Genomic DNA, 72,089 nt, shown 5'->3' with positions numbered 1-72,089 from the left:
ATTTTGAAATAAATAAATTCCAAACCTTAGACTTTTACAAGTTTCAAATTTACCCTATACTATTATAATATTATAAGAATAATTATTATATATGTATAAGACAAATGCTAGTCTTACCGTTAGTAGGCCTCATTCACAAAACCGATCTATAAGGTGGGTATAAGGTTATGGCCTATAAAATGGTCGTTTAATGGGTGTCTACTCTCATCCACCCCTTCCTTGATTGGTGGAGGGTCATTAACCGAACGGGTAGGATATGACAACTCTTTCCTCATTAAAAGTATAATGATTTATAAAGTAACTAAATGTTTTTATAAAATAAAATCCCAATCTTAGTTACTTTAGGAAAAATGTGAATTTGATGTTATTCCATGAAATTTCACTTTGTACTCTTACTAAGACGTTAGTGGAGCGTGTGTGGTTAACCGGCACACTAATTTGGCTCTAAGAAAAGGTGGCAAAGGGTGACTCGATGTTTGTGATAGATCAATGGAGCGTGTGTGATTAACCAGCACATTGATTAGGTGACTGTAACATTGGGGTCACCATGTACATTTGCATGGTTATTCACACCCTGTTTGTGATCCTCGACATCCCAGTCACAAACTTGAGGGGCATATCGAGATTTAAACATGAAATTGAAAAGTTCAATGAATCTCAAAAGATCTAGGAGTTTTCAATACATTTAAACCTTAACTTCCTTTTGTTTTTCATGGTGGAAATTAGTTAATCGTCATTCACTTACCTTCAAATTATTTGTTGTTTAGATTATGACATTCCTCTTCTAAATTGCAAATAATATTGTTGGATCCTAGCCCTAATTTCTCATTTTGGTGTTTAATTAGGGATTCTTATCTAATCAAACTTTGTCTCTTTTCCTTTTCAGATGTCGAACTTGAACAACAACGCTTCCAGCTCAAACTCTTCTAGCTCATTCTCACTCATGAACTTGTGTAGGAGAGTGATCTTTGACTGAAACAATTTTAACGATTGGATCCGCAACATAAGGATGGTCACCCACTACGAGGACAAGGAGTATGTCCTCGACAAAGAGTTGAAAAAGGTGGATGTGAACACTGCCACTCCCAAGGAGATCGCTGCCTTTGAGGCCCATGAGCGTGATGTCACGAAAGCCCATTGCATCATGCTAGCGACCATGACCACTGAACTCCAAAAGTCCTACGAGGACTTCTATCCATACGAAATGCATAAGGTCTTGCTTGAAAGGTACCACCAAAGTGCAACGCAGGAGAGGTACGAGATCATCACTTCGAAGAACACGACCAAGATGAGAGACTGAGAGTCTGTCACTGCTCATCTGTAAAAGATTCAGAGGTATGTTGACCGCCTGCTGAAGTTAAATGTTAACTTCGATGAAGAGTTGACAATTGACATCATTCTTCATTCACTTCCACCCTTCTTCAACAAGTTTCGCATGACCTACCACATGACCAAAGAGGAGGTCACGTTGAGCAAGCTTCAAGGCCTGTTGAGGACCGCTGAGAGCAACCTCAAGGACAACTCCATTGTACAAACTCCTACTCCTACTGCTGCCGCAATCTTGGCTATTGGGCTAGGAAAGGGTAAGAAGAGGAAGGCTCCCTCTAATATCCACCATAAGGGAAAGTCTAGTGATGGCACCTCTTATAGTGGAACCAAGGCTAGTCCCGCTGCACCCACCTCAAGCCCAAAGGATTCAGAGTGCTATCACTACCACGACATGGGGCATTGGAAACAAAGGTGATCGAAATATATGCAAGACATCAAGGATGGAAAGATCAAGGTGTCCTTCGCAGGTATTTATACTATTCAATCTAATGATTCATCACATGCTATTTCTTGGGTACTTGATATAGGATGTAGTTTTCACATTTGTTCTTATTTGCAGGGCCTAAGAAGAAATAGGGATGTGGAGCAGGGGAAGATAAACTTGATCATGGGGAATAGAAGATCGTCGCCTGTCACCAAGATTGGAGTTTACTCTTTAGTGCTTAATAATGGATTAGGACTAGATTTGAATAATTGTTGTTATTCGCCAGAAATGGCAAGAAACATCATTTCTTTTCATGGTTTGTATAGACAAGGATTTAGATATTCATTTGATAATGAAAAGGGTTTTATTTATGCTTATCTTAATGGTGTTTTCTATTTTGAAGCATGGCCTTGTAATGGAATATATGAAACTGTGATGGTTGTAGACAACTTAGGAAATGATGTGTTGCATTTCGAATCTTCCAATAGTTTGGACAAAGCATGCTTATGGCATTGTCTTCTTGGACATGTCAACAAGAAACACATAGCCCAACTCCAAAAGGATGGAGTGTTGGAGTCATTCGACCTTAGGGAAGATGACACGTGAGAATCTTGTTTACTTGGAAAGATGACCAAGTCACCCTTCACTGGCACTTGTGAAAGGGATGAGGGTTTATCAGATCTTATACACACCGATGTGTGTGGGCCCTTTAGATCCACCACAAGGGATGCAAGTTGCTTCTATGTGACTTTCACCGATGATTATAGCAGATATGGGTATATTTACTTAATTAAGCACAAGTCAAAAAACATTGAAAAGTTCAAAGAGTTTAAACAAGAAGTGGAGAATCAGTTGGGCAGGAAAATCAAGATGCTTCGATCCGATCGAGGAGGAGAGTACCTTAGTCTTGAATTCCATGACTACCTCAAGGAATGCGGAATAGTTTCGCAATTGACGCCACCTAGGACACCATAGTTGAATGGTGTGGCTGAGAGGCGTAATCGAACCTTGCTAGGCATGGTTCGTTCAATGATGAGTCGTGCTTTGCTACCTATCTCATTCTAGGGGTATGTATTAGAGATTGCCGCTCATATCCTTAACTTAGTCCCTACAAAGAAGGTTGCCAAAACACCTCACGAGATGTGGACAGGGAAAGCTCCCTCGTTGGCACATATCAAGGTTTGGGGTTGCGAGGATTTCGTAAGACGAGAGACCCACGACAAGCTCGAACCTCATAGTGAGCGGTGTATTTTCATCGGCTATCCGCAAAAGTCCTTTGGATATCTCTTCTATAGACCGAGTGACAATGTTGTCTTCTTTGCAAGGAGAGGAGTTTTCCGAGAGAGAGAGAGAGAGAGAGAGAGAGAGAGAACTCATAAGCCAAGGGGATAATGGGAGGCAAATTGATCTTGAAGAGCTTCAAGAATTGAGCGATGCAGGAACCTCTAACGCTGACGTTCAACATGAGGAAGATACTCCTGTTGAACCAATTGACGAGCCCCTACCTCTTAGACGTCCTAGTAGATTTAGCGTTCCGCCTGTGTTGTATGGTTTTCATATAAAAATTGAAGGTGATACGTTTATTAGTGATAGTACACTGATAAATTTGGATGAACCTAATAGCTACAAGGAAGCCATGGCAGGCCTGGAGCCTGCAAATGGAAAGAGGCTATCGACAGCGAGATTCAGTCCATGTATGACAACCAAGTTTGGAATTTGGTTGACAATGTGCCAGGTCGTAAGATGGTCGGGTGCAAGTGGATCTTCAAGAAGAAGACTGACATGGATGGGAAGGTACACACTTACAAGGCGTGATTGGTTGCAAAGGGCTTTACTCAAACTCCCGGAGTTGACTATGATGAGACCTTCTCACCAGTTGCGAAGATAAAGTCTATTAGGGTGATGCTATCCATTGCTGCATTTCATGACTATGAAATATGCTAGATGGATGTCAAAACCGCTTTCCTTAATGGAAAGTTGGCTGAGGATGTTTACATGAGTCATCCAGAGGGTTTTGTCGATGCGAAGCACCCTAATAGAGTGTGTAAGCTTGAGAAGTCCATTTATGGATTGAAACAAGTATCTCGCAGATGGAATCTTTGTTTCGATGAGAAATTCAAAGAGTTTAGTTTTATGCGGAGCGAGGATGAATCATGTGTATATGTCAAAGCCAGTGGGAGTATAGTTAGCTTCCTCGTGTTGTATGTCGATGACATACTACTCATAGGAAACGACATCGCTATGAAGGACCTCGGAGAAGTTGCCTATATTCTAGGAATAAGGATAGTGAGAAACAGGAGTAAAAGACTAATAAGACTTAGTCAAAAATACTTACTTGGACAAGGTACTAAAGCGTTTTAGTATGGAGAATTCCAAGAAAGGGGAGTTACCCATCCAAAGTAATGACAAGTCGAGTAAGATTCAGAGCCTGAGTACCGAAGTTGAGATAGCAGAGATGAGCCGAGTACCTTACGCTTTCGCTGTTAGCTCGATCATGTATGCTATGACTTGTACTCGCCCTGATGTGGCCTTCACTTTGAGCATGGTCAGCAGATATCAAGGGAACCCTGGCAAAGCACATTGGACCGCAGTCAACAATATTCGTAAGTACCTTCGGAGGACCAAGGAATGGTTTCTAGTCCTCGGTGGGAGTGATGACCTTAGGGTGTGAGGGTATAGTGACGCCAGTTTTCAGACCGACCGAGACAATTACCATTCTCAGTCGGGCTGGGTCTTTACACTAAATGGAAGAGCAGTGACTTGGAAAAGTTCCAAGCAGGAGACTGTAGTTGATTCAACGTGCGAATTTGAGTACATAGCGGCGAGAGAAGCGTAAAAGGAGGCAATATGGTTGAAGAACTTCATTGGAGACCTTGGAGTTGTGCCAACTATAAAGGAGCCTATGGAAATTTTCTGTGATAATGAAGGAGCAGTTGCCTTGACCAAGGAACCGAGGGATCATGGTAGATCTCGACATATCGACAAGAAATATCCTTTTATTCGAAATCGAGTGGAAGAGGGACTCCTCGTTGTAAAGAGGGTATCGTCAGAGGATAACCCATCAGATCCCCTTACAAAGGGACTGAGTAGGGTCAAGTACTTGCAGCACGCTAGGAGTATCGGGCTGAAGGACGATATTAGTTTAGATTAGATAGGTTGGAAACATGTAATAGATAAATGTAATTAACATTTGATGATTAAATAAAGGAGTATTATTTATGAGTAAAGTTACTGTCTTGTGTTAATTATTTACCTATTGTTTCACTTTGCATCTTTTGACTTCTTGAATAATAAGATTATTCGAACGTTCCACAATCGCTCATACTTTGGGAGTAGGTGTGAAAGGAGATTGTCGTGAATTGGTTTGTAGATTGTCTAAAGTGTATTAGACATAGCAAAGGTTTGCTGCAACGTTCATGAGTGCTTATGAATACGATTTGAGCATTGGATTAAACTCACGCTTGCTGGTATCACTTCATGGAATTTATCACGAGTGATCGCAAGACGATAATATCATATAGTCTTTAAACCTAGATACATGGGTTATTGTTTGCAAGTTGGTTGTGCATTCATAATGCGTAAACGCATCAGTAACTCAATGTTATAAAACGCATTGTTGTGCATGATTTGATGAGTGAATGGTAAATGCATATAAGTCGAAGTTTATCTATTCCTTTTGTCCTAAGAGGGTAAAAGCGATATTTGGGCCCCTCGATGATTTGGTTTGACTTATGTGCCGGTCCCGGTCAGGACTTAATTGATGTGTTCAATTAATTTCTATCTCAAACGAATCATACATCGAGAAACAAACTGTTGGACAATTAGTATGACTATGTTCCATGTAATTGTTCGCACGATATCTAGAACGGAGGATTGTACGATCCCTTATCTAAAGGATAGGTCACTGATAAGATCGGAGTTCGACACCGTCTTTGAGAGCTACGATTGCTAATCGGATCCTGAATTCGTACTTGCATTTATAGTTACTAGACTTATCCAAATGGGAGACTGTTGGATTAGTGTCTAAGCCCGTAACTATATTTGGTATGTACTTGAGCCGGTTGTGCATGGTCCTTTTGGGTTGCCTTCACCAAAGCAACTTGACAGGATGATTTTTGGAGAGAGAGGTTATCATGATTTATTAATATATTATATGAATAATATATTAAAAGAGAAATCATATAGTTTAATTAATATTGGTCAAGAATTAGTTAAGAATTAATTCTATGGCTAAAAGAGATTAGTTAAAGAATGGGGACTGGAACTGTCAATTATAAGATAGTTGATTTTGGGCTATGAACCCTCATCGACATAAGGGGGACGGAATTAGGAGAGGAAGCCCACTCTAATTTCGTCCAAGGAGGCCTTATTCCTGAAGGTTCTTTAGTTGCTTAGGGACTAAGTAATCCAATTAGGGTTTTGACTGAAATCCTAGCAGCTCAGCTATATAAGGGACCCCAGGGCTTCATTTTCGACTACACCAAGAAACCCTAGAGTTACTATAGCTAAAATTATGATTCTCCTTCTCTCTTCTAGATCATCTTCTTGCTTGTGGTGTTTGTGAGCCATTAGAGGTGTTACACTTGTAACACTAAGCTTCTTGAAGATCAAAGATTCTTGCAACTACCGAAAGGTATCATCTAAACTAGTTTTATTGTAGATCTCGTTTTTAATAGTATGCTAGATTAGGGTTTCAAGCTTTCGATAAATTTGCATGTACAATAGAGAAACCTAGATCCAAAGCTTTAGGGTGTTGCATGTGCACATAGGATGTTCTTTTGCTCAAAACCCATCAATATACACATGACTCATCCTTGCATCTCGAAAAGCCAAACTCTTTGACTTTTTCATCGAAACAAAGATTCCATCTGCGAGATGCTTGTTTCAATCCATAAATGGATTTCTCAAGCGTAGACAGTCTATTAGGGTGCTCTGAATTGAAAAAACCTTCTGGCTGACTCATGTAAACATCTTTAGCCAACTTCCCATTAAGGAAAGCGGTTTTGAGGTCCATTTGCCATATTTCTTAGTCATGAAATGCAGCAATGGCTAGCATAACCCTTATAGATTTAATCTTCACAACTGGTGAGATGGTCTCGTCATAGTCAACTCCGGGAGTTTGAGTAAAGCCCTTCGTAACCAATCACGCCTTATAAGTGTGTACTTTCCCATCCATTTCGGTCTTCTTCTTGAAGATCCACTTGCACTCTACCGTCTTACGACCTGGCACATTGTCAACCAAGTTCCAAACTTGATTGTCATACATGGACTGAATCTTTCTGTCCATAGCCTCTTTCTATTTCGCAGACTCCGGGCCTGCTATGGCTTCCATGTAGTTGTTACGCTCATCCAAATTTATCAGTGTACTATCACTAATAAATGTATCACCTTCACTTGTTATATGATAACCATACAAAACAGGCGGAACACTAACTCTACTGGAACATCTAAGAGGTAAGGACTCGTCAATCGGTTCAACATGAGTTTCTTCTTTGGGTTGAGCGCCAGTGTTAGAGGTTCCTTTATCGCTTGATTCTTGAAGCTCTTCAAGATGAATTTGCCTCGTACTGTCCTCTTGGCATATGAGTTCTCGCTCTCAGAAAACCCCTCTCCTCGCAATGAAGACAACATTGTCACTTGGTCTATAGAAGAGATATCCAAAGGACTTCTGTGGATAGCCAATGAAAATACACCACTCATTACGAGGTTTGGTATTTTCGTGAATCGCTCATCTTACGAAAGCCTCGCAACACCAAACCTTGATATGTGCCAACGAGGGAACCTTCCCTGTCCACATCTCGTGAGGTGTTTTGGCAACCTTCTTAGTCGTGACTAGATTAAGGATATGGGTGGCAGTCTCTAAGGCATACCCCTAAAATGAGATAGGCAACGAAGCCTGACTCATCATGGAATGAACCTTATCCAACAAGGTTCGATTGCTCCTCTCAGCCACACCATTCAACTGCGGTGTCCTAGGTGGCATCGATTGCAAAACAATTCGGCATTCCTTGAGGTAGTCGTGGAATTCAATACTAAGGTACTCACCACCTCGATCGGATCAGAGCATCTTAATTTTCCTGCCCAGCTGATTCTCCACTTCTTTGCTTAAACTCTTTGAACTTTTCAAAGGTTTCTTACTTGTGCTTGATTAAGTAGATATACCCATATCTGCTATAGTCATCAGTAAAAGTCACATAGAAGCGGTTCGCATCCCTTCTGGTGGATTTAAAGGTCCCACATACATTGGTATGTATGAGATCTAATAAACCCTCCCTTTAACAAGTGCTAGTGAAGGGTGACTTGGTCATCTTTCCAAGCAAACAAGGCTCACACGTGTCATTGTCCATAAGGTCGAATGGCTCCAACACTCCATACTTATGGAGTTGGGAAATGTGCTTCTTTTTGACATGTCCAAGATGGCAATGCCAAGAGCATGCCTTATCCAAACCATTAGAACAATCGATATGCAACACGTCATTTCCTAAGTTGTCTACAACCATCACAATTTCATATATTCCATTACAAGGCAATGCTTCAAAATAGAAAGTACCATTAAAGAAAGCACTAATAGAACCATTTTCATTATTAAACGAAAATGTAAAACCTTGTTTATACAAACCATGAAAAGAAATAATGTTTCATGTCATTTCTGACGAACAACAACAATTATTCAAATCTAAACCTAACCCACTACTAAGAACGAAAGAGGAAACTCTAATCTTGGTGACAGGCGACGCTTTCCTATCCCCCATGATCAAGTTTATCTTCCCATGTCCGCATCCCTACTTCTTCTTAGACCCTGCAAATCAGAAAAAATGTGAAAACCAAATCCTGTATCGAGGATCTAAGACATAGCATGTGATGAGTTATTAGATTGAATAGTATAAATACATGCGAAGCTGGGATTTATTTTCCCATCCTTGATGTCTAGCATGTACTTTGGGTAGCTTCATTTCCAATGCCCTTTCTCATGGCAGTAGTAGCACTCTGCATCCTTTGGGTTGGAAGAGGGATCAGCAGGGTCAACTTTGGTTCCACTAGAAAAGGTACCATCGTGATACTTTCCCAAGTGGCTCTTAGAAGGAGCCTTCCTCTTCTTTCCTTTTCCTTTCTCAATAGCCAAGACAGGGTCAATAGTAGTAGGAGTAGATGCAATAGATTTGCCTTTTAGACTACTCTCAGTAGGCCTTAGCATGCCTTGAATCTTGCTTAAAGTGACCTCCTCCTTGTTCATGTGGTAGGTCATCCGAAACTGGTCATAACAAGGAGGTAAGGAGTGTAGAATAATATCTATGGCCAACTCCTCATCGAAGTTAACATTTAACTTCAGCAAGCGGGCCACGTATCTATGCATTTTCTGCAAGTGGGTCGTGATGGACTCTCTATCCTTCATTTTGGTAGTGATCATCTCAACGATGGTCTCATACCGTTCTTGCCTGGCACTTTGATGGTAACTTTCCATCAAATCTTGGTGCATCTCATAGGGATAGTAGTCCTTGTAGGACTTTTGGAGTTCCGCAGTCATTGTTGTGAGCATGATGCATGAACCTTCGTAGCATCTCGCTAATGAGTTTCGTAAGCAACAATTTCTTCGGGAGTGTCAGTGTTCACGTTCACCTCCTTCAGCTCTTTTTCGAGAACATACTTTTTGTCCTCGTAATGGGTGACCATGCGAATGTTGCGGATCCAATCATTTAAATTGGACCCATCAAATATCACCCTCCCACACAATTTCATGAGTAAGAATGAGCCGGAAGAGGTCGAGCCAAAAGCGTTGTTGTTGTTCGAAGTAGACATCTGAATAAGAAAAGGAACAAAGTTTAGATTAGACAAGAATCCCCAATTAAACACCCAAATGAGAAATTAGGGCTAGGACCCAACACAATTATTTACAATTCAGAAGTGGGATGCCGTAATCTAACTGCAAATAATTTGAAGGTGGGTAAATGACGATTTACCAATTTCCACCATAAAAAACGAAAAAGACAATTTAGTTTTAAATGAGTTGAAATTCCTAGATCTTTTGAGATTCATTGAACTTTTCAATGGCATGTTTAAATCTCGATATGCCCTTCAAGTTTGTGACTGGGATACCGAGGATCACAAATAAGGTGTGAATAACCATGCAAATGTACTTGGTACTCTCGATGTCATTTACCACCTAATCAATGTGTCGGTTAGCCACACACGCTCCATTAATCTATGATAAACATCGAGCTACCCTTTGTCGCCTTTTTTAGTCACAAATTAGTGTGTCGGTTATCCACGCACGCTCCACTAATAACTTGGCAGGGTGCAAAGTGTAATTTCATGGAATAGCATCATTTCACATTTTTCCTAAAGTAACTAAGATTGAGAATTTTATTAAAAAAAACATTTAGTTACTTTATTAAACATTATATTTTTAATGAGGAATTAGTTTCCCTATCATACCCATTCGGCTAATGACTCTCCAACAATCAAGGAAGCGGTGAGTGAGAGTGGACACCCATTAAACTGTCATTTTATAGTCAGCAACCTTATACCCCACTTATAGACCGACTTCGTGAATGAGGCCTACTAACGGTAAGACTAGCTTAATCTTATACATATATATCATTATTAATCTTATAATATTATAATAGTATAAGGGTTGAATTTTAAACTTGTAAAATTCGAGGGTTTAGGATTTAAGTATTTCAAAATTAAAGCTTTTAATCAAAAATTTAAATCCCAAAAATTGAGCGCAAGTTTTGAAACTTTTCAAAACATCTTTTAGATCAAATTTGAAAAATAACTAGTTAATCATATTATTAAACTTTATCACATAATTTGACCTAATCTATTTTCTTGACTAGATAATTCAAATCAAAATACAAATAACTAATCTTTATCATATAAAACAAGTAATTATCTTATTTATGACAATTATCTTTGAACTGCATTAGGATAATCTATACCTTATTAAAAAAAATCAGATTTTAACAGCCAAAAAACGTTTTTGGTAATTATACTAATTCAATTTCAGTCAAAATCCTGAAAAACCAGCCACCAGACTGCCCGAATCAAGAGTCACAGATTGTACTCGTCGAGTTGCCCTGATTCGTCGAGTTCATCAGGTGACTCGACGAGTTCATCAGGTAGAGGCAAGATTTTTTTCGATTTTTCAGCTTTGAATAATTCTGTTGAGAGAAAAACTTTGAGACACACTTGAACAAAAGTTAGAACAAGTATATAGCGGAATAGTTAATCTCGAAGGATCTGTTAACTCAACAATCATATTAATAGTTAGAAGTTAGCGACTTAGATGCGGAAAGTAAAGAAATGTAAATGACCACAATTGTTATATCAAGTATACACATAAGTTGATTCATAACAAGGAATGCATTCAAACCAAGTTAATAAGGAAGATCAAACTTAGTGATTAAGTCTCAAAGACTTGCTCCGGAGAGAGGTTATAATCAGATATGTTTCAGTAATAATTGAGAGTAAGAAGTGAAGAGTAGAGAAATAGAGAAGGCAACTTTGGAGTAATGTATTCAGAATAGATCGTAAGTTATCCGTTGTTGATACAATAGAATGAGCTCTTATATATAGAGACTCATGAAGAACACTAGATTACAACTTTATGGTAGCCATGCAAGGCATACTCGATAATAGAGTGAATTAGAAAAAGACAAGTAAATTAATCTAGCTATGATGACTGTGGTAGCAAAAGACTCTGATTGCGGTTGCTAATGAAGAGACTGACTGGGGGTGCTGAAGTGGTTGTAGTAGCAAGTTTGGATGCGGTAGCTGAAGTTCAAGAGGGTCACTTTCATGATTCAACAATTTCCCCCTAAGTGACCTCTTTAACTTTGGTTCAGCTATCAAGTTTGAGGAACTTGATCAGAATCCACCAAAATTTCCTGACGTTTTCCAGCCATGTGATTCTTCTTGTTATCTCGAACTTGACTTCTGCGGTAGTATGCTTCGATTTTTCAACTGCGGTTTGGAAGATGTCAAGTTGTTTCTTGGTCAGGCGGTGCATGGCAGTCATAGGAATGAAATACTTGACAGTGTCAGTCTTTCTTTTGAATATGACTCCCAGCTCAGGATAGTTGGTTGCGCCTAAGGACCTTTCTTCATAGCCTTCGGTAGGCATGGGTGCGGGGTCAAGCGGTGGCAGATCAACAATCTTGGAGATGATGGGATGAATGTCTGCATCTATTTTTGCGAAGTCACAGACTGTTTCCTTTAGAAAGGTACTTGCCCTTTCAAGAGCGATCTGCATCTTCGGATGCTTTTCAGACTTGTGCTGAAAAACCTTGGTGATGAGAAACACTTCTTCCGGGTTCATACTCGGAAAATCAGCCTGGGTGCAGATGTAATCATGCTCCCTCCTGGTCAGAGTGTATTGGATGAACTCATCCTTCATGAATTTTCTGATCTTGTAGTTCTTCACTAAGGATGGTTTATCATTGGACCATATGTGTTCAATTGGAGAGGCATGCTTAGCATAGAATTGGCTAAGTCTCTTGAACTCCATAGGCAGTCTTTTGTCATTCGGAAGGCTGCGGTCGAACTGCTCAAATACAGTGAAGTATCTAGCATTCGGTGAGATAGGGACATCCCGGTATCCATCTGAGGAGGGTTCCGCATATGTGAGATGAGGAACATAATCATCATCAAGAAGTCTTCTGTGAGGATTGATCCAAGAATTTATCAAGGATCCATCCATAACTGTGTCAAATCCGCAGAGCCTCCATACTTCTTTAGCCAACTTGGCTGCCTTCCAGTCTCTTTTTCTCTGAGCAGTAATAGGGGAATCGTCAGAGCTTAGAGGGGACATATTCTCTTCCAGATTTTTGAAGTACGGGGGAGTTTCTGGTTTGTCAGAAGTAACGTCAATTTGAGGAAGAGAGTTGTGAGGAGGGGTGTGATGAGATGGTTGCGGTGATGGTTGCAGAGAGGGGATTTTTCCAGTAGAAGCTGGGGGAGTTTAATGGTGTGAGAGAGATTGGTTTGATTGATGGGCTTTTTCACTTCCCCCTCTTGAGGAGTTTAGACCCGGAGTCTCCTCAAGCCATTGACGAAGGCCATCAACCTTGTCAAATACGGTCTGAAATTAAGCTTTGAGCTCTTCAGCCAGTTGTTGGTTATTTGGGATGGAGGGATTGAAGAGTATTTGGTGAATTTCCTTTATGAGCTGAAGAATCTCCAAACCATGGAAATTGGTGGAGAGTGAGCGTTGCATTTTGGAGATAGCTGTTTGAAGAACAGAGATTGCTGACTCATAAGCAACATGAGTTTCAGCAATCAACTTCTCAGTGTTGGAAGCTTGATCCGCAATTGCTATTTGAAGTTCAGTTTTGATGGCAGAAACCTCCGAGATGAGTCGTTCAGTAGTAGCCATGAAATCCTTATGATCAGCTTGACGATTGTGGTCAAGAGATCTGATCCCCATTTCAACTTTTAAGGAGATACGCTCCGCAGCCAATCTTTCGCGGGTTTCAAGTCTTTCAATTCTTTCCAACAGGGATTGCGGTCCCGGGCTATCTTCTGGTTGCAGTTGGTTAGGCTTGACCGCGGCTAAAATTTGATCCACTTTAGCTTGAAGACTTAGAAACTCTTTTCTCGTGACAGCTTGCTTCTTCTTCTTCTTCTTCTTATCTTTTGGTTTGGTTGTGGAGTAATGAGATCCACTGGATTCTTCGTCTTCATCGAACATCATCAAGTCATCATATGAAGGAGAGGGTTTGTTTACCTCTTGTGGTTCATCATCGTCGAAGCCAAAGATTGGAGCAGATTTCACTTCAATTTCAGGTTCTTCATCCTGAAAACCTACAGCAGTTGGAGAAGGAGGAGCTTGGTGATCATGCTGATCAGTAGTGGTTTGTTGAATGTTGGCTGCCATTGCTGACATCCAATCTTGAATCTTCAGAATATTGGCTACGGTATTGGCGTTGTTAATGACATCTGCCCAATATTTTGCCACAACTTGAATCTCTTGTTCTTTAAGCTGTTATTGCTTGATCTGCTGATCTTTCCTAGCTTGAAATGCCCTGCGAAAAGAGGCATAATTCTTGGCTTCAGCCTCGTTAGAGGGTTGATATCTGCTCCAAGAATCATTTGAGTCGTCTCCGTCAATTACTGAAAAACACACCAAGGTGTCCCTTGGGTTCACGGATCCATGCACATTTGTGCTCACCGTGCCTAAACCACCTGAATGTAATGTAAGCAGAGTAGGATTTTCTGAGCTTCCTTGGTCTCCTTGACCCGTAGTCAAGTCTGACCTCGGCTCAGTTCTGGCAAAGGCTGAAGAAGTGCCTTGCGGATGGGACTATGTTTGGAGTGTATGGGTGACATTCAAGAGGATGGAGTTCAACTCCTCGGATGAAAAAATGTGCAGTCGGGAAGCCCTAGAGACTTTAGGGCGAGAACCAGTAATATCCCTTTGGGAATGTATTGGAGGGGAGTCTCCTATCTGTTGTGATTCAGACTCACTTTCTGAGTCTGAAAGGAAAAGAACGGTGTTAGCAAATGGATGTGCAGGCATCCCAAGGACTACCAGAGCCTGTGGAGAGGCTGGGGTATCAATCTGGTCATGCATTTGGCTAGTGGTATTAGCTCTCCTTTTCTTAAGGATAAAGATGGGTTGGTTGTGTTCTTTAGAGTCACTACCGGAGTCATGGTGACTCGGTTCAGCAGTTATGATAACTGGTGGTGACTTTCTCTTCTTAGATGGTTTGGTTACATCTTTCTTGGGAGTGTTGGCTTTCTTTGTGGTGCGAGGACCATGAAGGGATGAGACTTTATGTTTACGTCTCTGAGAGACGTTAGAAAGAGTTGTAGAAGAAGGGACTGTGGTACCTTCAGGGTGTAAGGCTGCGGATGGAAGAGGCGGGGTAGGAAGGTATGGGTCAATACCTTCCGTAGCCTCGACATGGTGTGAGACGTCAGCAGTCTCAAGGCCAAGAGTACTAAGGATGTGGGCAGGAAGTCTGCAGATGGGACCAAAAATAGTTTGATCGAAAGAGGGATTGTACCTTTTCAAGTCTTTGGTGACGAAGAAGTTGATGTCGTCACCCATGTCTATCTTGGCATCCGCATGTAGATCTGAGATGCACAAGGACCAAAATCGAGCAAAAGTTAGATCGGATGGGTTATGCCTCGGACTCTCCTTTGGAATGTACTGGAGAAAACCGTCCCATAAGATCTGTCCGTAGTTGACATCATGGTCGGTGAAGATGCTCCAAACCAGTTCAAGGAGCTTTAAACCCATGTTGTCTGTGCCTCCGGTTCTGCCGGTCAGGCTGCGGATGACAAAATGACAGACAAACTGCCATACCGCAGGCAACTGATTCTTCTTGAACTCACCGATACCCTTTATCTTCTTCTGATATCCCATCTGGTACAGTGCTGTGGTGACATCCGCCATTGATGGAGTAAAGAACTTCACATATGGATGAATCAGTAGATTGATTGCAGAAAGGAACTTTTCTTTGGTTAAGATAAGCAAAGCATCATTAACCAGGTTGAGATGAACTTCTAGGGGATTATTGACTGGTCGATATGCAGAAAAGGCACACTTGTAGAGAGTGGATAGAGGAACGACGTCTGTAAATGCATCAAAGGGTCCGAAAAGAGGATGATTTTTCAAGAACTTGATCATCAGTTTGGTTGGTGCATTGCAAGTGGGTTGGTCATCGAATACAGCTTCGAAATTGTTGGATGCAATAGTGGGAGAGTCTGAACTAGTTGGGTTAGCTGATCCAGAAGCTTTGGTTTGTTTCTTTGAGGCATCGGATTTCACCATTGTTGAGTTTGCAAAAGCTTAAAGAATATAGAGAGAGATTGAGGGTTTTGAGAGCGTAAATGTTTCTTTGTGGAGAGGCAAAGGGTTTTATAGTGATTTGAAGGAGCGGGAAACGTTAAGGTTTTGACCTAGGTGAAGATTATTTATTCAAAATAATCTTTTGTCGAAAAGTCGTTTTCGACCCCTATTGACTCTAATTTGACTAGCCCAGATTTGTAGGCGTTACAATTATCTCCCCCTTAGGATGATTACGTCCCGGAATCATCAACGAAACAGGGTCGTATAATGACTCCATACGTCATCTCTTCATCCTAGGTAATAATTATAACTTCCACATTCCTTCAATTCTATCTCTTAAACTCATTGACTGTAAGAGTACTCGATCGTGCACCTGCTCTCTACCTCAGTTTAGACTCCAAATTATGACCTTCAAGTCACAATCTCGATCCTTGCTGGATACGTACTTGAGATAAGTTCTTTTATTACTAATATAGATCGATGTATCATATTCTAATGACCTATCATCGTATGTTGCAACACTTAGACTTAGGTCTCTTAGAGTTAAATTCTAAAACAGACTATGGCTTCCTTCATGTTCTGATGTGATATAATCACACTTTAACATTAGGCATTTCTAGCCACCAACTTCTTTAACAACGAGTGCGATACTTCTATTGATCGCTTTGATTTCAACCGTTTGGTTTAAGTCAGACGCTACATCAAACTTGGTTCTCTGAACCACACAACATACTCATCGTAGTCGGACTCGATTCGATATGACCACTAGGGTCGGAATATCAACAATCTTCTTAGTCATTACCGAAACGATGGTAACAACACACTTGAATAAAACGAAATCAATTACTAGCTTCTTGGTAACCTTGTGACTTTCCTTGATCCAAGTGTGAGTCTTGTGCTTCCGGTAGTATAGGCCTCTACTACCATTCACACCTACTCATACTCGTCTCAGGTATTGTCCCACAGTTTTCCAAGTCACCACACAAGAAAATCATATAACAGCTTAACACATCAGATATCAAAACGAAGGTTTTTATTATTCCTTGAAACTATTACATAGGTGTTCAAGTTCACCCAAGAATATGGCTCTAACAGGCTACATCATGCGATTCTATGGCTACCTCATAACTCGATCTTTGGATGTCAAGTTGTCACTCCTGAATCCTCGCATTGTCATCTGCTTCGTCAAGGATCATTTGAAATGCTCTCGCCTTTGGCTTTGGTGGCACATTTGGCTTTGTAGCCCCCTCTCTCTTTGGGCAATCTTGCTTGAAGTGTCCTTCCTCATTACATTCGTAACACACCCTTTTATTGAATTTACACTCGTTGGCATAATGCCCATGCTTCCCACACTTGAAACAAGTTACTTCCTCACTGCATTTTCCAGAGTGTTTCCTTTTGCACTTCTCGCACCATCTTTCTTCACTCCCTCCTCCTCTAAACTTCCTGGTACTTGATTTGCTTCTCTCATCGGGCTTCGCAGACCCCTCAAACTTCCTCTTTTCGCCAACCTCGGTCTTGTTGGCGGCTCTTCCCTTGATCATCTCCTCAACTGACTTGGCAGCCCAGATAGCTGCCTCCAAAGTAGGTGCCTGACGCACTGGCACTGCATATTCCCATGGAAGTCCTTTTGCGTACTTGTCAATTTTTGTCAGCTCATCCGGAACAAGACGTAAGGCGAACTCCATCTTCTCTGTGAAGTTGTTGGTGTATTCATCAATAGACATGCTTCCTTTCTTTAAGGTAAGGAATTGGTTTTCTAGCTCGAGCAGATTTTGGGCTGAGCAGTACCTACGTTTGAAATGCACCAAAAATTCTGCCCATGTCAGTTGCAGGGGCTCATTGGGGCTCAGCGTCTTTCCCAAGGTATTCCACCATCGTACAGCGCCTCCTCGAAACTGACGCACTGCAAACGTGGTCTGTTGTTTTCCCTTGCAACCGCACGTCATGAAAGCTAATTCCATCTCCGAGATCCAATCCATGACCCCGATCGGATCCTCCTTTCCAGTGAAAGTCGATGGCTTGCAAGTCAGAAAATCCTTGTGCTTGCATCCATTCCTCTCGACTTCGTCATCTTGGTTGTTTTGTCGAACTATTGGTGGGTTGACTTGACCAACAGTCCCACTGTAGTTTCCTTCCTCAGTCTGCCCTTCGTTCAACTTGGGCTGTTCGATCTGAATAGTCGCTTCCTCTCGATTTTGCTGGAGCAAACGTCTGGTTTCCTCCATTTGACGATCCAACATTGCTTGGATCATCGCTTGCACTCCTGTCATCGTTATTGGCTCAGCAGCGGCTACCACAACCGGTATTTGCTCAATCGCTGGGGGTTGATCTCGGTTCCCATTTGCATTCACGTTTCCGCTACGGGTTCTTGCCATCTTGATCTATACGCCGAATAAGGTGAATCTAGACCTTTACTTAGGATTGACGTTTAAATCATTCTTATCACTCCGAAACGTTTATATGCTAGTTCTAATATCGTAGTTAAACGCTTAGAATCCTAAACACATAAGGTTTCCAGATCCGGTCGGCAACAAACCATAGATCCGAACAAATAACAGCATATCAGGCACAAGCATTTAGCACATAAAAGCATTTTAGGCACAATTCCTAAAATAAGCTAGTGCTCACACCTCACAATCATCGCTTAGCATTCTAAGTTTAAGTCTAGAAATAAATCCATATTCCTAGTTCGCTTAAACTAATGCTCTGATACCAACTGTGACATCCCCAATTTCACGGCCAAAAAAAGACCGATGTTGTTTATACTTTATAAAAATCAGAGTACTTCATTTTATAAAAATGTTGCGGAATTTGTTCCCAGAAAAACATGGTAAATACGTTATTAAAACATTTTCGAAGAAACGTATTTATTTCATTTTAAAACGTTTGGGATGTCATCGTTAATACAGAAACATAAGCATAAACAGAACTTACAATTATTTACACTAGTGATCTACATCTCTTTAAATCTCTCAGTGTAATGTCACTTCATATCAACACCTGTGATATAAATAAACTGAGTGGGTCAGGTTGGGAAACCTGGTGAGTACATAGGGTTTTCAACCCACAATAATATAATTATTATGTTTAAACAATCAAACAATCAACCCAATTACCCATCCCCATTATCTTCTTTATTCTTAAGGATCTACCCTAAGAATTAGCTATTTCTCATTCATTCATTCCTAAGGATCATCCTAAGGAAACAACATGAATTCCATTGTTGCCAATGACACATTGGTCAAGCGCAGCTGCTAATATTGTCACTTAGGCTCAGCTGCTAGAATTAGGACATTTTCTATGAGGCGCTTCTGCCGGTATTGACCTTTAAACACTACTGTCATGGTCATAAGGCTCCCTATTAGGCGCAACTGCCGATACTATCCTTAGAGCGCATCTGCTAGGACGTTTACCATAGATCTAAAACATCTACGGGTTGTGGCGCAGCTGCCAGTGCTCATCTATAGGGTACTAGGTCCACTGATGCCAATGTATACCTATAGGGCACTAGGTCCATGCTACTAATGTTCCTCTATTTCAACTTTTATCCCTCATCATTCATCTACCCATGTTTTACCCAACATATCTTGTAGATATAAAATACTTTACACAGTTTACATCATTTAAAACATGTATAAAACTCTTTCACCAGCGTAGACAGCAAGTATTCAGACAATATGCACACATAGCATGTAAATTTATAATAAAATACTTCATATCTATGTGTAAGATGAAAGTAACTATGCACTCACCTGATTAGGTGGTGATTCCGAACTCAGACAGCACTTCGTTATCTCAAAACAATTTTCCTCAACAAAACCTAGTATCAATACCACTAGGGTTTAGTTTTTAACGTTAACCACGACTAATTAATAGTCTAGCTATTATTACTATTATATAAGCGTTAAATAACACTCAATATAACTCATAATAATAGCCCAAATAATTATTTTAAGGTCCTAATAATGTTATTATAATTAAATAAAATCTATATTAAATATAGTATAGGCGTAGCTCACTTACAACGAGTTTTTATTAAAAACCGGGCTTCGTTGGAGCAGCGTTTCCAAGACGAAAACTTTTCTTCTCGGAGCCGTCGGGCGCTCCGGGGCTTTCTTCTCGTGCTAGGGAGGTTCCGTAGACTTGGGAGGGGTTTAGGGAGGCTAGAGAGAAGTTAGAGAGAGAAAGAGAGGCTTATGGTGTGAAGAAAATATGAGGAGTTCACCCTTGTATTTATAGGAGTTTTATAGTAAAGTAGTCTCTAAGCTTCGTCCGTAACTTTTGCATACGAGCTCCATTTTTGTCTGTCTTTTTACCGTCGATTTCCTATTAATGAGATCTTCAACTTTCATTTAGACCTCGTTGGCTAATTCTCATTCTATCTCGGATTTACAAAACTGTATCGAATTCGCCGCGCTCGAAAAGTAGGGACTAAGCTTCGTCCATAACTTTCGCATACGAGCTCCATTTTTGTCTGTCTTTTTACCGTTGAGTTCCTATTAATGATATCTTCAACTCTCATTTAGACCTCGTTGGCTAATTCTCATTCTATCTCGTATTTACAAAACTGTATCGAATTCGTCGCGCTCGAAAAGTAGGGACTAAGCTTCGTCCATAACTTTTGCATATGAGCTCTATTTTCGACGTTCTTCATATCCACGCGTTGGTATTTACGAGTAGTAAAACTTTCATTTAGAACCCGTCGGCTAAAAATCGACCGATCTAAAATTCAGATTTCGGGCTGTGCACTGCTATGCTAAATCTTAGAAAAATCATAACTTCCTCATACGAAGTCAGATTTGGACGTTCTTTTTATCGATGTTCTTAGTTTAACATATTCTACGACTTTAGTTTAGATCGCTAAGGCTAAATCTCGCTCTATCGTAAATTCACTATTTACGCTTCCCGGTATCCTGCCGGTTCCGTCGCGAAACTTCAACGGGTCATAACTTCTTCGTTATAACTCGGTTTTCGGCGTTCTTTATATGTACGAAAACCTTGTAATATACTCTACAACTTGGTTAAGATTATTTATTCATAATAATCTTTTGTCGAAAAGTCGTTTTCGACCCCTATTGCCTCTAATTTGACTAGCCCAGATTTGCGGGCGTTACAATTATCTCCCCCTTAGGATGATTACGTCCCGGAATCATCAACGAAACAGGGTCGTATAATGACTCCATACGTCATCTCTTCATCCTAGGTAATAATTATAACTTCCACATTCCTTCAATTCTATCTCTTAAACTCATTGACTGTAAGAGTACTCGATCGTGCACCTGCTCTCTACCTCAGGTTAGACTCCAAATTATGACCTTCAAGTCACAATCTCGATCCTTGCTGGATACGTACTTGAGATAAGTTCTTTTATTACTAATATAGATCGATGTATCATATTCTAATGACCTATCATCGTATGTTGCAACACTTAGACTTAGGTCTCTTAGAGTTAAATTCTAAAACAGACTATGCCTTCCTTCATGTTCTAATGTGATATAATCACACTTTAACATTAGGCATTTCTAGCCACCAACTTCTTTAACAACGAGTGCGATACTTCTATTGATCGCTTTGATTTCAACCGTTTGGTTTAAGTCAGACGCTACATCAAACTTGGTTCTCTGAACCACACAACATACTCATCGTAGTCGGACTCGATTCGATATGACCACTAGGGTCGGAATATCAACAATCTTCTTAGTCATTACCGAAACGATGGTAACAACACACTTGAATAAAACGAAATCAATTACTAGCTTCTTGGTAACCTTGTGACTTTCCCTGATCCAAGTGTGAGTCCTGTGCTTCCGGTAGTATAGGCCTCTACTACCATTCACACCTACTCATACTCGTCTCAGGTATTGTCCCACAGTTTTCCAAGTCACCACACAAGAAAATCATATAACAGCTTAACACATCAGATATCAAAACGAAGGTTTTTATTATTCCTTGAAACTATTACATAGGTGTTCAAGTTCACCCTAGAATATGCCTCTAACAGGCTACATCATACGATTCTATGGCTACCTCATAACTCGATCTTTGGATGTCAAGTTGTCACTCCTGAATCCTCGCATTGTCATCTGCTTCGTCAAGGATCATTTGAAATGCTCTCGCCTTTGGCTTTGGCGGCACATTTGGCTTTGTAGCCCCCTCTCTCTTTGGGCAATCTTGCTTGAAGTGTCCTTCCTCATTACATTCGTAACACACCCTTTTATTGAATTTACACTCGTTGGCATAATGCCCATGCTTCCCACACTTGAAACAAGTTACTTCCTCACTGCATTTTCCAGAGTGTTTCTTTTTGCACTTCTCGCACCATCTTTCTTCACTCCCTCCTCCTCTAAACTTCCTGGTACTTGATTTGCTTCTCTCATCGGGCTTCGCAGACCCCTCAAACTTCCTCTTTTCGCCAACCTCGGTCTTGTTGGCGGCTCTTCCCTTGATCATCTCCTCAACTGACTTGGCAGCCCAGATAGCTGCCTCCAAAGTAGGTGCCTGACGCACTGGCACTGCATATTCCCATGGAAGTCCTTTTGCGTACTTGTCAATTTTTGTCAGCTCATCCGGAACAAGACGTAAGGCGAACTCCATCTTCTCTGTGAAGTTGTTGGTGTATTCATCAATAGACATGCTTCCTTTCTTTAAGGTAAGGAATTGGTTTTCTAGCTCGAGCAGATTTTGGGCTGAGCAGTACCTACGTTTGAAATGCACCAAAAATTCTGCCCATGTCAGTTGCAGGGGCTCATTGGGGCTCAGCGTCTTTCCCAAGGTATTCCACCATCGTACAGCGCCTCCTCGAAACTGACGCACTGCAAACGTGGTCTGTTGTTTTCCCTTGCAACCGCACGTCATGAAAGCTAATTCCATCTCCGAGATCCAATCCATGACCCCGATCGGATCCTCCTTTCCAGTGAAAGTCGATGGCTTGCAAGTCAGAAAATCCTTGTGCTTGCATCCATTCCTCTCGACTTCGTCATCTTGGTTGTTTTGTCGAACTATTGGTGGGTTGACTTGACCAACAGTCCCACTGTAGTTTCCTTCCTCAGTCTGCCCTTCGTTCAACTTGGGCTGTTCGATCTGAATAGTCGCTTCCTCTCGATTTTGCTGGAGCAAACGTCTGGTTTCCTCCATTTGACGATCCAACATTGCTTGGATCATCGCTTGCACTCCTGTCATCGTTATTGGCTCAGCAGCGGCTACCACAACCGGTATTTGCTCAATCGCTGGGGGTTGATCTCGGTTCCCATTTGCATTCACGTTTCCGCTACGGGTTCTTGCCATCTTGATCTATACGCCGAATAAGGTAAATCTAGACCTTTACTTAGGATTGACGTTTAAATCATTCTTATCACTCCGAAACGTTTATATGCTAGTTCTAATATCGTAGTTAAACGCTTAGAATCCTAAACACATAAGGTTTCCAGATCCGGTCGGCAACAAACCATAGATCCGAACAAATAACAGCATATCAGGCACAAGCATTTAGCACATAAAAGCATTTTAGGCACAATTCCTAAAATAAGCTAGTGCTCACACCTCACAATCATCGCTTAGCATTCTAAGTTTAAGTCTAGAAATAAATCCATATTCCTAGTTCGCTTAAACTAATGCTCTGATACCAACTGTGACATCCCCATTTTCACGGCCAAAAAAAGACCGATGTTGTTTATGCTTTATAAAAATCAGAGTACTTCATTTTATAAAAATGTTGCGGAATTTGTTCCCAGAAAAACATGGTAAATACGTTATTAAAACATTTTCGAAGAAACGTATTTATTTCATTTTAAAACGTTTGGGATGTCATCGTTAATACAGAAACATAAGCATAAACAGAACTTACAATTATTTACACTAGTGATCTACATCTCTTTAAATCTCTCAGTGTAATGTCACTTCATATCAACACCTGTGATATAAATAAACTGAGTGGGTCAGGTTGGGAAACCTGGTGAGTACATAGGGTTTTCAACCCACAATAATATAATTATTATGTTTAAACAATCAAACAATCAACCCAATTACCCATCCCCATTATCTTCTTTATTCTTAACGATCTACCCTAAGAATCAGCTATTTCTCATTCATTCATTCCTAAGGATCATCCTAAGGAAACAACATGAAGTCCATTGTTGCCAATGACACATTGGTCAAGCGCAGCTGCTAATATTGTCACTTAGGCTCAGCTGCCAGAATTAGGACATTTTCTATGAGGCGCTTCTGCCGGTATTGACCTTTAAACACTACTGTCATGGTCATAAGGCTCCCTATTAGGCGCAACTGCTGATACTATCCTTAGAGCGCAGCTGCTAGGACGTTTACCATAGATCTAAAACATCTACGGGTTGTGGCACAGCTGCCAGTGCTCATCTATAGGGTACTAGGTCCACTGATGCCAATGTATACCTATAGGGCACTAGGTCCATGCTACTAATGTTCCTCTATTTCAACTTTTATCCCTCATTATTCATCTACCCATGTTTTACCCAACATATCTTGTAGATATAAAATACTTTACACAGTTTACATCATTTAACACATGTATAAAACTCTTTCACCAGCGTAGACAGCAAGTATTCAGACAATATGCACACATAGCACGTAAATTTATAATAAAATACTTCATATCTATGTGTAAGATGAAAGTAACTATGCACTCACCTGATTAGGTGGTGATTCCGAACTCAGACAGCACTTCGTTATCTCAAAACAATTTTCCTCGACAAAACCTAGTATCAATACCACTAGGGTTTAGTTTTTAACGTTAACCACGACTAATTAATAGTCTAGCTATTATTACTATTATATAAGCGTTAAATAACACTCAATATAACTCATAATAATAGCCCAAATAATTATTTTAAGGTCCTAATAATGTTATTATAATTAAATAAAATCTATAATAAATATAGTATAGGCGTAGGTCACTTACAACGAGTTTATATTAAAAACCGGGCTTCGTTGGAGCAGCGTTTCCAAGACGAAAGCTTTTCTTCTCGGAGCCGTCGGGTGCTCCGGGGCTTTCTTCTCGTGCTAGGGAGGTTCCGTAGACTTGGGAGGGGTTTAGGGAGGCTAGAGAGAAGTTAGAGAGAGAAAGAGAGGCTTATGGTGTGAAGAAAATATGAGGAGTTCACCCTTGTATTTATAGGAGTTTTATAGTAAAGTAGTCTCTAAGCTTCGTCAGTAACTTTTGCATACGAGCTCCATTTTTGTCTGTCTTTTTACCGTTGAGTTCCTATTAATGAGATCTTCAACTTTCATTTAGACCTCGTTGGCTAATTCTCATTCTATCTCGGATTTACAAAACTGTATCGAATTCGCCGCGCTCGAAAAGTAGGGACTAAGCTTCGTCCATAACTTTCGCATACGAGCTCCATTTTTGTCTGTCTTTTTACCGTTGAGTTCCTATTAATGAGATCTTCAACTCTCATTTAGACCTCGTTGGCTAATTCTCATTCTATCTCGTATTTACAAAACTGTATCGAATTCGCCGCGCTCGAAAAGTAGGGACTAAGCTTCGTCCATAACTTTTGCATACGAGCTCTATTTTCGACGTTCTTCATATCCACGCGTTGGTATTTACGAGTAGTAAAACTTTCATTTAGAACCCGTTGGCTAAAAATCGACCGATCTAAAATTCAGATTTCGGGCTGTGCACTGCTATGCTAAATCTTAGAAAAATCATAACTTCCTCATACGAAGTCAGATTTGGGCGTTCTTTTTATCGATGTTCTTAGTTTAACATATTCTACGACTTTAGTTTAGATCGCTAAGGCTAAATCTCGCTCTATCGTAAATTCACTATTTACGCTTCCCGGTATCGTGCCGGTTCCGTCGCGAAACTTCAACGGGTCATAACTTCTTCGTTATAACTCGGTTTTCGGCGTTCTTTATATGTACGAAAACCTTGTAATATACTCTACAACTTGGTTAAGATTATTTATTCAAAATAATCTTTTGTCGAAAAGTCATTTTCGACCCCTATTGCCTCTAATTTGACTAGCCCAGATTTGCGGGCATTACAATTATCTCCCCCTTAGGATGATTACGTCCCGGAATCATCAACGAAACAGGGTCGTATAATGACTCCATACGTCATCTCTTCATCCTAGGTAATAATTATAACTTCCACATTCCTTCAATTCTATCTCTTAAACTCATTGACTGTAAGAGTACTCGATCGTGCACCTGCTCTCTACCTCAGGTTAGACTCCAAATTATGACCTTCAAGTCACAATCTCGATCCTTGCTGGATACGTACTTGAGATAAGTTCTTTTATTACTAATATAGATCGATGTATCATATTCTAATGACCTATCATCGTATGTTGCAACACTTAGACTTAGGTCTCTTAGAGTTAAATTCTAAAACAGACTATGCCTTCCTTCATGTTCTAATGTGATATAATCACACTTTAACATTAGGCATTTCTAGCCACCAACTTCTTTAACAACGAGTGCGATACTTCTATTGATCGCTTTGATTTCAACCGTTTGGTTTAAGTCAGACGCTACATCAAACTTGGTTCTCTGAACCACACAACATACTCATCGTAGTCGGACTCGATTCGATATGACCACTAGGGTCGGAATATCAACAATCTTCTTAGTCATTACCGAAACGATGGTAACAACACACTTGAATAAAACGAAATCAATTACTAGCTTCTTGGTAACCTTGTGACTTTCCCTGATCCAAGTGTGAGTCCTGTGCTTCCGGTAGTATAGGCCTCTACTACCATTCACACCTACTCATACTCGTCTCAGGTATTGTCCCACAGTTTTCCAAGTCACCACACAAGAAAATCATATAACAGCTTAACACATCAGATATCAAAACGAAGGTTTTTATTATTCCTTGAAACTATTACATAGGTGTTCAAGTTCACCCTAGAATATGCCTCTAACAGGCTACATCATACGATTCTATGGCTACCTCATAACTCGATCTTTGGATGTCAAGTTGTCACTCCTGAATCCTCGCATTGTCATCTGCTTCGTCAAGGATCATTTGAAATGCTCTCGCCTTTGGCTTTGGCGGCACATTTGGCTTTGTAGCCCCCTCTCTCTTTGGGCAATCTTGCTTGAAGTGTCCTTCCTCATTACATTCGTAACACACCCTTTTATTGAATTTACACTCGTTGGCATAATGCCCATGCTTCCCACACTTGAAACAAGTTACTTCCTCACTGCATTTTCCAGAGTGTTTCTTTTTGCACTTCTCGCACCATCTTTCTTCACTCCCTCCTCCTCTAAACTTCCTGGTACTTGATTTGCTTCTCTCATCGGGCTTCGCAGACCCCTCAAACTTCCTCTTTTCGCCAACCTCGGTCTTGTTGGCGGCTCTTCCCTTGATCATCTCCTCAACTGACTTGGCAGCCCAGATAGCTGCCTCCAAAGTAGGTGCCTGACGCACTGGCACTGCATATTCCCATGGAAGTCCTTTTGCGTACTTGTCAATTTTTGTCAGCTCATCCGGAACAAGACGTAAGGCGAACTCCATCTTCTCTGTGAAGTTGTTGGTGTATTCATCAATAGACATGCTTCCTTTCTTTAAGGTAAGGAATTGGTTTTCTAGCTCGAGCAGATTTTGGGCTGAGCAGTACCTACGTTTGAAATGCACCAAAAATTCTGCCCATGTCAGTTGCAGGGGCTCATTGGGGCTCAGCGTCTTTCCCAAGGTATTCCACCATCGTACAGCGCCTCCTCGAAACTGACGCACTGCAAACGTGGTCTGTTGTTTTCCCTTGCAACCGCACGTCATGAAAGCTAATTCCATCTCCGAGATCCAATCCATGACCCCGATCGGATCCTCCTTTCCAGTGAAAGTCGATGGCTTGCAAGTCAGAAAATCCTTGTGCTTGCATCCATTCCTCTCGACTTCGTCATCTTGGTTGTTTTGTCGAACTATTGGTGGGTTGACTTGACCAACAGTCCCACTGTAGTTTCCTTCCTCAGTCTGCCCTTCGTTCAACTTGGGCTGTTCGATCTGAATAGTCGCTTCCTCTCGATTTTGCTGGAGCAAACGTCTGGTTTCCTCCATTTGACGATCCAACATTGCTTGGATCATCGCTTGCACTCCTGTCATCGTTATTGGCTCAGCAGCGGCTACCACAACCGGTATTTGCTCAATCGCTGGGGGTTGATCTCGGTTCCCATTTGCATTCACGTTTCCGCTACGGGTTCTTGCCATCTTGATCTATACGCCGAATAAGGTGAATCTAGACCTTTACTTAGGATTGACGTTTAAATCATTCTTATCACTCCGAAACGTTTATATGCTAGTTCTAATATCGTAGTTAAACGCTTAGAATCCTAAACACATAAGGTTTCCAGATCCGGTCGGCAACAAACCATAGATCCGAACAAATAACAGCATATCAGGCACAAGCATTTAGCACATAAAAGCATTTTAGGCACAATTCCTAAAATAAGCTAGTGCTCACACCTCACAATCATCGCTTAGCATTCTAAGTTTAAGTCTAGAAATAAATCCATATTCCTAGTTCGCTTAAACTAATGCTCTGATACCAACTGTGACATCCCCAATTTCACGGCCAAAAAAAGACCGATGTTGTTTATGCTTTATAAAAATCAGAGTACTTCATTTTATAAAAATGTTGCGGAATTTGTTCCCAGAAAAACATGGTAAATACGTTATTAAAACATTTTCGAAGAAACGTATTTATTTCATTTTAAAACGTTTGGGATGTCATCGTTAATACAGAAACATAAGCATAAACAGAACTTACAATTATTTACACTAGTGATCTACATCTCTTTAAATCTCTCAGTGTAATGTCACTTCATATCAACACCTGTGATATAAATAAACTGAGTGGGTCAGGTTGGGAAACCTGGTGAGTACATAGGGTTTTCAACCCACAATAATATAATTATTATGTTTAAACAATCAAACAATCAACCCAATTACCCATCCCCATTATCTTCTTTATTCTTAACGATCTACCCTAAGAATCAGCTATTTCTCATTCATTCATTCCTAAGGATCATCCTAAGGAAACAACATGAAGTCCATTGTTGCCAATGACACATTGGTCAAGCGCAGCTGCTAATATTGTCACTTAGGCTCAGCTGCCAGAATTAGGACATTTTCTATGAGGCGCTTCTGCCGGTATTGACCTTTAAACACTACTGTCATGGTCATAAGGCTCCCTATTAGGCGCAACTGCCGATACTATCCTTAGAGCGCAGCTGCTAGGACGTTTACCATAGATCTAAAACATCTACGGGTTGTGGCACAGCTGCCAGTGCTCATCTATAGGGTACTAGGTCCACTGATGCCAATGTATACCTATAGGGCACTAGGTCCATGCTACTAATGTTCCTCTATTTCAACTTTTATCCCTCATTATTCATCTACCCATGTTTTACCCAACATATCTTGTAGATATAAAATACTTTACACAGTTTACATCATTTAACACATGTATAAAACTCTTTCACCAGCGTAGACAGCAAGTATTCAGACAATATGCACACATAGCACGTAAATTTATAATAAAATACTTCATATCTATGTGTAAGATGAAAGTAACTATGCACTCACCTGATTAGGTGGTGATTCCGAACTCAGACAGCACTTCGTTATCTCAAAACAATTTTCCTCGACAAAACCTAGTATCAATACCACTAGGGTTTAGTTTTTAACGTTAACCACGACTAATTAATAGTCTAGCTATTATTACTATTATATAAGCGTTAAATAACACTCAATATAACTCATAATAATAGCCCAAATAATTATTTTAAGGTCCTAATAATGTTATTATAATTAAATAAAATCTATATTAAATATAGTATAGGCGTAGCTCACTTACAACGAGTTTATATTAAAAACCGGGCTTCGTTGGAGCAGCGTTTCCAAGACGAAAGCTTTTCTTCTCGGAGCCGTCGGGTGCTCCGGGGCTTTCTTCTCGTGCTAGGGAGGTTCCGTAGACTTGGGAGGGGTTTAGGGAGGCTAGAGAGAAGTTAGAGAGAGAAAGAGAGGCTTATGGTGTGAAGAAAATATGAGGAGTTCACCCTTGTATTTATAGGAGTTTTATAGTAAAGTAGTCTCTAAGCTTCGTCAGTAACTTTTGCATACGAGCTCCATTTTTGTCTGTCTTTTTACCGTTGAGTTCCTATTAATGAGATCTTCAACTTTCATTTAGACCTCGTTGGCTAATTCTCATTCTATCTCGGATTTACAAAACTGTATCGAATTCGCCGCGCTCGAAAAGTAGGGACTAAGCTTCGTCCATAACTTTCGCATACGAGCTCCATTTTTGTCTGTCTTTTTACCGTTGAGTTCCTATTAATGAGATCTTCAACTCTCATTTAGACCTCGTTGGCTAATTCTCATTCTATCTCGTATTTACAAAACTGTATCGAATTCGCCGCGCTCGAAAAGTAGGGACTAAGCTTCGTCCATAACTTTTGCATACGAGCTCTATTTTCGACGTTCTTCATATCCACGCGTTGGTATTTACGAGTAGTAAAACTTTCATTTAGAACCCGTCGGCTAAAAATCGACCGATCTAAAATTCAGATTTCGGGCTGTGCACTGCTATGCTAAATCTTAGAAAAATCATAACTTCCTCATACGAAGTCAGATTTGGGCGTTCTTTTTATCGATGTTCTTAGTTTAACATATTCTACGACTTTAGTTTAGATCGCTAAGGCTAAATCTCGCTCTATCGTAAATTCACTATTTACGCTTCCCGGTATCGTGCCGGTTCCGTCGCGAAACTTCAACGGGTCATAACTTCTTCGTTATAACTCGGTTTTCGGCGTTCTTTATATGTACGAAAACCTTGTAATATACTCTACAACTTGGTTAAGATTATTTATTCAAAATAATCTTTTGTCGAAAAGTCATTTTCGACCCCTATTGCCTCTAATTTGACTAGCCCAGATTTGCGGGCATTACAATTATCTCCCCCTTAGGATGATTACGTCCCGGAATCATCAACGAAACAGGGTCGTATAATGACTCCATACGTCATCTCTTCATCCTAGGTAATAATTATAACTTCCACATTCCTTCAATTCTATCTCTTAAACTCATTGACTGTAAGAGTACTCGATCGTGCACCTGCTCTCTACCTCAGGTTAGACTCCAAATTATGACCTTCAAGTCACAATCTCGATCCTTGCTGGATACGTACTTGAGATAAGTTCTTTTATTACTAATATAGATCGATGTATCATATTCTAATGACCTATCATCGTATGTTGCAACACTTAGACTTAGGTCTCTTAGAGTTAAATTCTAAAACAGACTATGCCTTCCTTCATGTTCTAATGTGATATAATCACACTTTAACATTAGGCATTTCTAGCCACCAACTTCTTTAACAACGAGTGCGATACTTCTATTGATCGCTTTGATTTCAACCGTTTGGTTTAAGTCAGACGCTACATCAAACTTGGTTCTCTGAACCACACAACATACTCATCGTAGTCGGACTCGATTCGATATGACCACTAGGGTCGGAATATCAACAATCTTCTTAGTCATTACCGAAACGATGGTAACAACACACTTGAATAAAACGAAATCAATTACTAGCTTCTTGGTAACCTTGTGACTTTCCCTGATCCAAGTGTGAGTCCTGTGCTTCCGGTAGTATAGGCCTCTACTACCATTCACACCTACTCATACTCGTCTCAGGTATTGTCCCACAGTTTTCCAAGTCACCACACAAGAAAATCATATAACAACTTAACACATCAGATATCAAAACGAAGGTTTTTATTATTCCTTGAAACTATTACATAGGTGTTCAAGTTCACCCTAGAATATGCCTCTAACAGGCTACATCATACGATTCTATGGCTACCTCATAACTCGATCTTTGGATGTCAAGTTGTCACTCCTGAATCCTCGCATTGTCATCTGCTTCGTCAAGGATCATTTGAAATGCTCTCGCCTTTTGCTTTGGCGGCACATTTGGCTTTGTAGCCCCCTCTCTCTTTGGGCAATCTTGCTTGAAGTGTCCTTCCTCATTACATTCGTAACACACCCTTTTATTGAATTTACACTCGTTGGCATAATGCCCATGCTTCCCACACTTGAAACAAGTTACTTCCTCACTGCATTTTCCAGAGTGTTTCTTTTTGCACTTCTCGCACCATCTTTCTTCACTCCCTCCTCCTCTAAACTTCCTGGTACTTGATTTGCTTCTCTCATCGGGCTTCGCAGACCCCTCAAACTTCCTCTTTTCGCCAACCTCGGTCTTGTTGGCGGCTCTTCCCTTGATCATCTCCTCAACTGACTTGGCAGCCCAGATAGCTGCCTCCAAAGTAGGTGCCTGACGCACTGGCACTGCATATTCCCATGGAAGTCCTTTTGCGTACTTGTCAATTTTTGTCAGCTCATCCGGAACAAGACGTAAGGCGAACTCCATCTTCTCTGTGAAGTTGTTGGTGTATTCATCAATAGACATGCTTCCTTTCTTTAAGGTAAGGAATTGGTTTTCTAGCTCGAGCAGATTTTGGGCTGAGCAGTACCTACGTTTGAAATGCACCAAAAATTCTGCCCATGTCAGTTGCAGGGGCTCATTGGGGCTCAGCGTCTTTCCCAAGGTATTCCACCATCGTACAGCGCCTCCTCGAAACTGACGCACTGCAAACGTGGTCTGTTGTTTTCCCTTGCAACCGCACGTCATGAAAGCTAATTCCATCTCCGAGATCCAATCCATGACCCCGATCGGATCCTCCTTTCCAGTGAAAGTCGATGGCTTGCAAGTCAGAAAATCCTTGTGCTTGCATCCATTCCTCTCGACTTCGTCATCTTGGTTGTTTTGTCGAACTATTGGTGGGTTGACTTGACCAACAGTCCCACTGTAGTTTCCTTCCTCAGTCTGCCCTTCGTTCAACTTGGGCTGTTCGATCTGAATAGTCGCTTCCTCTCGATTTTGCTGGAGCAAACGTCTGGTTTCCTCCATTTGACGATCCAACATTGCTTGGATCATCGCTTGCACTCCTGTCATCGTTATTGGCTCAGCAGCGGCTACCACAACCGGTATTTGCTCAATCGCTGGGGGTTGATCTCGGTTCCCATTTGCATTCACGTTTCCGCTACGGGTTCTTGCCATCTTGATCTATACGCCGAATAAGGTGAATCTAGACCTTTACTTAGGATTGACGTTTAAATCATTCTTATCACTCCGAAACGTTTATATGCTAGTTCTAATATCGTAGTTAAACGCTTAGAATCCTAAACACATAAGGTTTCCAGATCCGGTCGGCAACAAACCATAGATCCGAACAAATAACAGCATATCAGGCACAAGCATTTAGCACATAAAAGCATTTTAGGCACAATTCCTAAAATAAGCTAGTGCTCACACCTCACAATCATCGCTTAGCATTCTAAGTTTAAGTCTAGAAATAAATCCATATTCCTAGTTCGCTTAAACTAATGCTCTGATACCAACTGTGACATCCCCAATTTCACGGCCAAAAAAAGACCGATGTTGTTTATGCTTTATAAAAATCAGAGTACTTCATTTTATAAAAATGTTGCGGAATTTGTTCCCAGAAAAACATGGTAAATACGTTATTAAAACATTTTCGAAGAAACGTATTTATTTCATTTTAAAACGTTTGGGATGTCATCGTTAATACAGAAACATAAGCATAAACAGAACTTACAATTATTTACACTAGTGATCTACATCTCTTTAAATCTCTCAGTGTAATGTCACTTCATATCAACACCTGTGATATAAATAAACTGAGTGGGTCAGGTTGGTAAACCTGGTGAGTACATAGGGTTTTCAACCCACAATAATATAATTATTATGTTTAAACAATCAAACAATCAACCCAATTACCCATCCCCATTATCTTCTTTATTCTTAACGATCTACCCTAAGAATCAGCTATTTCTCATTCATTCATTCCTAAGGATCATCCTAAGGAAACAACATGAAGTCCATTGTTGCCAATGACACATTGGTCAAGCGCAGCTGCTAATATTGTCACTTAGGCTCAGTTGCCAGAATTAGGACATTTTCTATGAGGCGCTTCTGCCGGTATTGACCTTTAAACACTACTGTCATGGTCATAAGGCTCCCTATTAGGCGCAACTGCCGATACTATCCTTAGAGCGCAGCTGCTAGGACGTTTACCATAGATCTAAAACATCTACGGGTTGTGGCGCAGCTGCCAGTGCTCATCTATAGGGTACTAGGTCCACTGATGCCAATGTATACCTATAGGGCACTAGGTCCATGCTACTAATGTTCCTCTATTTCAACTTTTATCCCTCATCATTCATCTACCCATGTTTTACCCAACATATCTTGTAGATATAAAATACTTTACACAGTTTACATCATTTAAAACATGTATAAAACTCTTTCACCAGCGTAGACAGCAAGTATTCAGATAATATGCACACATAGCACGTAAATTTATAATAAAATACTTCATATCTATGTGTAAGATGAAAGTAACTATGCACTCACCTGATTAGGTGGTGATTCCGAACTCAGACAGCACTTCGTTATCTCAAAACAATTTTCCTCGACAAAACCTAGTATCAATACCACTAGGGTTTAGTTTTTAACGTTAACCACGACTAATTAATAGTCTAGCTATTATTACTATTATATAAGCGTTAAATAACACTCAATATAACTCATAATAATAGCCCAAATAATTAATTTAAGGTCCTAATAATGTTATTATAATTAAATAAAATCTATATTAAATATAGTATAGGCGTAGCTCACTTACAACGAGTTTTTATTAAAAACCGGGCTTCGTTGGAGCAGCGTTTCCAAGACGAAAGCTTTTCTTCTCGGAGCCGTCGGGCGCTCCGGGGCTTTCTTCTCGTGCTAGGGAGGTTCCGTAGACTTGGGAGGGGTTTAGGGAGGCTAGAGAGAAGTTAGAGAGAGAAAGAGAGGCTTATGGTGTGAAGAAAATATGAGGAGTTCACCCTTCTTTTTATAGGAGTTTTATAGTAAAGTAGTCTCTAAGCTTCGTCCGTAACTTTTGCATACGAGCTCCATTTTTGTCTGTCTTTTTACCGTTGAGTTCCTATTAATGAGATCTTCAAATTTCATTTAGACCTCGTTGGCTAATTCTCATTCTATCTCGGATTTACAAAACTGTATCGAATTCGCCGCGCTCGAAAAGTAGGGACTAAGCTTCGTCCATAACTTTCGCATACGAGCTCCATTTTTGTCTGTCCTTTTACCGTTGAGTTCCTATTAATGAGATCTTCAACTCTCATTTAGACCTCGTTGGCTAATTCTCATTCTATCTCGTATTTACAAAACTGTATCGAATTCGCCGCGCTCGAAAAGTAGGGACTAAGCTTCGTCCATAACTTTTGCATACGAGCTCTATTTTCGACGTTCTTCATATCCACGCGTTGGTATTTACGAGTACTAAAACTTTCATTTAGAACCCGTCGGCTAAAAATCGACCGATCTAAAATTCAGATTTCGGGCTGTGCACTACTATGCTAAATCTTAGAAAAATCATAACTTCCTCATACGAATTCAGATTTGGGCGTTCTTTTTATCGATGTTCTTAGTTTAACATATTCTACGACTTTAGTTTAGATCGCTAAGGCTAAATCTCGCTCTATCGTAAATTCACTATTTACGCTTCCCGGTATCGTGCCGGTTCCGTCGCGAAACTTCAACGGGTCATAACTTCTTCGTTATAACTTGGTTTTCGGCGTTCTTTATATGTACGAAAACCTTGTAATATACTCTACAACTTGGTTAAGATTATTTATTCAAAATAATCTTTTGTCGAAAAGTCGTTTTCGACCCCTATTGCCTCTAATTTGACTAGCCCAGATTTGCGGGCGTTACAATTATCTCCCCCTTAGGATGATTACGTCCCGGAATCATCAACGGAACAGGGTCGTATAATGACTCCATACGTCATCTCTTCATCCTAGGTAATAATTATAACTTCCACATTCCTTCAATTCTATCACTTAAACTCATTGACTGTAAGAGTACTCGATCGTGCACCTGCTCTCTACCTCAGGTTAGACTCCAAATTATGACCTTCAAGTCACAATCTCGATCCTTGCTGGATACGTACTTGAGATAAGTTCTTTTATTACTAATATAGATCGATGTATCATATTCTAATGACCTATCATCGTATGTTGCAACACTTAGACTTAGGTCTCTTAGAGTTAAATTCTAAAACAGACTATGCCTTCCTTCATGTTCTAATGTGATATAATCACACTTTAACATTAGGCATTTCTAGCCACCAACTTCTTTAACAACGAGTGCGATACTTCTATTGATCGCTTTGATTTCAACCGTTTGGTTTAAGTCAGACGCTACATCAAACTTGGTTCTCTGAACCACACAACATACTCATCGTAGTCGGACTCGATTCGATATGACCACTAGGGTCGGAATATCAACAATCTTCTTAGTCATTACCGAAACGATGGTAACAACACACTTGAATAAAACGAAATCAATTACTAGCTTCTTGGTAACCTTGTGACTTTCCCTGATCCAAGTGTGAGTCCTGTGCTTCCGGTAGTATAGGCCTCTACTACCATTCACACCTACTCATACTCGTCTCAGGTATTGTCCCACAGTTTTCCAAGTCACCACACAAGAAAATCATATAACAGCTTAACACATTAGATATCAAAACGAAGTTTTTTATTATTCCTTGAAACTATTACATAGGTGTTCAAGTTCACCCTAGAATATGCCTCTAACAGGCTACATCATACGATTCTATGGCTACCTCATAACTCGATCTTTGGATGTCAAGTTGTCACTCCTGAATCCTCGCATTGTCATCTGCTTCGTCAAGGATCATTTGAAATGCTCTCGCCTTTGGCTTTGGCGGCACATTTGGCTTTGTAGCCCCCTCTCTCTTTGGGCAATCTTGCTTGAAGTGTCCTTCCTCATTACATTCGTAACACACCCTTTTATTGAATTTACACTCGTTGGCATAATGCCCATGCTTCCCACACTTGAAACAAGTTACTTCCTCACTGCATTTTCCAGAGTGTTTCTTTTTGCACTTCTCGCACCATCTTTCTTCACTCCCTCCTCCTCTAAACTTCCTGGTACTTGATTTGCTTCTCTCATCGGGCTTCGCAGACCCCTCAAACTTCCTCTTTTCGCCAACCTCGGTCTTGTTGGCGGCTCTTCCCTTGATCATCTCCTCAACTGACTTGGCAGCCCAGATAGCTGCCTCCAAAGTAGGTGCCTGACGCACTGGCACTGCATATTCCCATGGAAGTCCTTTTGCGTACTTGTCAATTTTTGTCAGCTCATCCGGAACAAGACGTAAGGCGAACTCCATCTTCTCTGTGAAGTTGTTGGTGTATTCATCAATAGACATGCTTCCTTTCTTTAAGGTAAGGAATTGGTTTTCTAGCTCGAGCAGATTTTGGGCTGAGCAGTACCTACGTTTGAAATGCACCAAAAATTCTGCCCATGTCAGTTGCAGGGGCTCATTGGGGCTCAGCGTCTTTCCCAAGGTATTCCACCATCGTACAGCGCCTCCTCGAAACTGACGCACTGCAAACGTGGTCTGTTGTTTTCCCTTGCAACCGCACGTCATGAAAGCTAATTCCATCTCCGAGATCCAATCCATGACCCCGATCGGATCCTCCTTTCCAGTGAAAGTCGATGGCTTGCAAGTCAGAAAATCCTTGTGCTTGCATCCATTCCTCTCGACTTCGTCATCTTGGTTGTTTTGTCGAACTATTGGTGGGTTGACTTGACCAACAGTCCCACTGTAGTTTCCTTCCTCAGTCTGCCCTTCGTTCAACTTGGGCTGTTCGATCTGAATAGTCGCTTCCTCTCGATTTTGCTGGAGCAAACGTCTGGTTTCCTCCATTTGACGATCCAACATTGCTTGGATCATCGCTTGCACTCCTGTCATCGTTATTGGCTCAGCAGCGGCTACCACAACCGGTATTTGCTCAATCGCTGGGGGTTGATCTCGGTTTCCATTTGCATTCACGATTCTATGGCTACCTCATAACTCGATCTTTGGATGTCAAGTTGTCACTCCTGAATCCTCGTATTATCATCTGCTTCGTCAAGGGTCATTTGAAATGCTCTCGCCTTTGGCTTTGGCGGCACATTTGGCTTTGTAGCCCCCTCTCTCTTTGGGCAATCTTGCTTGAAGTGTCCTTCCTCATTACATTCGTAACACACCCTTTTATTGAATTTACACTCGTTGGCATAATGCCCATGCTTCCCACACTTGAAACAAGTTACTTCCTCACTGCATTTTCCAGAGTGTTTCTTTTTGCACTTCTCGCACCATCTTTCTTCACTCCCTCCTCCTCTAAACTTCCTGGTACTTGATTTGCTTCTCTCATCGGGCTTCGCAGACCCCTCAAACTTCCTCTTTTCGCCAACCTCGGTCTTGTTGGCGGCTCTTCCCTTGATCATCTCCTCAACTGACTTGGCAGCCCAGATAGCTGCCTCCAAAGTAGGTGCCTGACGCACTGGCACTGCATATTCCCATGGAAGTCCTTTTGCGTACTTGTCAATTTTTGTCAGCTCATCCGGAACAAGACGTAAGGCGAACTCCATCTTCTCTGTGAAGTTGTTGGTGTATTCATCAATAGACATGCTTCCTTTCTTTAAGGTAAGGAATTGGTTTTCTAGCTCGAGCAGATTTTGGGCTGAGCAGTACCTACGTTTGAAATGCACCAAAAATTCTGCCCATGTCAGTTGCAGGGGCTCATTGGGGCTCAGCGTCTTTCCCAAGGTATTCCACCATCGTACAGCGCCTCCTCGAAACTGACGCACTGCAAACGTGGTCTGTTGTTTTCCCTTGCAACCGCACGTCATGAAAGCTAATTCCATCTCCGAGATCCAATCCATGACCCCGATCGGATCCTCCTTTCCAGTGAAAGTCGATGGCTTGCAAGTCAGAAAATCCTTGTGCTTGCATCCATTCCTCTCGACTTCGTCATCTTGGTTGTTTTGTCGGACTATTGGTGGGTTGACTTGACCAACAGTCCCACTGTAGTTTCCTTCCTCAGTCTGCCCTTCGTTCAACTTGGGCTGTTCGATCTGAATAGTCGCTTCCTCTCGATTTTGCTGGAGCAAACGTCTGGTTTCCTCCATTTGACGATCCAACATTGCTTGGATCATCGCTTGCACTCCTGTCATCGTTATTGGCTCAGCAGCGGTTACCACAACCGGTATTTGCTCAATCGCTGGAGGTTGATCTCGGTTCCCATTTGCATTCACGTTTCCGCTACGGGTTCTTGCCATCTTGATCTGTACGCCGAATAAGGTGAATCTAGACCTTTACTTAGGATTGACGTTTAAATCATTCTTATCACTCCGAAACGTTTATATGCTAGTTCTAATATCGTAGTTAAACGCTTAGAATCCTAAACACATAAGGTTTCCAGATCCGGTCGGCAACAAACCATAGATCCGAACAAATAACAGCATATCAGGCACAAGCATTTAGCACATAAAAGCATTTTAGGCACAATTCCTAAAATAAGCTAGTGCTCACACCTCACAATTATCGCTTAGCATTCTAAGTTTAAGTCTAGAAATAAATCCATATTCCTAGTTCGCTTAAACTAATGCTCTGATACCAACTGTGACATCCCCATTTTCACGGCCAAAAAAAGACCGATGTTGTTTATGCTTTATAAAAATCAGAGTACTTCATTTTATAAAAATGTTGCGGAATTTGTTCCCAGAAAAACATGGTAAATACGTTATTAAAACATTTTCGAAGAAACGTATTTATTTCATTTTAAAACGTTTGGGATGTCATCGTTAATACAGAAACATAAGCATAAACAGAACTTACAATTATTTACACTAGTGATCTACATCTCTTTAAATCTCTCAGTGTAATGTCACTTCATATCAACACCTGTGATATAAATAAACTGAGTGGGTCAGGTTGGGAAACCTGGTGAGTACATAGGGTTTTCAACCCACAATAATATAATTATTATGTTTAAACAATCAAACAATCAACCCAATTACCCATCCCCATTATCTTCTTTATTCTTAAGGATCTACCCTAAGAATCAGCTATTTCTCATTCATTCATTCCTAAGGATCATCCTAAGGAAACAACATGAAGTCCATTGTTGCCAATGACACATTGGTCAAGCGTAGCTACTAATATTGTCACTTAGGCTCAGCTGCCAGAATTAAGACATTTTCTATGAGGCGCTTCTGCCGGTATTGACCTTTAAACACTACTGTCATGGTCTTAAGGCTCCCTATTAGGCGCAACTGCCGATACTATCCTTAGAGCGCAGCTGCTAGGACGTTTACCATAGATCTAAAACATCTACGGGTTGTGGCGCAGCTGCCAGTGCTCATCTATAGGGTACTAGGTCCACTGATGCCAATGTATACCTATAGGGCACTAGGTCCATGCTACTAATGTTCCTTTATTTCAACTTTTATCCCTCATCATTCATCTACCCATGTTTTACCCAACATATCTTGTAGATATAAAATACTTTACACAGTTTACATCATTTAAAACATGTATAAAACTCTTTCACCAGCGTAGACAGCAAGTATTCAGACAATATGCACACATATCACGTAAATTTATAATAAAATACTTCATATCTATGTGTAAGATGAAAGTAACTATGCACTCACCTGATTAGGTTGTGATTCCGAACTCAGACAGCACTTCGTTATCTCAAAACAATTTTCCTCGACAAAACCTAGTATCAATACCACTAGGGTTTAGTTTTTAACGTTAACCACGACTAATTAATAGTCTAGCTATTATTACTATTATATAAGCGTTAAATAACACTCAATATAACTCATAATAATAGCCCAAATAATTATTTTAAGGTCCTAATAATGTTATTATAATTAAATAAAATCTATATTAAATATAGTATAGGCGTAGCTCACTTACAACAAGTTTTTATTAAAAACCGGGCTTCGTTGGAGCAGCGTTTCCAAGACGAAAGCTTTTCTTCTCGGAGCCGTCGGACGCTCCGGGGCTTTCTTCTCGTGCTAGGGAGGTTCCGTAGACTTGGGAGGGGTTTAGGGAGGCTAGAGAGAAGTTAGAGAGAGAAAGAGAGGCTTATGGTGTGAAGAAAATATGAGGAGTTCACCCTTGTATTTATAGGAGTTTTATAGTAAAGTAGTCTCTAAGCTTCGTCCGTAACTTTTGCATACGAGCTCCATTTTTGTCTGTCTTTTTACCGTTGAGTTCCTATTAATGAGATCTTCAACTTTCATTTAGACCTCGTTGGCTAATTCTCATTCTATCTCGGATTTACAAAACTGTATCGAATTCGCCGCGCTCGAAAAGTAGGGACTAAGCTTCGTCCATAACTTTCGCATACGAGCTCCATTTTTGTCTGTCCTTTTACCGTTGAGTTCCTATTAATGAGACCTTCAACTCTCATTTAGACCTCGTTGGCTAATTCTCATTCTATCTCGTATTTACAAAACTGTATCGAATTCGCCGCGCTCGAAAAGTAGGGACTAAGCTTCGTCCATAACTTTTGCATACGAGCTCTATTTTCGACGTTCTTCATATCCACGCGTTGGTATTTACGAGTACTAAAACTTTCATTTAGAACCCGTCGGCTAAAAATCGACCGATCTAAAATTCAGATTTCGGGCTGTGCACTACTATGCTAAATCTTAGAAAAATCATAACTTCCTCATACGAATTCAGATTTGGGCGTTCTTTTTATCGATGTTCTTAGTTTAACATATTCTACGACTTTAGTTTAGATCGCTAAGGCTAAATCTCGCTCTATCGTAAATTCACTATTTACGCTTCCCGGTATCGTGCCGGTTCCGTCGCGAAACTTCAACGGGTCATAACTTCTTCGTTATAACTTGGTTTTCGGCGTTCTTTATATGTACGAAAACCTTGTAATATACTCTACAACTTGGTTAAGATTATTTATTCAAAATAATCTTTTGTCGAAAAGTCGTTTTCGACCCCTATTGCCTCTAATTTGACTAGCCCAGATTTGCGGGCGTTACAATTATCTCCCCCTTAGGATGATTACGTCCCGGAATCATCAACGGAACAGGGTCGTATAATGACTCCATACGTCATCTCTTCATCCTAGGTAATAATTATAACTTCCACATTCCTTCAATTCTATCACTTAAACTCATTGACTGTAAGAGTACTCGATCGTGCACCTGCTCTCTACCTCAGGTTAGACTCCAAATTATGACCTTCAAGTCACAATCTCGATCCTTGCTGGATACGTACTTGAGATAAGTTCTTTTATTACTAATATAGATCGATGTATCATATTCTAATGACCTATCATCGTATGTTGCAACACTTAGACTTAGGTCTCTTAGAGTTAAATTCTAAAACAGACTATGCCTTCCTTCATGTTCTAATGTGATATAATCACACTTTAACATTAGGCATTTCTAGCCACCAACTTCTTTAACAACGAGTGCGATACTTCTATTGATCGCTTTGATTTCAACCGTTTGGTTTAAGTCAGACGCTACATCAAACTTGGTTCTCTGAACCACACAACATACTCATCGTAGTCGGACTCGATTCGATATGACCACTAGGGTCGGAATATCAACAATCTTCTTAGTCATTACCGAAACGATGGTAACAACACACTTGAATAAAACGAAATCAATTACTAGCTTCTTGGTAACCTTGTGACTTTCCCTGATCCAAGTGTGAGTCCTGTGCTTCCGGTAGTATAGGCCTCTACTACCATTCACACCTACTCATACTCGTCTCAGGTATTGTCCCACAGTTTTCCAAGTCACCACACAAGAAAATCATATAACAGCTTAACACATCAGATATCAAAACGAAGGTTTTTATTATTCCTTGAAACTATTACATAGGTGTTCAAGTTCACCCTAGAATATGCCTCTAACAGGCTACATCATACGATTCTATGGCTACCTCATAACTCGATCTTTGGATGTCAAGTTGTCACTCCTGAATCCTCGCATTGTCATCTGCTTCGTCAATGATCATTTGAAATGCTCTCGCCTTTGGCTTTGGCGGCACATTTGGCTTTGTAGCCCCCTCTCTCTTTGGGCAATCTTGCTTGAAGTGTCCTTCCTCATTACATTCGTAACACACCCTTTTATTGAATTTACACTCGTTGGCATAATGCCCATGCTTCCCACACTTGAAACAAGTTACTTCCTCACTGCATTTTCCAGAGTGTTTCTTTTTGCACTTCTCGCACCATCTTTCTTCACTCCCTCCTCCTCTAAACTTCCTGGTACTTGATTTGCTTCTCTCATCGGGCTTCGCAGACCCCTCAAACTTCCTCTTTTCGCCAACCTTGGTCTTGTTGGCGGCTCTTCCCTTGATCATCTCCTCAACTGACTTGGCAGCCCAGATAGCTGCCTCCAAAGTAGGTGCCTGACGCACTGGCACTGCATATTCCCATGGAAGTCCTTTTGCGTACTTGTCAATTTTTGTCAGCTCATCCGGAACAAGACGTAAGGCGAACTCCATCTTCTCTGTGAAGTTGTTGGTGTATTCATCAATAGACATGCTTCCTTTCTTTAAGGTAAGGAATTGGTTTTCTAGCTCGAGCAGATTTTGGGCTGAGCAGTACCTACGTTTGAAATGCACCAAAAATTCTGCCCATGTCAGTTGCAGGGGCTCATTGGGGCTCAGCGTCTTTCCCAAGGTATTCCACCATCGTACAGCGCCTCCTCGAAACTGACGCACTGCAAACGTGGTCTGTTGTTTTCCCTTGCAACCGCACGTCATGAAAGCTAATTCCATCTCCGAGATCCAATCCATGACCCCGATCGGATCCTCCTTTCCAGTGAAAGTCGATGGCTTGCAAGTCAGAAAATCCTTGTGCTTGCATCCATTCCTCTCAACTTCGTCATCTTGGTTGTTTTGTCGAACTATTGGTGGGTTGACTTGACCAACAGTCCCACTGTAGTTTCCTTCCTCAGTCTGCCCTTCGTTCAACTTGGGCTGTTCGATCTGAATAGTCGCTTCCTCTCGATTTTGCTGGAGCAAACGTCTGGTTTCCTCCATTTGACGATCCAACATTGCTTGGATCATCGCTTGCACTCCTGTCATCGTTATTGGCTCAGCAGCGGCTACCACAACCGGTATTTGCTCAATCGCTGGGGGTTGATCTCGGTTCCCATTTGCATTCACGTTTCCGCTACGGGTTCTTGCCATCTTGATCTATACGCCGAATAAGGTGAATCTAGACCTTTACTTAGGATTGACGTTTAAATCATTCTTATCACTCCGAAACGTTTATATGCTAGTTCTAATATCGTAGTTAAACGCTTAGAATCCTAAACACATAAGGTTTCCAGATCCGGTCGGCAACAAACCATAGATCCAAACAAATAACAGCATATCAGGCACAAGCATTTAGCACATAAAAGCATTTTAGGCACAATTCCTAAAATAAGCTAGTGCTCACACCTCACAATCATCGCTTAGCATTCTAAGTTTAAGTCTAGAAATAAATCCATATTCCTAGTTCGCTTAAACTAATGCTCTGATACCAACTGTGACATCCCCAATTTCACGGCCAAAAAAAGACCGATGTTGTTTATGCTTTATAAAAATCAGAGTACTTCATTTTATAAAAATGTTGCGGAATTTGTTCCCAGAAAAACATGGTAAATACGTTATTAAAACATTTTCGAAGAAACGTATTTATTTCATTTTAAAACGTTTGGGATGTCATCGTTAATACAGAAACATAAGCATAAACAGAACTTACAATTATTTACACTAGTGATCTACATCTCTTTAAATCTCTCAGTGTAATGTCACTTCATATCAACACCTGTGATATAAATAAACTGAGTGGGTCAGGTTGGGAAACCTGGTGAGTACATAGGGTTTTCAACCCACAATAATATAATTATTATGTTTAAACAATCAAACAATCAACCCAATTACCCATCCCCATTATCTTCTTTATTCTTAACGATCTACCCTAAGAATCAGCTATTTCTCATTCATTCATTCCTAAGGATCATCCTAAGGAAACAACATGAAGTCCATTGTTGCCAATGACACATTGGTCAAGCGCAGCTGCTAATATTGTCACTTAGGCTCAGTTGCCAGAATTAGGACATTTTCTATGAGGCGCTTCTGCCGGTATTGACCTTTAAACACTACTGTCATGGTCATAAGGCTCCCTATTAGGCGCAACTGCCGATACTATCCTTAGAGGGCAGCTGCTAGGACGTTTACCATAGATCTAAAACATCTACGGGTTGTGGCGCAGCTGCCAGTGCTCATCTATAGGGTACTAGGTCCACTGATGCCAATGTATACCTATAGGGCACTAGGTCCATGCTACTAATGTTCCTCTATTTCAACTTTTATCCCTCATCATTCATCTACCCATGTTTTACCCAACATATCTTGTAGATATAAAATACTTTACACAGTTTACATCATTTAAAACATGTATAAAACTCTTTCACCAGCGTAGACAGCAAGTATTCAGATAATATGCACACATAGCACGTAAATTTATAATAAAATACTTCATATCTATGTGTAAGATGAAAGTAACTATGCACTCACCTGATTAGGTGGTGATTCCGAACTCAGACAGCACTTCGTTATCTCAAAACAATTTTCCTCGACAAAACCTAGTATCAATACCACTAGGGTTTAGTTTTTAACGTTAACCACGACTAATTAATAGTCTAGCTATTATTACTATTATATAAGCGTTAAATAACACTCAATATAACTCATAATAATAGCCCAAATAATTAATTTAAGGTCCTAATAATGTTATTATAATTAAATAAAATCTATATTAAATATAGTATAGGCGTAGCTCACTTACAACGAGTTTTTATTAAAAACCGGGCTTCGTTGGAGCAGCGTTTCCAAGACGAAAGCTTTTCTTCTCGGAGCCGTCGGGCGCTCCGGGGCTTTCTTCTCGTGCTAGGGAGGTTCCGTAGACTTGGGAGGGGTTTAGGGAGGCTAGAGAGAAGTTAGAGAGAGAAAGAGAGGCTTATGGTGTGAAGAAAATATGAGGAGTTCACCCTTGTATTTATAGGAGTTTTATAGTAAAGTAGTCTCTAAGCTTCGTCCGTAACTTTTGCATACGAGCTCCATTTTTGTCTGTCTTTTTACCGTTGAGTTCCTATTAATGAGATCTTCAACTTTCATTTAGACCTCGTTGGCTAATTCTCATTCTATCTCGGATTTACAAAACTGTATCGAATTCGCCGCGCTCGAAAAGTAGGGACTAAGCTTCGTCCATAACTTTCGCATACGAGCTCCATTTTTGTCTGTCTTTTTACCGTTGAGTTCCTATTAATGAGATCTTCAACTCTCATTTAGACCTCGTTGGCTAATTCTCATTCTATCTCGTACTTACAAAACTGTATCGAATTCGCCGCGCTCGAAAAGTAGGGACTAAGCTTCGTCCATAACTTTTGCATACGAGCTCTATTTTCGACGTTCTTCATATCCACGCGTTGGTATTTACGAGTACTAAAACTTTCATTTAGAACCCGTCGGCTAAAAATCGACCGATCTAAAATTCAGATTTCGGGCTGTGCACTACTATGCTAAATCTTAGAAAAATCATAACTTCCTCATACGAAGTCAGATTTGGGCGTTCTTTTTATCGATGTTCTTAGTTTAACATATTCTACGACTTTAGTTTAGATCGCTAAGGCTAAATCTCGCTCTATCGTAAATTCACTATTTACGCTTCCCGGTATCGTGCCGGTTCCGTCGCGAAACTTCAACGGGTCATAACTTCTTCGTTATAACTCGGTTTTCGGCGTTCTTTATATGTACGAAAACCTTGTAATATACTCTACAACTTGGTTAAGATTATTTATTCAAAATAATCTTTTGTCGAAAAGTCGTTTTCGACCCCTATTGCCTCTAAATTGACTAGCCCAGATTTGCGGGCGTTACAATTATCTCCCCCTTAGGATGATTACGTCCCGGAATCATCAACGAAACAGGGTCGTATAATGACTCCATACGTCATCTCTTCATCCTAGGTAATAATTATAACTTCCACATCCCTTCAACTCTATCTCTTAAACTCATTGACTGTAAGAGTACTCGATCGTGCACCTGCTCTCTACCTCAGGTTAGACTCCAAATTATGACCTTCAAGTCACAATCTCGATCCTTGCTGGATACGTACTTGAGATAAGTTCTTTTATTACTAATATAGATCGATGTATCATATTCTAATGACCTATCATCGTATGTTGCAACACTTAGACTTAGGTCTCTTAGAGTTAAATTCTAAAACAGACTATGCCTTCCTTCATGTTCTAATGTGATATAATCACACTTTAACATTAGGCATTTCTAGCCACCAACTTCTTTAACAACGAGTGCGATACTTCTATTGATCGCTTTGATTTCAACCGTTTGGTTTAAGTCAGACGCTACATCAAACTTGGTTCTCTGAACCACACAACATACTCATCGTAGTCGGACTCGATTCGATATGACCACTAGGGTCGGAATATCAACAATCTTCTTAGTCATTACCGAAACGATGGTAACAACACACTTGAATAAAACGAAATCAATTACTAGCTTCTTGGTAACCTTGTGACTTTCCCTGATCCAAGTGTGAGTCCTGTGCTTCCGGTAGTATAGGCCTCTACTACCATTCACACCTACTCATACTCGTCTCAGGTATTGTCCCACAGTTTTCCAAGTCACCACACAAGAAAATCATATAACAGCTTAACACATCAGATATCAAAACGAAGGTTTTTATTATTCCTTGAAACTATTACATAGGTGTTCAAGTTCACCCTAGAATATGCCTCTAACAGGCTACATCATACGATTCTATGGCTACCTCATAACTCGATCTTTGGATGTCAAGTTGTCACTCCTGAATCCTCGCATTGTCATCTGCTTCGTCAATGATCATTTGAAATGCTCTCGCCTTTGGCTTTGGCGGCACATTTGGCTTTGTAGCCCCCTCTCTCTTTGGGCAATCTTGCTTGAAGTGTCCTTCCTCATTACATTCGTAACACACCCTTTTATTGAATTTACACTCGTTGGCATAATGCCCATGCTTCCCACACTTGAAACAAGTTACTTCCTCACTGCATTTTCCAGAGTGTTTCTTTTTGCACTTCTCGCACCATCTTTCTTCACTCCCTCCTCCTCTAAACTTCTTGGTACTTGATTTGCTTCTCTCATCGGGCTTCGCAGACCCCTCAAACTTCCTCTTTTCGCCAACCTCGGTCTTGTTGGCGGCTCTTCCCTTGATCATCTCCTCAACTGACTTGGCAGCCCAGATAGCTGCCTCCAAAGTAGGTGCCTGACGCACTGGCACTGCATATTCCCATGGAAGTCCTTTTGCGTACTTGTCAATTTTTGTCAGCTCATCCGGAACAAGACGTAAGGCGAACTCCATCTTCTCTGTGAAGTTGTTGGTGTATTCATCAATAGACATGCTTCCTTTCTTTAAGGTAAGGAATTGGTTTTCTAGCTCGAGCAGATTTTGGGCTGAGCAGTACCTACGTTTGAAATGCACCAAAAATTCTGCCCATGTCAGTTGCAGGGGCTCATTGGGGCTCAGCGTCTTTCCCAAGGTATTCCACCATCGTACAGCGCCTCCTCGAAACTGACGCACTGCAAACATGGTCTTTTGTTTTCCCTTGCAACCGCACGTCATGAAAGCTAATTCCATCTCCGAGATCCAATCCATGACCCCGATCGGATCCTCCTTTCCAGTGAAAGTCGATGGCTTGCAAGTCAAAAAATCCTTGTGCTTGCATCCATTCCTCTCGACTTCGTCATCTTGGTTGTTTTGTCGAACTATTGGTGGGTTGACTTGACCAACAGTCCCACTGTAGTTTCCTTCCTCAGTCTGCCCTTCGTTCAACTTGGGCTGTTCGATCTGAATAGTCGCTTCCTCTCGATTTTGCTGGAGCAAACGTCTGGTTTCCTCCATTTGACGATCCAACATTGCTTGGATCATCGCTTGCACTCCTGTCATCGTTATTGGCTCAGCAGCGGCTACCACAACCGGTATTTGCTCAATCGCTGGGGGTTGATCTCGGTTCCCATTTGCATTCACGTTTCCGCTACGGGTTCTTGCCATCTTGATCTATACGCCGAATAAGGTGAATCTAGACCTTTACTTAGGATTGACGTTTAAATCATTCTTATCACTCCGAAACGTTTATATGCTAGTTCTAATATCGTAGTTAAACGCTTAGAATCCTAAACACATAAGGTTTCCAGATCCGGTCGGCAACAAACCATAGATCCGAACAAATAACAGCATATCAGGCACAAGCATTTAGCACATAAAAGCATTTTAGGCACAATTCCTAAAATAAGCTAGTGCTCACACCTCACAATCATCGCTTAGCATTCTAAGTTTAAGTCTAGAAATAAATCCATATTCCTAGTTCGCTTAAACTAATGCTCTGATACCAACTGTGACATCCCCATTTTCACGGCCAAAAAAAGACCGATGTTGTTTATGCTTTATAAAAATCAAAGTACTTCATTTTATAAAAATGTTGCGGAATTTGTTCCCAGAAAAACATGGTAAATACGTTATTAAAACATTTTCGAAGAAACGTATTTATTTCATTTTAAAACGTTTGGGATGTCATCGTTAATACAGAAACATAAGCATAAACAGAACTTACAATTATTTACACTAGTGATCTACATCTCTTTAAATCTCTCAGTGTAATGTCACTTCATATCAACACCTGTGATATAAATAAACTGAGTGGGTCAGGTTGGGAAACCTGGTGAGTACATAGGGTTTTCAACCTACAATAATATAATTATTATGTTTAAACAATCAAACAATCAACCCAATTACCCATCCCCATTATCTTCTTTATTCTTAAGGATCTACCCTAAGAATCAGCTATTTCTCATTCATTCATTCCTAAGGATCATCCTAAGGAAACAACATGAAGTCCATTGTTGCCAATGACACATTGGTCAAGCGCAGCTGCTAATATTGTCACTTAGGCTCAGCTGCCAGAATTAAGACATTTTCTATGAGGCGCTTCTGCCGGTATTGACCTTTAAACACTACTGTCATGGTCATAAGGCTCCCTATTAGGCGCAACTGCCGATACTATCTTTAGAGCGCAACTGCTAGGACGTTTACCATAGATCTAAAACATCTACGGGCTGTGGCGCAGCTGCCAGTGCTCATCTATAGGGTACTAGGTCCACTGATGCCAATGTATACCTATAGGGCACTAGGTCCATGCTACTAATGTTCCTCTATTTCAACTTTTATCCCTCATCATTCATCTACCCATGTTTTACCCAACATATCTTGTAGATATAAAATACTTTACACTGTTTACATCATTTAAAACATGTATAAAACTCTTTCACCAGCGTAGACAGCAAGTATTCAGACAATATGCACACATAGCACGTAAATTTATAATAAAATACTTCATATCTATGTGTAAGATGAAAGTAACTATGCACTCACCTGATTAGGTTGTGATTCCGAACTCAGACAGCACTTCGTTATCTCAAAACAATTTTCCTCGACAAAACCTAGTATCAATACCACTAGGGTTTAGTTTTTAACGTTAACCACGACTAATTAATAGTCTAGCTATTATTACTATTATATAAGCGTTAAATAACACTCAATATAACTCATAATAATAGCCCAAATAATTATTTTAAGGTCCTAATAATGTTATTATAATTAAATAAAATCTATATTAAATATAGTATAGGCGTAGCTCACTTACAACGAGTTTTTATTAAAAACCGGGCTTCGTTGGAGCAGCGTTTCCAAGACGAAAGCTTTTCTTCTCGGAGCCGTCGGGCGCTCCGGGGCTTTCTTCTCGTGCTAGGGAGGTTCCGTAGACTTGGGAGGGGTTTAGGGAGGCTAGAGAGAAGTTAGAGAGAGAAAGAGAGGCTTATGGTGTGAAGAAAATATGAGGAGTTCACCCTTGTATTTATAGGAGTTTTATAGTAAAGTAGTCTCTAAGCTTCGTCCGTAACTTTTGCATACGAGCTCCATTTTGTCTGTCTTTTTACCGTTGAGTTCCTATTAATGAGATCTTCAACTTTCATTTAGACCTCGTTGGCTAATTCTCATTCTATCTCGGATTTACAAAACTGTATCGAATTCGCCGCGCTCGAAAAGTAGGGACTAAGCTTCGTCCATAACTTTCGCATACGAGCTGCATTTTTGTCTGTCCTTTTACCGTTGAGTTCGTATTAATGAGATCTTCAACTCTCATTTAGACCTCGTTGGCTAATTCTCATTCTATCTCGTACTTACAAAACTGTATCGAATTCGCCGCGCTCGAAAAGTAGGGACTAAGCTTCGTCCATAACTTTTGCATACGAGCTCTATTTTCGACGTTCTTCATATCCACGCGTTGGTATTTACGAGTAGTAAAACTTTCATTTAGAACCCGTCGGCTAAAAATCGACCGATCTAAAATTCAGATTTCGGGCTGTGCACGGCTATGCTAAATCTTAGAAAAATCATAACTTCCTCATACGAAGTCAGATTTGGGCGTTCTTTTTATCGATGTTCTTAGTTTAACATATTCTACGACTTTAGTTTAGATCGCTAAGGCTAAATCTCGCTCTATCGTAAATTCACTATTTACGCTTCCCGGTATCGTGCCGGTTCCGTCGCGAAACTTCAACGGGTCATAACTTCTTCGTTATAACTCGGTTTTCGGCGTTCTTTATATGTACGAAAACCTTGTAATATACTCTACAACTTGGTTAAGATTATTTATTCAAAATAATCTTTTGTCGAAAAGTCGTTTTCGACCCCTATTGCCTCTAATTTGACCAGCCCAGATTTGCGGGCGTTACAATTATCTCCCCCTTAGGATGATTACGTCCCGGAATCATCAACGAAACAGGGTCGTATAGTGACTCCATACGTCATCTCTTCATCCTAGGTAATAATTATAACTTCCACATTCCTTCAATTCTATCTCTTAAACTCATTGACTGTAAGAGTACTCGATCGTGCACCTGCTCTCTACCTCAGGTTAGACTCCAAATTATGACCTTCAAGTCACAATCTCGATCCTTGCTGGATACGTACTTGAGATAAGTTCTTTTATTACTAATATAGATCGATGTATCATATTCTAATGACCTATCATCGTATGTTGCAACACTTAGACTTAGGTCTCTTAGAGTTAAATTCTAAAACAGACTATGCCTTCCTTCATGTTCTAATGTGATATAATCACACTTTAACATTAGGCATTTCTAGCCACCAACTTCTTTAACAACGAGTGCGATACTTCTATTGATCGCTTTGATTTCAACCGTTTGGTTTAAGTCAGACGCTACATCAAACTTGGTTCTCTGAACCACACAACATACTCATCGTAGTCGGACTCGATTCGATATGACCACTAGGGTCGGAATATCAACAATCTTCTTAGTCATTACCGAAACGATGGTAACAACACACTTGAATAAAACGAAATCAATTACTAGCTTCTTGGTAACCTTGTGACTTTCCCTGATCCAAGTGTGAGTCCTGTGCTTCCGGTAGTATAGGCCTCTACTACCATTCACACCTACTCATACTCGTCTCAGGTATTGTCCCACAGTTTTCCAAGTCACCACACAAGAAAATCATATAACAGCTTAACACATCAGATATCAAAACGAAGGTTTTTATTATTCCTTGAAACTATTACATAGGTGTTCAAGTTCACCCTAGAATATGCCTCTAACAGGCTACATCATACGATTCTATGGCTACCTCATAACTCGATCTTTGGATGTCAAGTTGTCACTCCTGAATCCTCGCATTGTCATCTGCTTCGTCAATGATCATTTGAAATGCTCTCGCCTTTGGCTTTGGCGGCACATTTGGCTTTGTAGCCCCCTCTCTCTTTGGGCAATCTTGCTTGAAGTGTCCTTCCTCATTACATTCGTAACACACCCTTTTATTGAATTTACACTCGTTGGCATAATGCCCATGCTTCCCACACTTGAAACAAGTTACTTCCTCACTGCATTTTCCAGAGTGTTTCTTTTTGCACTTCTCGCACCATCTTTCTTCACTCCCTCCTCCTCTAAACTTCTTGGTACTTGATTTGCTTCTCTCATCGGGCTTCGCAGACCCCTCAAACTTCCTCTTTTCGCCAACCTTGGTCTTGTTGGCGGCTCTTCCCTTGATCATCTCCTCAACTGACTTGGCAGCCCAGATAGCTGCCTCCAAAGTAGGTGCCTGACGCACTGGCACTGCATATTCCCATGGAAGTCCTTTTGCGTACTTGTCAATTTTTGTCAGCTCATCCGGAACAAGACGTAAGGCGAACTCCATCTTCTCTGTGAAGTTGTTGGTGTATTCATCAATAGACATGCTTCCTTTCTTTAAGGTAAGGAATTGGTTTTCTAGCTCGAGCAGATTTTGGGCTGAGCAGTACCTACGTTTGAAATGCACCAAAAATTCTGCCCATGTCAGTTGCAGGGGCTCATTGGAGCTCAGCGTCTTTCCCAAGGTATTCCACCATTGTACAGCGCCTCCTCGAAACTGACGCACTGCAAACGTGGTCTGTTGTTTTCCCTTGCAACCGCACGTCATGAAAGCTAATTCCATCTCCGAGATCCAATCCATGACCCCGATCGGATCCTCCTTTCCAGTGAAAGTCGATGGCTTGCAAGTTAGAAAATCCTTGTGCTTGCATCCATTCCTCTCGACTTCGTCATCTTGGTTGTTTTGTCGAACTATTGGTGGGTTGACTTGACCAACAGTCCCACTGTAGTTTCCTTCCTCAGTCTGCCCTTCGTTCAACTTGGGCTGTTCGATCTGAATAGTCGCTTCCTCTCGATTTTGCTGGAGCAAACGTCTGGTTTCCTCCATTTGACGATCCAACATTGCTTGGATCATCGCTTGCACTCCTGTCATCGTTATTGGCTCAGCAGCGGCTACCACAACCGGTATTTGCTCAATCGCTGGGGGTTGATCTCGGTTCCCATTTGCATTCACGTTTCCGCTACGGGTTCTTGCCATCTTGATCTATACGCCGAATAAGGTGAATCTAGACCTTTACTTAGGATTGACGTTTAAATCATTCTTATCACTCCGAAATGTTTATATGCTAGTTCTAATATCGTAGTTAAACGCTTAGAATCCTAAACACATAAGGTTTCCAGATCCGGTCGGCAACAAACCATAGATCCGAACAAATAACAGCATATCAGGCACAAGCATTTAGCACATAAAAGCATTTTAGGCACAATTCCTAAAATAAGCTAGTGCTCACACCTCACAATCATCGCTTAGCATTCTAAGTTTAAGTCTAGAAATAAATCCATATTCCTAGTTCGCTTAAACTAATGCTCTGATACCAACTGTGACATCCCCATTTTCACGGCCAAAAAAAGACCGATGTTGTTTATGCTTTATAAAAATCAGAGTACTTCATTTTATAAAAATGTTGCGGAATTTGTTCCCAGAAAAACATGGTAAATACGTTATTAAAACATTTTCGAAGAAACGTATTTATTTCATTTTAAAACGTTTGGGATGTCATCGTTAATACAGAAACATAAGCATAAACAGAACTTACAATTATTTACACTAGTGATCTACATCTCTTTAAATCTCTCAGTGTAATGTCACTTCATATCAACACCTGTGATATAAATAAACTGAGTGGGTCAGGTTGGGAAACCTGGTGAGTACATAGGGTTTTCAACCCACAATAATATAATTATTATGTTTAAACAATCAAACAATCAACCCAATTACCCATCCCCATTATCTTCTTTATTCTTAACGATCTACCCTAAGAATCAGCTATTTCTCATTCATTCATTCCTAAGGATCATCCTAAGGAAACAACATGAAGTCCATTGTTGCCAATGACACATTGGTCAAGCGCAGCTGCTAATATTGTCACTTAGGCTCAGTTGCCAGAATTAGGACATTTTCTATGAGGCGCTTCTGCCGGTATTGACCTTTAAACACTACTGTCATGGTCATAAGGCTCCCTATTAGGCGCAACTGCCGATACTATCCTTAGAGCGCAGCTGCTAGGACGTTTACCATAGATCTAAAACATCTACGGGTTGTGGCGCAGCTGCCAGTGCTCATCTATAGGGTACTAGGTCCACTGATGCCAATGTATACCTATAGGGCACTAGGTCCATGCTACTAATGTTCCTCTATTTCAACTTTTATCCCTCATCATTCATCTACCCATGTTTTACCCAACATATCTTGTAGATATAAAATACTTTACACAGTTTACATCATTTAAAACATGTATAAAACTCTTTCACCAGCGTAGACAGCAAGTATTCAGATAATATGCACACATAGCACGTAAATTTATAATAAAATACTTCATATCTATGTGTAAGATGAAAGTAACTATGCACTCACCTGATTAGGTGGTGATTCCGAACTCAGACAGCACTTCGTTATCTCAAAACAATTTTCCTCGACAAAACCTAGTATCAATACCACTAGGGTTTAGTTTTTAACGTTAACCACGACTAATTAATAGTCTAGCTATTATTACTATTATATAAGCGTTAAATAACACTCAATATAACTCATAATAATAGCCCAAATAATTAATTTAAGGTCCTAATAATGTTATTATAATTAAATAAAATCTATATTAAATATAGTATAGGCGTAGCTCACTTACAACGAGTTTTTATTAAAAACCGGGCTTCGTTGGAGCAGCGTTTCCAAGACGAAAGCTTTTCTTCTCGGAGCCGTCGGGCGCTCCGGGGCTTTCTTCTCGTGCTAGGGAGGTTCCGTAGAATTGGGAGGGGTTTAGGGAGGCTAGAGAGAAGTTAGAGAGAGAAAGAGAGGCTTATGGTGTGAAGAAAATATGAGGAGTTCACCCTTGTATTTATAGGAGTTTTATAGTAAAGTAGTCTCTAAGCTTCGTCCGTAACTTTTGCATACGAGCTCCATTTTTGTCTGTCTTTTTACCGTTGAGTTCCTATTAATGAGATCTTCAACTTTCATTTAGACCTCGTTGGCTAATTCTCATTCTATCTCGGATTTACAAAACTGTATCGAATTCGCCGCGCTCGAAAAGTAGGGACTAAGCTTCGTCCATAACTTTCGCATACGAGCTCCATTTTTGTCTGTCCTTTTACCGTTGAGTTCGTATTAATGAGATCTTCAACTCTCATTTAGACCTCGTTGGCTAATTCTCATTCTATCTCGTATTTACAAAACTGTATCGAATTCGCCGCGCTCGAAAAGTAGGGACTAAGCTTCGTCCATAACTTTTGCATACGAGCTCTATTTTCGACGTTCTTCATATCCACGCGTTGGTATTTACGAGTACTAAAACTTTCATTTAGAACCCGTCGGCTAAAAATCGACCGATCTAAAATTCAGATTTCGGGCTGTGCACTACTATGCTAAATCTTAGAAAAATCATAACTTCCTCATACGAAGTCAGATTTGGGCGTTCTTTTTATCGATGTTCTTAGTTTAACATATTCTACGACTTTAGTTTAGATCGCTAAGGCTAAATCTCGCTCTATCGTAAATTCACTATTTACGCTTCCCGGTATCGTGCCGGTTCCGTCGCGAAACTTCAACGGGTCATAACTTCTTCGTTATAACTCGGTTTTCGGCGTTCTTTATATGTACGAAAACCTTGTAATATACTCTACAACTTGGTTAAGATTATTTATTCAAAATAATCTTTTGTCGAAAAGTCGTTTTCGACCCCTATTGCCTCTAATTTGACTAGCCCAGATTTGCGGGCGTTACAATTATCTCCCCCTTAGGATGATTACGTCCCGGAATCATCAACGAAACAGGGTCGTATAATGACTCCATACGTCATCTCTTCATCCTAGGTAATAATTATAACTTCCACATCCCTTCAATTCTATCTCTTAAACTCATTGACTGTAAGAGTACTCGATCGTGCACCTGCTCTCTACCTCAGGTTAGACTCCAAATTATGACCTTCAAGTCACAATCTCGATCCTTGCTGGATACGTACTTGAGATAAGTTCTTTTATTACTAATATAGATCGATGTATCATATTCTAATGACCTATCATCGTATGTTGCAACACTTAGACTTAGGTCTCTTAGAGTTAAATTCTAAAACAGACTATGCCTTCCTTCATGTTCTAATGTGATATAATCACACTTTAACATTAGGCATTTCTAGCCACCAACTTCTTTAACAACGAGTGCGATACTTCTATTGATCGCTTTGATTTCAACCGTTTGGTTTAAGTCAGACGCTACATCAAACTTGGTTCTCTGAACCACACAACATACTCATCGTAGTCGGACTCGATTCGATATGACCACTAGGGTCGGAATATCAACAATCTTCTTAGTCATTACCGAAACGATGGTAACAACACACTTGAATAAAACGAAATCAATTACTAGCTTCTTGGTAACCTTGTGACTTTCCCTGATCCAAGTGTGAGTCCTGTGCTTCCGGTAGTATAGGCCTCTACTACCATTCACACCTACTCATACTCGTCTCAGGTATTGTCCCACAGTTTTCCAAGTCACCACACAAGAAAATCATATAACAGCTTAACACATCAGATATCAAAACGAAGGTTTTTATTATTCCTTGAAACTATTACATAGGTGTTCAAGTTCACCCTAGAATATGCCTCTAACAGGCTACATCATACGATTCTATGGCTACCTCATAACTCGATCTTTGGATGTCAAGTTGTCACTCCTGAATCCTCGCATTGTCATCTGCTTCGTCAAGGATCATTTGAAATGCTCTCGCCTTTGGCTTTGGCGGCACATTTGGCTTTGTAGCCCCCTCTCTCTTTGGGCAATCTTGCTTGAAGTGTCCTTCCTCATTACATTCGTAACACACCCTTTTATTGAATTTACACTCGTTGGCATAATGCCCATGCTTCCCACACTTGAAACAAGTTACTTCCTCACTGCATTTTCCAGAGTGTTTCTTTTTGCACTTCTCGCACCATCTTTCTTCACTCCCTCCTCCTCTAAACTTCTTGGTACTTGATTTGCTTCTCTCATCGGGCTTCGCAGACCCCTCAAACTTCCTCCTTTCGCCAACCTTGGTCTTGTTGGCGGCTCTTCCCTTGATCATCTCCTCAACTGACTTGGCAGCCCAGATAGCTGCCTCCAAAGTAGGTGCCTGACGCACTGGCACTGCATATTCCCATGGAAGTCCTTTTGCGTACTTGTCAATTTTTGTCAGCTCATCCGGAACAAGACGTAAGGCGAACTCCATCTTCTCTGTGAAGTTGTTGGTGTATTCATCAATAGACATGCTTCCTTTCTTTAAGGTAAGGAATTGGTTTTCTAGCTCGAGCAGATTTTGGGCTGAGCAGTACCTACGTTTGAAATGCACCAAAAATTCTGCCCATGTCAGTTGCAGGGGCTCATTGGAGCTCAGCGTCTTTCCCAAGGTATTCCACCATCGTACAGCGCCTCCTCGAAACTGACGCACTGCAAACGTGGTCTGTTGTTTTCCCTTGCAACCGCACGTCATGAAAGCTAATTCCATCTCCGAGATCCAATCCATGACCCCGATCGGATCCTCCTTTCCAGTGAAAGTCGATGGCTTGCAAGTCAGAAAATCCTTGTGCTTGCATCCATTCCTCTCGACTTCGTCATCTTGGTTGTTTTGTCGAACTATTGGTGGGTTGACTTGACCAACAGTCCCACTGTAGTTTCCTTCCTCAGTCTGCCCTTCGTTCAACTTGGGCTGTTCGATCTGAATAGTCGCTTCCTCTCGATTTTGCTGGAGCAAACGTCTGGTTTCCTCCATTTGACGATCCAACATTGCTTGGATCATCGCTTGCACTCCTGTCATCGTTATTGGCTCAGCAGCGGCTACCACAACCGGTATTTGCTCAATCGCTGGGGGTTGATCTCGGTTCCCATTTGCATTCACGTTTCCGCTACGGGTTCTTGCCATCTTGATCTATACGCCGAATAAGGTGAATCTAGACCTTTACTTAGGATTGACGTTTAAATCATTCTTATCACTCCGAAACGTTTATATGCTAGTTCTAATATCGTAGTTAAACGCTTAGAATCCTAAACACATAAGGTTTCCAGATCCGGTCGGCAACAAACCATAGATCCGAACAAATAACAGCATATCAGGCACAAGCATTTAGCACATAAAAGCATTTTAGGCACAATTCCTAAAATAAGCTAGTGCTCACACCTCACAATCATCGCTTAGCATTCTAAGTTTAAGTCTAGAAATAAATCCATATTCCTAGTTCGCTTAAACTAATGCTCTGATACCAACTGTGACATCCCCATTTTCACGGCCAAAAAAAGACCGATGTTGTTTATGCTTTATAAAAATCAGAGTACTTCATTTTATAAAAATGTTGCGGAATTTGTTCCCAGAAAAACATGGTAAATACGTTATTAAAACATTTTCGAAGAAACGTATTTATTTCATTTTAAAACGTTTGGGATGTCATCGTTAATACAGAAACATAAGCATAAACAGAACTTACAATTATTTACACTAGTGATCTACATCTCTTTAAATCTCTCAGTGTAATGTCACTTCATATCAACACCTGTGATATAAATAAACTGAGTGGGTCAGGTTGGGAAACCTGGTGAGTACATAGGGTTTTCAACCTACAATAATATAATTATTATGTTTAAACAATCAAACAATCAACCCAATTACCCATCCCCATTATCTTCTTTATTCTTAAGGATCTACCCTAAGAATCAGCTATTTCTCATTCATTCATTCCTAAGGATCATCCTAAGGAAACAACATGAAGTCCATTGTTGCCAATGACACATTGGTCAAGCGCAGCTGCTAATATTGTCACTTAGGCTCAGCTGCCAGAATTAAGACATTTTCTATGAGGCGCTTCTGCCGGTATTGACCTTTAAACACTACTGTCATGGTCATAAGGCTCCCTATTAGGCGCAACTGCCGATACTATCTTTAGAGCGCAACTGCTAGGACGTTTACCATAGATCTAAAACATCTACGGGCTGTGGCGCAGCTGCCAGTGCTCATCTATAGGGTACTAGGTCCACTGATGCCAATGTATACCTATAGGGCACTAGGTCCATGCTACTAATGTTCCTCTATTTCAACTTTTATCCCTCATCATTCATCTACCCATGTTTTACCCAACATATCTTGTAGATATAAAATACTTTACACTGTTTACATCATTTAAAACATGTATAAAACTCTTTCACCAGCGTAGACAGCAAGTATTCAGACAATATGCACACATAGCACGTAAATTTATAATAAAATACTTCATATCTATGTGTAAGATGAAAGTAACTATGCACTCACCTGATTAGGTTGTGATTCCGAACTCAGACAGCACTTCGTTATCTCAAAACAATTTTCCTCGACAAAACCTAGTATCAATACCACTAGGGTTTAGTTTTTAACGTTAACCACGACTAATTAATAGTCTAGCTATTATTACTATTATATAAGCGTTAAATAACACTCAATATAACTCATAATAATAGCCCAAATAATTATTTTAAGGTCCTAATAATGTTATTATAATTAAATAAAATCTATATTAAATATAGTATAGGCGTAGCTCACTTACAACGAGTTTTTATTAAAAACCGGGCTTCGTTGGAGCAGCGTTTCCAAGACGAAAGCTTTTTTTCTCGGAGCCGTCGGGCGCTCCGGGGCTTTCTTCTCGTGCTAGGGAGGTTCCGTAGACTTGGGAGGGGTTTAGGGAGGCTAGAGAGAAGTTAGAGAGAGAAAGAGAGGCTTATGGTGTGAAGAAAATATGAGGAGTTCACCCTTGTATTTATAGGAGTTTTATAGTAAAGTAGTCTCTAAGCTTCGTCCGTAACTTTTGCATACGAGCTCCATTTTTGTCTGTCTTTTTACCGTTGAGTTCCTATTAATGAGATCTTCAACTTTCATTTAGACCTCGTTGGCTAATTCTCATTCTATCTCGGATTTACAAAACTGTATCGAATTCGCCGCGCTCGAAAAGTAGGGACTAAGCTTCGTCCATAACTTTCGCATACGAGCTCCATTTTTGTCTGTCCTTTTACCGTTGAGTTCGTATTAATGAGATCTTCAACTCTCATTTAGACCTCGTTGGCTAATTCTCATTCTATCTCGTATTTACAAAACTGTATCGAATTCGCCGCGCTCGAAAAGTAGGGACTAAGCTTCGTCCATAACTTTTGCATACGAGCTCTATTTTCGACGTTCTTCATATCCACGCGTTGGTATTTACGAGTACTAAAACTTTCATTTAGAACCCGTCGGCTAAAAATCGACCGATCTAAAATTCAGATTTCGGGCTGTGCACTACTATGCTAAATCTTAGAAAAATCATAACTTCCTCATACGAAGTCAGATTTGGGCGTTCTTTTTATCGATGTTCTTAGTTTAACATATTCTACGACTTTAGTTTAGATCGCTAAGGCTAAATCTCGCTCTATCGTAAATTCACTATTTACGCTTCCCGGTATCGTGCCGGTTCCGTCGCGAAACTTCAACGGGTCATAACTTCTTCGTTATAACTCGGTTTTCGGCGTTCTTTATATGTACGAAAACCTTGTAATATACTCTACAACTTGGTTAAGATTATTTATTCAAAATAATCTTTTGTCGAAAAGTCGTTTTCGACCCCTATTGCCTCTAATTTGACCAGCCCAGATTTGCGGGCGTTACAATTATCTCCCCCTTACGATGATTACGTCCCGGAATCATCAACGAAACAGGGTCGTATAATGACTCCATACGTCATCTCTTCATCCTAGGTAATAATTATAACTTCCACATTCCTTCAATTCTATCTCTTAAACTCATTGACTGTAAGAGTACTCGATCGTGCACCTGCTCTCTACCTCAGGTTAGACTCCAAATTATGACCTTCAAGTCACAATCTCGATCCTTGCTGGATACGTACTTGAGATAAGTTCTTTTATTACTAATATAGATCGATGTATCATATTCTAATGACCTATCATCGTATGTTGCAACACTTAGAATTAGGTCTCTTAGAGTTAAATTCTAAAACAGACTATGCCTTCCTTCATGTTCTAATGTGATATAATCACACTTTAACATTAGGCATTTCTAGCCACCAACTTCTTTAACAACGAGTGCGATACTTCTATTGATCGCTTTGATTTCAACCGTTTGGTTTAAGTCAGACGCTACATCAAACTTGGTTCTCTGAACCACACAACATACTCATCGTAGTCGGACTCGATTCGATATGACCACTAGGGTCGGAATATCAACAAACTTCTTAGTCATTACCGAAACGATGGTAACAACACACTTGAATAAAACGAAATCAATTACTAGCTTCTTGGTCCTTGTGACTTTCCCTGATCCAAGTGTGAGTCCTGTGCTTCCGGTAGTATAGGCCTCTACTACCATTCACACCTACTCATACTCGTCTCAGGTATTGTCCCACAGTTTTCCAAGTCACCACACAAGAAAATCATATAACAGCTTAACACATCAGATATCAAAACGAAGGTTTTTATTATTCCTTGAAACTATTACATAGGTGTTCAAGTTCACCCTAGAATATGCCTCTAACAGGCTACATCATACGATTCTATGGCTACCTCATAACTCGATCTTTGGATGTCAAGTTGTCACTCCTGAATCCTCGCATTGTCATCTGCTTCGTCAAGGATCATTTGAAATGCTCTCGCCTTTGGCTTTGGCGGCACATTTGGCTTTGTAGCCCCCTCTCTCTTTGGGCATTCTTGCTTGAAGTGTCCTTCCTCATTACATTCGTAACACACCCTTTTATTGAATTTACACTCGTTGGCATAATGCCCATGCTTCCCACACTTGAAACAAGTTACTTCCTCACTGCATTTTCCAGAGTGTTTCTTTTTGCACTTCTCGCACCATCTTTCTTCACTCCCTCCTCCTCTAAACTTCCTGGTAATTGATTTGCTTCTCTCATCGGGCTTCGCAGACCCCTCAAACTTCCTCTTTTCGCCAACCTCGGTCTTGTTGGCGGCTCTTCCCTTGATCATCTCCTCAACTGACTTGGCAGCCCAGATAGCTGCCTCCAAAGTAGGTGCCTGACGCACTGGCACTGCATATTCCCATGGAAGCCCTTTTGCGTACTTGTCAATTTTTGTCAGCTCATCCGGAACAAGACGTAAGGCGAACTCCATCTTCTCTGTGAAGTTGTTGGTGTATTCATCAATAGACATGCTTCCTTTCTTTAAGGTAAGGAATTGGTTTTCTAGCTCGAGCAGGTTTTGGGCTGAGCAGTACCTACGTTTGAAATGCACCAAAAATTCTGCCCATGTCAGTTGCAGGGGCTCATTGGGGCTCAGCGTCTTTCCCAAGGTATTCCACCATCGTACAACGCCTCCTCGAAACTGACGCACTGCAAACGTGGTCTGTTGTTTTCCCTTGCAACCGCACGTCATGAAAGCTAATTCCATCTCCGAGATCCAATCCATGACCCCGATCGGATCCTCCTTTCCAGTGAAAGTCGATGGCTTGCAAGTCAGAAAATCCTTGTGCTTGCATCCATTCCTCTCGACTTCGTCATCTTGGTTGTTTTGTCGAACTATTGGTGGGTTGACTTGACCAACAGTCCCACTGTAGTTTCCTTCCTCAGTCTGCCCTTCGTTCAACTTGGGCTGTTCGATCTGAATAGTCGCTTCCTCTCGATTTTGCTGGAGCAAACGTCTGGTTTCCTCCATTTGACGATCCAACATTGCTTGGATCATCGCTTGCACTCCTGTCATCGTTATTGGCTCAGCAGCGGCTACCACAACCGGTATTTGCTCAATCGCTGGGGGTTGATCTCGGTTCCCATTTGCATTCACGTTTCCGCTACGGGTTCTTGCCATCTTGATCTATACGCCGAATAAGGTGAATCTAGACCTTTACTTAGGATTGACGTTTAAATCATTCTTATCACTCCGAAACGTTTATATGCTAGTTCTAATATCGTAGTTAAACGCTTAGAATCCTAAACACATAAGGTTTCCAGATCCGGTCGGCAACAAACCATAGATCCGAACAAATAACAGCATATCAGGCACAAGCATTTAGCACATAAAAGCATTTTAGGCACAATTCCTAAAATAAGCTAGTGCTCACACCTCACAATCATCGCTTAGCATTCTAAGTTTAAGTCTAGAAATAAATCCATATTCCTAGTTCGCTTAAACTAATGCTCTAATACCAACTGTGACATCCCCAATTTCACGGCCAAAAAAAGACCGATGTTGTTTATGCTTTATAAAAATCAGAGTACTTCATTTTATAAAAATGTTGCGGAATTTGTTCCCAGAAAAACATGGTAAATACGTTATTAAAACATTTTCGAAGAAACGTATTTATTTCATTTTAAAACGTTTGGGATGTCATCGTTAATACAGAAACATAAGCATAAACAGAACTTACAATTATTTACACTAGTGATCTACATCTCTTTAAATCTCTCAGTGTAATGTCACTTCATATCAACACCTGTGATATAAATAAACTGAGTGGGTCAGGTTGGGAAACCTGGTGAGTACATAGGGTTTTCAACCTACAATAATATAATTATTATGTTTAAACAATCAAACAATCAACCCAATTACCCATCCCCATTATCTTCTTTATTCTTAAGGATCTACCCTAAGAATCAGCTATTTCTCATTCATTCATTCCTAAGGATCATCCTAAGGAAACAACATGAAGTCCATTGTTGCCAATGACACATTGGTCAAGCGCAGCTGCTAATATTGTCACTTAGGCTCACCTGCCAGAATTAAGACATTTTCTATGAGGCGCTTCTGCCGGTATTGACCTTTAAACACTACTGTCATGGTCATAAGGCTCCCTATTAGGCGCAACTGCCGATACTATCCTTAGAGCGCAACTGCTAGGACGTTTACCATAGATCTAAAACATCTACGGGTTGTGGCGCAGCTGCCAGTGCTCATCTATAGGGTACTAGGTCCACTGATGCCAATGTATACCTATAGGGCACTAGGTCCATGCTACTAATGTTCCTCTATTTCAACTTTTATCCCTCATCATTCATCTACCCATGTTTTACCCAACATATCTTGTAGATATAAAATACTTTACACAGTTTACATCATTTAAAACATGTATAAAACTCTTTCACCAGCGTAGACAGCAAGTATTCAGACAATATGCACACATAGCACGTAAATTTATAATAAAATACTTCATATCTATGTGTAAGATGAAAGTAACTATGCACTCACCTGATTAGGTTGTGATTCCGAACTCAGACAGCACTTCGTTATCTCAAAACAATTTTCCTCGACAAAACCTAGTATCAATACCACTAGGGTTTAGTTTTTAACGTTAACCACGACTAATTAATAGTCTAGCTATTATTACTATTATATAAGCGTTAAATAACACTCAATATAACTCATAATAATAGTCCAAATAATTATTTTAAGGTCCTAATAATGTTATTATAATTAAATAAAATCTATATTAAATATAGTATAGGCGTAGCTCACTTACAACGAGTTTTTATTAAAAACCGGGCTTCGTTGGAGCAGCGTTTCCAAGACGAAAGCTTTTCTTCTCGGAGCCGTCGGGCGCTCCGGGGCTTTCTTCTCGTGCTAGGGAGGTTCCGTAGACTTGGGAGGGGTTTAGGGAGGCTACAGAGAAGTTAGAGAGAGAAAGAGAGGCTTATGGTGTGAAGAAAATATGAGGAGTTCACCCTTGTATTTATAGGAGTTTTATAGTAAAGTAGTCTCTAAGCTTCGTCCGTAACTTTTGCATACGAGCTCCATTTTTGTCTGTCTTTTTACCGTTGAGTTCCTATTAATGAGATCTTCAACTTTCATTTAGACCTCGTTGGCTAATTCTCATTCTATCTCGGATTTACAAAACTGTATCGAATTCGCCGCGCTCGAAAAGTAGGGACTAAGCTTCGTCCATAACTTTCGCATACGAGCTCCATTTTTGTCTGTCTTTTTACCGTTGAGTTCCTATTAATGAGATCTTCAACTCTCATTTAGACCTCGTTGGCTAATTCTCATTCTATCTCGTATTTACAAAACTGTATCGAATTCGCCGCGCTCGAAAAGTAGTGACTAAGCTTCGTCCATAACTTTTGCATACGAGCTCTATTTTCGACGTTCTTCATATCCACGCGTTGGTATTTACGAGTAGTAAAACTTTCATTTAGAACCCGTCGGCTAAAAATCGACCGATCTAAAATTCAGATTTCGGGCTGTGCACGGCTATGCTAAATCTTAGAAAAATCATAACTTCCTCATACGAAGTCAGATTTGGGCGTTCTTTTTATCGATGTTCTTAGTTTAACATATTCTACGACTTTAGTTTAGATCGCTAAGGCTAAATCTCGCTCTATCGTAAATTCACTATTTACGCTTCCCGGTATCGTGCCGGTTCCGTCGCGAAACTTCAACGGGTCATAACTTCTTCGTTATAACTCGGTTTTCGGCGTTCTTTATATGTACGAAAACCTTGTAATATACTCTACAACTTGGTTAAGATTATTTATTCAAAATAATCTTTTGTAGAAAAGTCGTTTTCGACCCCTATTGCCTCTAATTTGACCAGCCCAGATTTGCGGGCGTTACAATTATCTCCCCCTTAGGATGATTACGTCCCGGAATCATCAACGAAACAGGGTCGTATAGTGACTCCATACGTCATCTCTTCATCCTAGGTAATAATTATAACTTCCACATTCCTTCAATTCTATCTCTTAAACTCATTGACTGTAAGAGTACTCGATCGTGCACCTGCTCTCTACCTCAGGTTAGACTCCAAATTATGACCTTCAAGTCACAATCTCGATCCTTGCTGGATACGTACTTGAGATAAGTTCTTTTATTACTAATATAGATCGATGTATCATATTCTAATGACCTATCATCGTATGTTGCAACACTTAGACTTAGGTCTCTTAGAGTTAAATTCTAAAACAGACTATGCCTTCCTTCATGTTCTAATGTGATATAATCACACTTTAACATTAGGCATTTCTAGCCACCAACTTCTTTAACAACGAGTGCGATACTTCTATTGATCGCTTTGATTTCAACCGTTTGGTTTAAGTCAGACGCTACATCAAACTTGGTTCTCTGAACCACACAACATACTCATCGTAGTCGGACTCGATTCGATATGACCACTAGGGTCGGAATATCAACAATCTTCTTAGTCATTACCGAAACGATGGTAACAACACACTTGAATAAAACGAAATCAATTACTAGCTTCTTGGTAACCTTGTGACTTTCCCTGATCCAAGTGTGAGTCCTGTGCTTCCGGTAGTATAGGCCTCTACTACCATTCACACCTACTCATACTCGTCTCAGGTATTGTCCCACAGTTTTCCAAGTCACCACACAAGAAAATCATATAACAGCTTAACACATCAGATATCAAAACGAAGGTTTTTATTATTCCTTGAAACTATTACATAGGTGTTCAAGTTCACCCTAGAATATGCCTCTAACAGGCTACATCATACGATTCTATGGCTACCTCATAACTCGATCTTTGGATGTCAAGTTGTCACTCCTGAATCCTCGCATTGTCATCTGCTTCGTCAAGGATCATTTGAAATGCTCTCGCCTTTGGCTTTGGCGGCACATTTGGCTTTGTAGCCCCCTCTCTCTTTGGGCAATCTTGCTTGAAGTGTCCTTCCTCATTACATTCGTAACACACCCTTTTATTGAATTTACACTCGTTGGCATAATGCCCATGCTTCCCACACTTGAAACAAGTTACTTCCTCACTGCATTTTCCAGAGTGTTTCTTTTTGCACTTCTCGCACCATCTTTCTTCACTCCCTCCTCCTCTAAACTTCCTGGTACTTGATTTGCTTCTCTCATCAGGCTTCGCAGACCCCTCAAACTTCCTCTTTTCGCCAACCTCGGTCTTGTTGGCGGCTCTTCCCTTGATCATCTCCTCAACTGACTTGGCAGCCCAGATAGCTGCCTCCAAAGTAGGTGCCTGACGCACTGGCACTGCATATTCCCATGGAAGTCCTTTTGCGTACTTGTCAATTTTTGTCAGCTCATCCGGAACAAGACGTAAGGCGAACTCCATCTTCTCTGTGAAGTTGTTGGTGTATTCATCAATAGACATGCTTCCTTTCTTTAAGGTAAGGAATTGGTTTTCTAGCTCGAGCAAATTTTGGGCTGAGCAGTACCTACGTTTGAAATGCACCAAAAATTCTGCCCATGTCAGTTGCAGGGGCTCATTGGGGCTCAGCGTCTTTCCCAAGGTATTCCACCATCGTACAGCGCCTCCTCGAAACTGACGCACTGCAAACGTGGTCTTTTGTTTTCCCTTGCAACCGCACGTCATGAAAGCTAATTCCATCTCCGAGATCCAATCCATGACCCCGATCGGATCCTCCTTTCCAGTGAAAGTCGATGGCTTGCAAGTCAGAAAATCCTTGTGCTTGCATCCATTCCTCTCGACTTCGTCATCTTGGTTGTTTTGTCGAACTATTGGTGGGTTGACTTGACCAACAGTCCCACTGTAGTTTCCTTCCTCAGTCTGCCCTTCGTTCAACTTGGGCTGTTCGATCTGAATAGTCGCTTCCTCTCGATTTTGCTGGAGCAATCGTCTGGTTTCCTCCATTTGACGATCCAACATTGCTTGGATCATCGCTTGCACTCCTGTCATCGTTATTGGCTCAGCAGCGGCTACCACAACCGGTATTTGCTCAATCGCTGGGGGTTGATCTCGGTTCCCATTTGCATTCACATTTCCGCTACGGGTTCTTGCCATCTTGATCTATACGCCGAATAAGGTGAATCTAGACCTTTACTTAGGATTGACGTTTAAATCATTCTTATCACTCCGAAACGTTTATATGCTAGTTCTAATATCGTAGTTAAACGCTTAGAATCCTAAACACATAAGGTTTCCAGATCCGGTCAGCAACAAACCATAGATCCGAACAAATAACAGCATATCAGGCACAAGCATTTAGCACATAAAAACATTTTAGGCACAATTCCTAAAATAAGCTAGTGCTCACACCTCACAATCATCGCTTAGCATTCTAAGTTTATGTCTAGAAATAAATCCATATTCCTAGTTCGCTTAAACTAATGCTCTGATACCAACTGTGACATCCCCATTTTCACGGCCAAAAAAAGACCGATGTTGTTTATGCTTTATAAAAATCAGAGTACTTCATTTTATAAAAATGTTGCGGAATTTGTTCCCAGAAAAACATGGTAAATACGTTATTAAAACATTTTCGAAGAAACGTATTTATTTCATTTTAAAACGTTTGGGATGTCATCGTTAATACAGAAACATAAGCATAAACAGAACTTACAATTATTTACACTAGTGATCTACATCTCTTTAAATCTCTCAGTGTAATGTCACTTCATATCAACACCTGTGATATAAATAAACTGAGTGGGTCAGGTTGGGAAACCTGGTGAGTACATAGGGTTTTCAACCTACAATAATATAATTATTATGTTTAAACAATCAAACAATCAACCCAATTACCCATCCCCATTATCTTCTTTATTCTTAAGGATCTACCCTAAGAATCAGCTATTTCTCATTCATTCATTCCTAAGGATCATCCTAAGGAAACAACATGAATTCCATTGTTGCCAATGACACATTGGTCAAGCGCAGCTGCTAATATTGTCACTTAGGCTCAGCTGCCAGAATTAAGACATTTTCTATGAGGCGCTTCTGCCGGTATTGACCTTTAAACACTACTGTCATGGTCATAAGGCTCCCTATTAGGCGCAACTGCCGATACTATCCTTAGAGCGCAACTGCTAGGACGTTTACCATAGATCTAAAACATCTACGGGTTGTGGCGCAGCTGCCAGTGCTCATCTATAGGGTACTAGGTCCACTGATGCCAATGTATACCTATAGGGCACTAGGTCCATGCTACTAATGTTCCTCTATTTCAACTTTTATCCCTCATCATTCATCTACCCATGTTTTACCCAACATATCTTGTAGATATAAAATACTTTACACAGTTTACATCATTTAAAACATGTATAAAACTCTTTCACCAGCGTAGACAGCAAGTATTCAGACAATATGCACACATAGCACGTAAATTTATAATAAAATACTTCATATCTATGTGTAAGATGAAAGTAACTATGCACTCACCTGATTAGGTTGTGATTCCGAACTCAGACAGCACTTCGTTATCTCAAAACAATTTTCCTCGACAAAACCTAGTATCAATACCACTAGGGTTTAGTTTTTAACGTTAACCACGACTAATTAATAGTCTAGCTATTATTACTATTATATAAGCGTTAAATAACACTCAATATAACTCATAATAATAGCCCAAATAATTATTTTAAGGTCCTAATAATGTTATTATAATTAAATAAAATCTATATTAAATATAGTATAGGCGTAGCTCACTTACAACGAGTTTTTATTAAAAACCGGGCTTCGTTGGAGCAGCGTTTCCAAGACGAAAGCTTTTCTTCTCGGAGCCGTCGGGCGCTCCGGGGCTTTCTTCTCGTGCTAGGGAGGTTCCGTAGACTTGGGAGGGGTTTAGGGAGGCTAGAGAGAAGTTAGAGAGAGAAAGAGAGGCTTATGGTGTGAAGAAAATATGAGGAGTTCACCCTTGTATTTATAGGAGTTTTATAGTAAAGTAGTCTCTAAGCTTCGTCCGTAACTTTTGCATACGAGCTCCATTTTTGTCTGTCTTTTTACCGTTGAGTTCCTATTAATGAGATCTTCAACTTTCATTTAGACCTCGTTGGCTAATTCTCATTCTATCTCGGATTTACAAAACTATATCGAATTCGCCGCGCTCGAAAAGTAGGGACTAAGCTTCGTCCATAACTTTCGCATACGAGCTCCATTTTTGTCTGTCTTTTTACCGTTGAGTTCCTATTAATGAGATCTTCAACTCTCATTTAGACCTCGTTGGCTAATTCTCATTCTATCTCGTATTTACAAAACTGTATCGAATTCGCCGCGCTCGAAAAGTAGGGACTAAGCTTCGTCCATAACTTTTGCATACGAGCTCTATTTTCGACGTTCTTCATATCCACGCGTTGGTATTTACGAGTACTAAAACTTTCATTTAGAACCCGTCAGCTAAAAATCGACCGATCTAAAATTCAGATTTCGGGCTGTGCACTGCTATGCTAAATCTTAGAAAAATCATAACTTCCTCATACGAAGTCAGATTTGGGCGTTCTTTTTATCGATGTTCTTAGTTTAACATATTCTACGACTTTAGTTTAGATCGCTAAGGCTAAATCTCGCTCTATCGTAAATTCACTATTTACGCTTCCCGGTATCGTGCCGGTTCCGTCGCGAAACTTCAACGGGTCATAACTTCTTCGTTATAACTCGGTTTTCGGCGTTCTTTATATGTACGAAAACCTTGTAATATACTCTAAAACTTGGTTAAGATTATTTATTCAAAATAATCTTTTGTCGAAAAGTCGTTTTCGACCCCTATTGCCTCTAATTTGACTAGCCCAGATTTGCGGGCGTTACATTTCAGACCATAGACTACTTTCTGAAGCTTGTAGTCGTGATCAGGGAAGTCGATACTTTCAAAACCTGGAGGTTGTTGAAGATAAACCTCTTCTTTTAATTCCCCATTGAGAAAAGCACTCTTAGCGTCCATTTGGTGTACTTTGATGTTTTTGTGAGAAGCATATGCTAAGAAGATTCGGATTGCTTCCATTCTAGCTACCGGAGCGTATGTTTCATCGTAGTCAACACCTTCCAGTTGACTATAGCCTTTAGCAACTAGTCTTGCTTTATTTCTGATGACCGCACTAGATTCATCTAGCTTGTGTTTGAATACCCATCTTGTACCAACAATAGTATGGCTTTGTGGAATGGGAGCAAGTATCAATACTTTGTTTCTTTCAAATTCTTCCAGTTCTTCTTGCATTGCATAAATCCAATCTGGTTCCAATAATGCTTCATTGATAGATCGAGTCTCGACTGCGGACATAAATGTTGCATAATGACAATGATCAGATAAATCTTTGGAAGATCGAGTTTGGATACCTGCAGATGGGTTACCAATAATTTGGCCTGGTGGGTGATCCTTCGTCCATACATGTAGACGAGGCATCAGATGATCAGTAGCTGCAATTGAAGGAATGTTTCAATATCAGAGGTTGCTTCAAATGGGGAAGGAAGTTCCCCCTGGATTTGTGAACAGCCTGCTGAATCATCTTGACTTGTTGGAGCAAGAGAGGCATTTTCTTCCTCCTGGATTTTTGAAGGGAGTCCATCTTGAACCTCAGAAGGTTCCCATTGGACTGCGGATGGGAGAGTGACAATCCTTGGATAGGTTCTAGTGTCAATATTTTCTATGAGTTCATCCTCCGAATCCGAAGATACGTTTGATGGTAATGTTTCTCTGCGGGCAGGAATTTGAACAACATCAAGTACTGAAACCTCGATGGTTGCGGCTAGATCTGGAGTAGAGCTTTCCCCCCTCAACCGGAGAGGTGGAAGTATTGAGAGATACTACTTCAGATAGAGATGGTCCAGAAACATCAGCGTGTTTTTGGAGAGCTGCGGGAGACACAAGAACTTCGGATAGTTTCGCCGATTCAACAGGGTC

Source organism: Lactuca sativa, chromosome 7 (assembly GCF_002870075.4).
Source record: "Lactuca sativa cultivar Salinas chromosome 7, Lsat_Salinas_v11, whole genome shotgun sequence".
Taxonomy (NCBI): Eukaryota; Viridiplantae; Streptophyta; class Magnoliopsida; order Asterales; family Asteraceae; genus Lactuca; species Lactuca sativa.
This window is presented reverse-complemented; position numbering follows the sequence as displayed.